Source organism: Aulostomus chinensis, chromosome 19 (genome assembly GCF_037954235.1).
Source record: "Aulostomus chinensis isolate RoL2024-O1b breed Wild chromosome 19, RoL_Achi_v1.0, whole genome shotgun sequence".
NCBI lineage: Eukaryota > Metazoa > Chordata > Actinopteri > Syngnathiformes > Aulostomidae > Aulostomus > Aulostomus chinensis.
The window spans coordinates 23,779,875-23,840,822 of record NC_141338.1 but is presented as its reverse complement, the minus strand read 5'-3'; the positions used below and the strand labels follow the sequence as shown (position 1 = coordinate 23,840,822).

Below are 60,948 nucleotides of genomic sequence, written 5' to 3'. Positions count from 1 at the left end.
TTGTCAAATTCAATTCTTCTGAGTGTCTTTCTGAACAGTGCCTGCAGCGGTGACTCCACTCAACTTGTTTTTTAAATTGAATTTATTAAAATTTCAGATTGACTCCTTGTCACTGCAGTTGCTGCATGTGATGAGAAGGCTCCCTCGAATCCCTGAAGAAGTCTGATTTTGAAATCATAAGGAGCCCACCCCTACCCACTCGCATAATTATGATGAAAACATGACTTCAAGTCCGAGCATAAGACAGGATGAGAACTAAAATGAGCCAAAACATTTGACATTTGTAAACAAAGTTAACAAGCTGATGAAACTGATCTGATGTTTGAGGCCTGCTTTTCGTACCTGATGGTTTCTCAATTTCAAAGAACATATTTATTCATAATCTTTAAGCAATCAGAGAATTTCAACTTTTTCCTTCCTCCTCCTCATCCTCCTCTTCTTCTTCATCCTCCTCTTCCTCCTCCTCATCCTCCTCTTCTTCCTTCTCCCCCTCTTCCTCCCTGTCATCATCCTCCAGTGCAGTCTTGGTCAACCTCCAACTGTGTCTCCATTCATTTTTCAGCAAGTCCTCTCCTTCATGCATAAGACCCATGCGTCTCTGACTGTGGTGTTCAGTGGAGAAACACACCACTTCATCCTTGTGTGGCTTTTTCCAGCGACAGATTCTCCATGAGTCTCTCCACAGTTGCCAGTCCCCCTCCTCCTCCTCCTCCTCAAGTTCATCTCCTACTCTGTGAGCTACCGCCACCATCCATGACCGTTTCCATGAGGAGAATGAGGCGTTCAGTTTGTGGAACTGCAAATGAAGCGGTGCAACTGTCTTGCGTTTCACTTGTTTTCTCGACCTCTGTTGCTTTTGTTCTTTCTCTCTTTTGCCGCCTTTCTCTTCGTCGTTTTCTGTCTCACCTTTGTCCTCTGTGTTTTCCATTATCTCTGCTGCTTTTTCATGAACTTCCTCGTCTTCAGCATCTTTGTCCTCTTCATCATTATCTTCTTCTTTGTTATTCACTCCTGTGTCCGTTTCTCTGTCTTCTTCATTTTGGTTGTCCGCCTCCTCATCTTCATCCTCCTCATGTAGATCATCTTCACTCTCTCCCTCAAGTTCTTTGTTCTCGATTTCATTTTCTTCTTCATCCTCCTCCTCCTCCTCCTCTTTTTGGTCTAACTCTTTCTCACCTGTCATGTCTTCATCTTTCTCCTGGTTTGCTTCTTTATCATCTTTGCCATTGGCTGCATCATCCTCTTCTTCATCTTCTGTGTCTGATTCTTTGTCTTCCCCCTCCTCATCTTCATCCTCCTCATGTAGATCATCTTCACTCTCTCCCTCAAGTTCTTTGTTCTCGATTTCATTTTCTTCTTCATCCTCCTCCTCCTCCTCCTCCTCTTTTTGGTCTAACTCTTTCTCACCTGTCATGTCTTCATCTTTCTCCTGGTTTGCTTCTTTATCATCTTTGCCATTGGCTGCATCATCCTCTTCTTCATCTTCTGTGTCTGATTCTTTGTCTTCCCCCTCCTCATCTTCATCCTCCTCATGTAGATCATCTTCACTCACTCCCTCAAGTTCTTTGTTCTCGATCTCATTTTCTTCTTCATCCTCCTCCTCCTCCTCCTCTTTTTGGTCTAACTCTTTCTCACCTTTCATGTCTTCATCCTTTTCTTTGTTTGCTTCTTCATCGTCTTTGCTGTTGGCTAAATCATCATCCTCCTCTTCTTTGTCTTCTGTGTCTGATTCTTCGTCTTCCGCCTCCTGATCTTCATCCACCTCCTCGTTTTCCTCCTCATCTTCTTCAGATTTTTCATTTTCTTCTTCATCCTCACCCTTCTTGTCCTCTTTTTGGTCTAATTCTTCTTCACCTGTCCTTTTCTCATCCGTCTCCTTGTTTGTTTCTTTATTGTCTTTCCCCTTGTCTATGTCATCTTCCTCCTCCTCTTCCTCATCTTCTGTGTCTGAGTCTTTGTCTTCCCCCTCCTCATCTTCATCTTCCTCCTCCTTTTCCTCCTCATCTTCCTTGGATTTTTCATTTTCTGATTTGTCCTCCTCCTCATCTATGTCTTCATACCCCTTCTCTGCATCTGGCATGACATCTCTTTTCTCCTCCTTATCTCCATTCTCCATTCTATCCTTTTCTTTGGTTTCTGGGTACTGCTCCCCTTGTTCATCTTCTTCTTCCTCTTCATTTTCTTCAACAGTTTCATTTATGTTTTCATCTCCCCCATTGCATGCTTGTTTGTCTCCAGTATGTAATTCCTCTTCCACCTCAAAAACTATACCTTTCTTTGCATGCTTTTCATTTCCCTTCTCTTCCTCTTCATTCTCCTCCTCCTTGTTCAAATGTTGGTCAGCCTCCTCTTTGTGGAATTCTTCATCATTATCCTTCTCTTTTATGTCTTCCTCCTCTTCCTCCTCCTTGTTGGCAACTTCCTGGTCCTCCACGTCTACTCCTTCATCCTTCTCATTTTCACTCTCTTCATCTTTCTTGTTTATTTTGTCCTCAGTCTCATATACTTCATGGTGTGTACTCACTGAATCAGCTCCTTTGCCCTTCTGTTTTTCATCTACATCTTCCTCTTCATTTAATCCTTTGTCATCTTCCTCATCACTTATTTCATCAACCTCTTCACTGTCCACTCCATTTTCCTCCTCATCCTCTATGTCATCTATCAGCCTCTCCATGTCCCTTTCTTCTCCTTCCTCTGATGTCTCATCATGGTCAACCTCCCCGGGTTGGATCCATCTTTTAGGAGTCCTCCAGGCCTCCAGCCACTCTGTGGTATCTGTTGCCTCACCATGCAGCCGCAATGTGAGGAGGGTGGTCATGGCTTTACGTCTTCTCATCAGCATGTTGCTGTGTTGATGCTGGGACTCCACTGAAGCCATACGCCACCTGTGGGCACAGCAGTAATTTTGCTGAGGACCCTAGATAAGGCTTTTAAGGACCTATGTAGCATAAACATACATCTCATGCCCACCTATTATTGTAAAGGGCATTATATGTTCACAAGGATAACATTTAATTGGTTAGTGTATTATTTGCTTGTTTGTAGAATTGAACATGGTTTGTTTCACAAACATGCACATCTTTCATTGTTAAAAAAAACCTCTTTTGCACAAGGATGGCCCACCTGATTTGCTGCCTGTACTCCCAGCAGGAACTCCAGTTCTTCTCACGCTCTTTGTCTTCATCTAGAGGAACTGCACAGATTAGCCTGGACTCAGTCCAGCCAGGTAGGAACACATCATTTACCCTTGTCATCTCAGTAGTGATGGCAGATGGTGAACATGCATCCGTTGTGTCTTTAGTTTGAATTTCATCCCTTGACAGTCTCCATGAGTTCCCCCAGCCAGACGGCTCTTCCTGTTTAGAAGCAAAAACTGATATTAAAAAAATGACATTTTGAAAAGAAGGATTTCTTAATTAACTGTCATGATGGGAAAATGTAAATCCTGTTGACTCACTAGCCAGTAAAGATCCACCTAGAATAAATGACCTCCATTTCCTGTTTTCTTATTACATGGTTTGTATGGAAACATATATAAACACATATCCAATCAGAATGCCATGATGGGGCCCACCTGCTCCACCAGTTCCTGTACTTTGTCAAACTTGTTGCTGAGGTTCTGTTGGAAATCAGGCCAGACCTGATCCCAGTTCTGTTTCTGCTGTCTGAAGACAAAGTTCATAATCTTCCAGGTTCCAGCCCAGACAGGGAGATGATATTCCTCTATCTCAGGTATGGAAACCGGCCTTCTATGAAACAATATCTCCCACTGGAATAGTTTCTTCTGAGAATTCTGAAACTGGATTGGAAGCTTCACCTGGAAACAAAGATGGTAATTTTAGAGAAAAACAATTTTAAATATTAATGTATTAATGTGTCATTTGTGTACATGTAACAATGTTATATTGTCACAGAAATGCATATCTGAATTTGTTAAATGTTAAGTGAGATTGCACTGCTATTTGTTCATTGTCTACCTGTTTCCAGGATTGACTCCATTCAACTGAGGGACTTGTCCATTTAGTCTCTAATACATGAGCCCCATACATTTGTTTGTTTTTCCAGTTGTTTTTCAGCTCTATGGTTGTGAATTCCAGGATTGTGGACTTTGACTCTTTAGCCTTCAGGAAAAGATACTTTGGAGGTTTCAGGCTCATCCAGGATTCTTTCCAGCACAGTCTGAAGACATCCACCTCTACTTTTCGTTTTGGCCTGAGAGTTTGGGATGAAGCTGTCCTCTTGAGAGGAGATGGAGGAGGAGGTTCAGGTTTTGGTTTGGGAGGAGGAGGCGGGACAATTTTGAATTTAATTTTGGGTTTGTTTTTTTCTGCCTCCTGTGAGCCGGTGACCCTCCTGAAGTCAGATGTTTCGTCTCCATTAGAAACCAGCGACCAGTGATAATTCCACTTTGAGTAAAGTCTGTTAACACATATATCAAAAAGAGAATTAAAGTTAATCATTCCAAATAAAATAATTTCCAACAAGAATCTTCTTTTCAGGCCAGACTGTGGTAGAGCGCTCGTTGTACTGCAAGCATGTTTGAATATTGCAGAATATGAGGAAAGTGTGCCTAACCATGCTGGTGATACGTTACACACTGGTTATGCGAACCAGTTACCATGTAACCAGTTCTCCATCCTGGCTTTAGACTTTCTTTTATGAACAGCTGTGTTGATGCATGATGGTTACACTTGTGTATGATTTTATTGGTGAAACCTTGTGTTATAATCATGAGAAATTTTACGTCTCTTTTTAAACAAGCCCTTTTACATGACCTTTATATTTTTGACGGGACCAAGGTGTGTCTGATCCCCAAGCCTGAGATGGCATAACATTATTTTAAAGCATTGTTTTTGGACATGATAAATAAGCATGCTCCTCTGAAGGAATACAAGCCTGAAGGACATGATAATCTATGGTTCTCACAACAACTTTGAGATATAAATCATGGCTAAAATCTTGATGCGTAACTGCAAGAAAATCTAAAAATTGTCTGGACTTGCTACATTGTAGGTTCCTGAGGAACAAATATGTCTCCTTTATATGTAAAGCTAAATCAAAATTTTATATGAAAGAAATATGACAGTTTAAATAGCCCTTCTAAATTTTGGAAAATAATTAAGTTTGTAAATTATTACAAATTTACAAACTCGCTACAAAAAAAACAAGTTTGTTAAATAGTGGAAAGCAGCACTTTGTATCTTCTGGTTTGTTGTTTGAGCATGAGACACAGACAGTAGATCAATCACGAGAACTTTTCATTGTCCCGGGAAAATATGACCTGATGCGCATGATGCTCTTTAAGGGCAAATACCAAGAAATCACCTCGTCCAAACAGACTTCTTCCAGTCTGCAGCTGAGTATATTGCAGAACCTTGACACACATTTATCCAGTAAATGGAGGGCAGATTATGTCACGCGTTTATTAAGTGGAGATCATCCATCCATCTCTTGTCTACAAAAACCACCAGGAGTTGCCACTTTTGGTCATGTGGATGAATTGTGTCATTCCTTGGCCACGAAAATCTTGGTGCGAGAGACATCTAAAAACTGGATTACATGATCAGTAAGTATGGAAGACTATAAAAGCAGGATTCAGGACTATTTGAGTGTTAAATGCAAATGAAAGTTCTTTGTTGATATAAATTGCTGTTACTATTAAGTTACCTGTTAATTGTATGTATGATTTGTTGTAGTCTAAAAATACATCCATTTGTATAGCACCAAACCCCAACCAAAGTTCTGTCCTGACTCTGTCCAAGTAGAGCAGGTCCAGCACCTCCCTCCTTCGATGAACCTCCACCCAACAATTCTCCATCAGCAAGCACATCCTGCAACAGCAGCCACCAGAACCTTCCTTTACCAGCAGGAAGGTGGAGCAGACGGAGCAACAGAGGTTCAAATAGTGTATTGTCTTTGTCTGGGTCAGATTCTGGGTCAAAGACGAATAGCTGTATCGATGAAGTTGACATTTTAAAAATACTAAAATTGTAAACAAGCCGGTTACTGGTGAGACAACTTCCTCGCATGTGAGAGGAGGCGTGTTACTATGCAGCAGGGGAGCAGGCCCCTCGATACGTTGACCAAACTCAGCAGAGCGGGCGTGGTAGAGGCAGAGAAGGTTTGTGTGTGTGTGTGTGTGGGGGGGGGGGGGGGGGGTTGCTGAATCCAAGTGTTTCAGAGGGAAGCAGGAAAGAGGCTCTCAATCTTTCAATAGTGCCCCACTGGGCCCCAACACCATAATAAAAGGCCCTGAAATGAGCATAATAGGGCCTCTTTAAAAAAAAAAAAAAAAAAAAAGGCATTATTTTGAATTATATCTATTAAATTATTTGAAGTTGTGCTATACGTGTCCCATGATTTAGTGGCAAATGCCATAACTGAAGTGGCATATCACAATGACTGCCTGGTACTAGCAGTGCCCACAGCATGTGCATCCCCTGATCTGGCCCCCACATGCAGCTATCTCATAATGGATGGACATCTTAGCTAACCAACATTATTCAAATTCATCACATTAGGCAGACATTTAACTTCCATCCATCCATTCATCCATCCATCCATCCATTCATCCATCATTCCATCCATCCATCCATCCATCCATCCATTTTCTACCTCCTATCCTGTTAAGAGTGGCGGGGGCTGGAGCCTATCCCAGCAGCCTCCGGGCATGAGGCTGGGTTCATCCTGGATGGGTCGACATTCAACTTCCATTATATTCAAGTCCTTACCTGCTACGTAGCCTAATACAGGCTATTCATGTGTAAGATATCCTTACCTACAATCAAGCTGGCATATCAACTTGTAGGCTCCAGCGTTTAATCAGTAAAGATCAGTTGCATTAGTAAACTTTTAAAATTTCTATGATTTTTTTTCAAATATGTATTCAGGATTATTTCATCAACTGCAAAGCATATGATGAGCAACAAAATGATACTTACTAGTACTGAGTTGCAAAATCACCTGAGATCCAGATGGGCTACATTTCACTTGACACCTGCCAAGAGCAGTGAGAGCAGTGAGTAGCCTACCACTAACTTTAGCTAACAAGTGTCGATTTAGCTAAGCTGGCGGATGCTGTTTTGCCATGGTTGCTTCATGGAAGCTTGAACCCACCATGCTGATGTTGTTGGGGACAAAGTTATTCCTGTTAATGTCCTTTATCTTCCTGACCTTCAAGACAATTTGTCATAAGTAAAGAAAAGGTAAAAGCAGCCTGTGCTCTTCTTTCTGGGAGAGCTAGTTAAAATACGACAGGGAGGCAAGCTTGTAGGGAGACACCACCACAGTAATACTTGCTACTTGCAGAGGTGGAAAGAGTACTAAAAATATGTTGCTTAAGTAAAGGTACTAATTCTTGATGATTGATACAGTTTGACTTAGTAAAGTAAAATTACCAGTTTCACAAAGTTCTCTGGTAAAAATAAAAAGTAGCTTGTTTGACATAGACTTGAAATAAAAATAATTATGGGAAGGGTGTCTCGCCTGTTTATTGCAAAGAAGGACAAGGGGTATGAATCTGAAACTAGTTGTTTTTAATAAAAGGAAGATCTTTACGAGATAAAATGCAATAAAAAAAATGAAACATGTCAATACATCACACTGAAAACCCTTAGGGAGGGATGTCATTGATGTCCTGTTCATAAAACACATTTAATTTGAGAAATACTTGAAGATATGAACATAACTAATACAAATATTAGGCTACAAAATTTTAGTTTCAGTTTTTAGTCTCAGTCTCTTTTAGTCTCTTATCAAAGGCTTGGGCTCTTGAAGGCTCATCATTTACAAGACTACAAGAAGCTTCATTTTTCCAAATTATTTCCTGCTTATAGCATAGCTGTGTAGGGATTTGTCAGAAAAAATGCACCAAAAGCAAAAAAATGAAACAGGAGAATTTCATATTCTGTTTCCATCGAGTAGTCTGGTAGTGCATATTTCAGTCAGAAGATGGCGGTATAGGCCATGTTATGATGTCTGTGACAGGTAGCCTGAAAGAAGAAAACCTGGAACTACAACAGCTCAGCCTGATGCTTTGGCATCTGAATATTCACACCTATTGGCTGTTGACAATGTGCAATTAGCATAAGAAACAACATAAGACATCAAAGTGAAGAGAAATAATTTTGTTGCAGATGAACAGATGGTAAATGGATTGCCTTAAAACAGCTAATGTGTGAATTTAGCTGATCTCCAGCAAACCTAATGTAACAGACCGCAGCTGCATTTATCGATTCAATCATCAATAAATGATTGATTGTAATGAGATGTGGGGTTAGGTATTTAATGCCATCATCACATTTGCATCACATTGAACAAGACTGTTAGTGACCCGAAGGAAACAATTACTTTTTAGCTAAATTTTACAAATTATTAATTGCCAATGCAACAGCACAAGTATTGATTAACTTACCGCTACATGCTTGTGCAAGTTAGATGTCAAGTTTTTCTAAGCTACTACTTCAAGCTCTCTGGGCAAACACAGCTTATACTGCATAATAAAACTGTTGCCTTTTTTTTGGACTTGAAGCTGAAGTGGTCCCTTCAATATGGTAAGGGGTTCATTTCATTTCATCAACTTCAGCTGAATTTTTATGTTTTGCCTTAAGCTAGGCCCATCTCCATCCTTCTTGTGATTTAGGGTTTGATCTCCTACCCATCATTCACTGCAGTTGTTTCCGTCCATGACCTTTTTTCTTATGTTTAGTTAGTTAGGTCAATTTTTTGAAAACTCAGTAATGGATGTGATTTGAAAAGTAGTAAAGAACAATTCTTTGTGTAACGTGAGACCTACTTAACAGAGCTAATTACAAAATGGTTTCACTGCAAGATGTTGTAGTTGTGGACAATACAAACCCCAACAAACCACCACAGTAGCCTCATCTCCTCTTTCCCCTTGCCACGCTCTCTGTCCACCCACCCCACTCCATCTTCCTGTGTGTTTTCAGTCACCTCCTGTGCAGCCAAGCCATAAACATACATTGAGCAAATGAGGATATAATCGGACTGTTTCGTGGACACAGTCAAGTGATGAACTAAGTTCACATGACTGTGAGCAAGAGGCTGTCCTTCCTGAAAAAACAAGTACTGTATTTTCTGCAAATGACAAATTTGGCTGCTATTTCATTATGTCACAATGAGCATCAAAAAGTATTCATTGGTTAAGATTCTGTTGTCACAACATATTTGTAATTAGTATAGAATTAGTTTACTACTTGCTTTCTTGTAAATGTGGGCTAACTGTTAGCAGCTAAAACTAACCAGCTGGAAATGTGAATTAAAAACTTCCTTGGATAACATTGGTTGGAGGTTTTGCATAGGCCTCAAAGGCTGTGGCATTTGGGGTTTTATAACAATATGACCAGACCAATACATAAATGTGTGTGGTACTACAGCATGTTGTTATGTGAACTCAGCTAATGCTAAATTTGTTGTTTGTAATAACACCTATGAACTAGAAACCACCTTTCAGGATTCATCATAGCACAGAAACAGCACTAGTCAAAGTTACCAATGACCTCCTACTAGCATCAGATGGGGGACTGGTACTGGAACATGTCATTGGCATTGAAGGAACCACACTTAACTGGTTCAGGTCGTATTTACTAGGTTGATCTCAGTTTGTACTCACTAATGATAACCCCTCTGAAACCACTGCAGTCACTGATGGTGTTCCACAAGGCTCTGTGCTTGGACCAATCCTCTTCACCCTTTATCTGCTTCCCCTCGGTCACTTTATGAGGAAATACTCAATCAATTTTCACTGCTATGCAGACGACACACAGCTGTACTTATCAATGCATCCACATGAAATAAATCAGCTGACTAAACTGGAGGCCTGTCTAAAGAAGATAAAAACATGGATGACCCATAATTTCCTTTATTAAACTCTGATAAAACTGAAGTTATTGTCTTGGGCCCAAAACATCTTAGAGACACCCTATCTAATGAGATAGGTACCCTGGAAGGAATAACCTTGGCCCCCAGCACGACTGTAAGGAACCTAGGAGTTCTCTTTGATCAGGATCTGTCCTTTAACTCCCACATTAAGCAAATTTCTAGGACTGCTTTCTTTCATTTACGTAACATTGCTAAGATCAGACACATCCTGTCTCAAAAGGATACAGAAAAACTAGTCCATGCCTTTGTCACTTCCAGGCTGGTTTACTGCAATTCCCTCCTATCAGGCAGCACCAGTAGGTCCCTAAAGACTCTCCAGCTGGACCAAAATGCTGCTGCCCACGTGTTGACGAGAACTCGTGGAAGAGACCATGTCTCTCCTGTACTGGCCTCTCTGCATTGGCTCCTTGTCAAATTTAGAATAGAATTCAAAATTCTCCTTCTAACATACAAAGTCCTCAACCATCAGGCACCTTCATATTTGACAGAGCTCCTAGTTCCCGATTATCCAGCTAGAACCCTTCGCTCCCAGGATGCAGACTAAAGACCTTCCTTTTTGATCAGGCTTATAGTTGGGCTGCTTAGGCTGGTCCTTAGATATGCTGCTTTAGGCTTATACTGCCGGGGGATCTCCCATGGTGCACTGGGCTTCTCTCTACTCCTCCCTGTCCTCCTATATTTGTCATACATGAATCATACTCATATGTATTACTAACTCGTCTTCTTCTCTGGAGCCTTCAGGCTCCCCTCAACCCAGATCCTGGGTGCTGCTGGAGGAGGCTGCAGACCTGAAGAAGAGGCTCAAGCTGCCACCTGTAACACCACCTGCTCACGTCCCCGTCTGTCCATCAGTCTCTTCCCTTTCTCTCTCTCTTTATCTCTGTCCCTCTCTTTCCTTCTGCATATCTGTCTTCCTCCATTATCTATCCCTGTCTCTGTCCCGCTCTCCTGCTCCCTTCCCCCCAACCAGTCAAAGCAGAAGGCCGTCCCCACTGAGCCTGGATCTGCTTGACATTCCTGCCTGTTAAAAAGAAAGTTTTCGTCACCGCTGTTACAGGATGTGCTTGAGAATTGTTGGGTGTAAATTCATTGAAGGAGTGTGGTACTAGACCTGCTCTACCTGTGAAGTGTGCTATAGAAATATAATTGACTTGACTTGACCTAGAGTTGCTGCCGTCTTTATAGCTCAGGTGGATTTAGATTTCGACCGATCCACGAAGGGCAGCAACCTATCTGCTGAGGCTCCCACTTTGGGAGAGAGCAATAAGGGGAAGAGGTTGGGGTAGGTAAGGGGGATTTGTGGCTCCTGGGCCTGTTTATGTTGGTTTGCATGTTGTGCACAACTATGAGATTTAACGGTGAAATAATTTTGTGTACAGCTAAAGTATACCTGAAGTAAAATTACAGATTTCAAAAACTACCTCAAAAAGTACAAGTACACACTCATGAAAAACTACGTATTAAAGTAATATTCAGTTCAACTATGTTAATTAGTCATTCTATTATCTCTTTACTTCAGGAAACCCATCATTACAGCCATAACAGCCTTTTCATGACACACCTATCTCATTGTTGTAAGCCAACAGTGTGTGTGTGCGTGTGTGTGGTGTGAGTGTGTGTGTGTGTATTTGAAGTATACTGTACAGGAAGATGAACTCTCAAATCAAGCCGTTTTTTTCCCTACATGAAGTATTGGTGATGGCCCATATCAGATTTTAATTACTTTATTTGGTGGTTATTTTTTATAGTTCTCAACCGAAAGACATTATTCACAGACGTGTAATATCAGGGTTACCTTGTGAGGCCACTGGATTCACGAGATCACATAGGAATCCATCTTGCCAGGTTTCAAGTTATGTGCTTATGTCCGCACCAACAGTGGTTCGGGCCAATCAGTGTCCTTTGAGGAGACAGGGGCGTGGTTTAGGTGGGATGACATTGTGACTGTCTGATGTTGCTATAGCATCAGATTTATCAGAAACAGACAACATTTCTTCCATTAAAAAAGAGCAAAGAATACTGCTTAAGACTTAGGGTGTATTGGAACAGTCCATTTTGCTTAGGAAGGATCCTAATTGAGTGATGCAACCCAGAAGCACCTTGGTTGATAAGGGCTGTTGAAATTCTGTAAAAAAGCTTAGGGAAGGAGCTCCAGTGCTTCCTATTTTAGTTCCTAAAGCATAGGATACACCAGACCATCCCCTCTGTGAGGGTAGGAGAAATCCCAGAATTGCAGCAGCAAGTTTGAAAGTGATGCCCCACTCAGTTGCTCACCATAAGAATTAATCAGAGTGGCCGCGATGCAGATCGTCATATATCTTTGGCACTCAGCAAGAATGCATTATTTATATTTGATGTTTTCTGGTGAATTAAAGTTCTCCTTCTGTTTTTAAATCAATGATTGGAATAGAAATTAAACCCAAATTGTAAAACATGTTTTTTCACTTGTCAGTCGAAAACAAAAACTAAAAGTTGAACAGTTTCCTCTGACAAGTTTTGTCATGCTGTTACTGTCCAACAATGTTTTCTGCAGGGACATTACTACACACAGGCACATTTACAGTGGATAGAAATAGGACTTTTCGAATGTAACTTTTTCTCTATGGACAAAAATATTTCACTTTTCTACCGAGTATCCTTGGCGTCTATATAACTCTTTTGATCACATGATAGACATATGGTTCATCCAAACACCTGCCAAGTATTTTTGGAAAGTGGCTGCTCTTTTCCTAACAGTTTATAGAGAGGATGTCCCGAATGGTTTTGTGTAACAACCTATCTGGTGTGTCAGCAAAGAGCTATTCAATTAGCATTGAAAATAATCAGTGTTCTCAAGTTCTTGCTAATGCAAATGTGATGTCTGTGTATTTAACTGGAAGCTAATATTTTACTTTCTTTCTTTCAAATCAAATTTCCTTATCAAAGACATTTAAAAACAACTAGGGCTGACTTGAGCTTTGTACAAGAAGAAGAATCTGAGCAGTGGAAAAATAATACAGCAATAAAATCTCATAACTATTCACTAAAATGTCATTGTTTAGTTTAACGAGACAGACAATTCCTGAACATAACAATAGAGCACTGCTTTTCAAATGAGTGGTGTCTACAGTGTGATGATATTGATGCATGCAAGAGTCTTAGTACCTGACAGTCCCGGTCAGTTTGAGACAAATATTTAGCCAAATGATGAAAGACGTCAAACAACACTTGCCATCTGGGATGTTAAAAGTATGGAAAATCAATGGCATGAGGGCATTTTAATTTAGTCTACCTTTGGATAATTGGTGTTACTGTTGAGGTAGAACAATATTCAACACAGAATAGCCTCATGCACAAAGACAAGAATCTTTTTGGGAGGTAGCGAAAGCACGATCTCCCTTACCTGCAGCTAGGTGTTAGGGCTTGAGGCATCCTGGCTTACTGATCCCACTAGCAGCAATTCCAGACTCATCAACCAGAGGAGCACAGCACTGAAACCATTCACGGTGGATCTTACAACTCCAAATACCCCCAGATGATTGGATTCACTTCCAGCAGTTACAGCTCAATGCCATACAGGAGTCATCTACTTCTTCTCATTTCTCAAATTGCACATCATTGTTCCCTCTCCCGTGAGAGAGGAGACAAAGCAACATGCTTTCAACAAGATGACCTCCTCAACTCTGAGCATCCTTTTTAGAGATTCAGTCGTTAAATATGGCGTTTGCACTCAGAATTATCTGTCCATTGGTTTGTCATACCTTACACTGTATTTTATGATGTGACTGTAATGCATGAGGTGGCATCATGTGACAGGATGGTGTCCCACATTTATTCCTCATTATTTAATAAATATATAGGAAATAGCGACATTCATATTATAAAGAATGTGCTTAGCGAACATTATTAAACAATAATAACATTTCCACTATGAGATGTCATCGAGGACGGTGGTTCACTCAGAGCTCATCCAGGGAGCCTTGTCTCTCTTCGATCCTCTCTCCTACAGGTAATTAATTTCTTGATCACAAGCAGGAGGACAGAGGAGAGGAGATGAGGAGGCTGAACATAGAGGACAGAGAGCAAGCCATATCTGTTTCTCTATCTGTTTCTGGAAAGTAGACTAGATGTAGGTGTGGCTGAGACAAGATCAACCACCCATCCATTCATTTTCGACTGCTTATCTCTATGTCACGGGGGGGCTGGAGCCTATCCCAGCTGCCTTCAGGCGAGGGGCGGGTCACCACACCTCCACAGACAACCATTGGCTCTCACAGCCATGCCGACGGTCAATTTAGAGCATGGATTAAGCTCATCCCCTCTTGATGTCCGGAGAGAACCCACACAGGCACAGGGAGAACATGCAGACTCCACACAGAAAGAACTCAAACCCGGAACCTTCTTGCTGTGAGGCAACAGTGCAAACCACTGCACCACCGTGACGCCAAAGACAAGATCATTTAATGTTACAAAGGAAAGTAGTTTTTACAAATAATAATATTGTTTTGCATAATAAAATGAAAACTACTCAAAATGCATTTATGTCTGCCTATCACATTTTTCTGTTCTTTCAAAGACTCTCGAGAGTTTGGAAATAAAATGTCCTTTGATAAATGAACTGGGTCTCATTTAAGAAAGAGGATTTATTGGGAACTCTGAGTCTTTTAACCTTGACAGGATGGAAAGTCTGTTTTTTTTAAATTTCAGAAATGCATTCATGCTAAAAAAAAAAAAGTAAAAGAAGAAACTTGAGTCAGTTACGATGGTAACCAGATCAAAGTTATTTCAGAGTGGAACTTAGAATGGTATTAACTTTGTTATATATCAAATATGATTTTTAAATTTCATTTTAGGCTGTTTCCGCTTCCATGTTTGCCTGTGAGATTGCACCTAAATTGTAAGTGTGATTAAATGTTAAATGACAAGACTATATTAAAACTTACCGGTTGACTCCAGTAGCAACTTTGTCCCAGGCTAATTGTCTCTTCTCTGCTGCAGCTGTATTACATATTTTCCTAAAAATGTGTACATACTTGCATTATGTCCACATTAGAATTTCTAATTCCAGACGGGTAAAGTATACGGACCTGTTTTTGTTGGCTGGTGAACCGGCTCAAAGTTGATTAAATGAACTGAAGTCAGCCCTTTCCCAGGCCCGAGATCTTTTGTATTTGATACTATATGGTATGAACATTTGTGAAACCATCCCTAAGATTTAGGCAATTTGGTCCATACAATTAAATCTACAGTGAGTTATTCAGTGCAGTACATATTCACTACAAATATTATTTCAAATATTCTGCTGACCTATAGGAAAACGTGTAATGAAAACATCAGCTCTCAAATATGTAGACTATTGGATATGTGCATATTCTGTTTTTTATTAAAGATCAAATCCAAATGAACAGGAAATTGGTGAACCTGTGTCAGTCTTCTTCTCATAGTCATGAAAGTGGCCCAGCATCAACCTGTTGTTGCTTATTTGTGAACACTTGAGATAAGAGGTTACAGCCGATTAGAACACAAATGTATAGACTTGCAAGATGGATTGGTTGTCTTCACTTAGAAAGAGACAAAACATTGGCAATACTCACATTTTGAGTGAACTTCTCTCCCTCAACTCTTCCTCCTGTTTGCACTGGTCTGCCATGTTCTGAGCTCTCTTCTCCCATTGGTCTCTCAGACGCCCATTGCTGAATGTCCTCCGCTCCCCCTTTGTTGACAACATCCTGTTTCTTAGGAGATGCACATAAACAAAGTACATCCAATTGGTCATTAAGGGTACTGTAGCTCTTTAATGTCTGCTAACTTAAATATCCCCTTTATATGTTGTATTCATGTGCTAGTGGAGAGAGTCTGTCTCTGACAGAGCTCTTCCTGAGCATTCCATCCAGAGTGAAATTACTCTGAAAACAGCTTCTGATGAGGGTGATCAGGATTCAGTACAGGTTGGCTTATTGGATTCAATACCATCAGTAAAATCTTGTGGAAGGTCATGTTTGTATGTGACATTTTCCCACCAAACTGGTGTGGGTTCTGGAACCACTGCTGTTCAAAATTTTCTGAACCTTGGTTCTGTCTGCTGAACTGGATCGTCCTTACCAGTTTTGAGCTGGGTCATTGATGGAGGGCGGTACACAATTGAAGTCAAACACCTGTGCAGAGCTTTCTCTGCATTTGCTGAAATAAATAATTTTTTTTAAAAAGTCAGTCGCTTATATGATATATTTGGCCTGCCAAACACCATTGAACCACACCTATGTGTCAATTCTCAGGGGTGACTTATAGATGAGAAATAAAATGATCTAAACAAATATATTTTGGCTCTTAAAATACCAGCCCCTAATTGTTGTACTACAAATAATAATTACACAACCATATAACAATAATACAGAAATTCTGCATAAACACAACAAACCAACATTATTTTGTTCTTTTTTCATTCTTCTTCATTGTGTATGCAAGGGGCAAAGTGCAAAAGGAAAAGCAACAACAGAACAGTCCATCTCGGCTTGTCAAAACTCTTCTGCCTCCTGTAGAAGGCAGACATTGCTGATGGGTCTGTTCAGAAAACCAGTCTTTGTCTTGATCTGCACTTGATGTAGGGTTAGGGTCCCTTTTTGTCAGGAATGATCCCAACAATTTTTCTGGTTAACCAGGAGTTTCGCAGTGCTGAATCATCCACAATGACCATGATATCTCCCGGCATGAATCTGCATCTAATGTGAGACCATTTCTGTTGTTCCTGCAGCTGAGGAAGATACTCTTTGATCCATCTTTTCCCAAAAAAATCTGATGTATAATGAACTTGCCTCCACCTGTGGCGAGCATAGATATCTTCTTTTTGTGTTTGTCCTGGTGGCAGAGATGGTGAAGTCTTGAAGAGCAGAGGATGATTTGGGGTAAGAGCTTCTGGGTCATCTGGGTCTGTAGAAGCCTTAGTAATGGGACAACAACTGAGAATGGCTTCAACTTCGCATAAAACAATATGGAGACCCTCCTCGTCCAGACTTTGTGTGTTCAGAGTGGAGTTGAGAACCTTTCTCACTGATCTTATTCATCTTTTCCAGACACCTCGATGATGTGGGTCAGCAGGAGGGAGGAGGAACATCCATTTAATTCCTCTTTGAAGCAGTGTTTTGTGAATCTGAATTTGATTCCAACTTTCAATTGCCCCCTTTAACTCCCGTTGAGCTACCACAAAACTGGTGTCATTGTCAGATTGTAGTTCTATCATCTGACCACATAGGACTATAGAGCGACAAAGAACACTGATCAAAGAGTCAGTATCAGGTGATGATACCACTTCAATATGAACTGCTCTCATAGCCAAACATGAAAGTAGCGCTTCAGAAGAATCAGATTAGAAACACGGGAATCTTTTGACAGGATGATTGGATGTTTAATCTCTTCTGGGAGGCGGCATGGTGGTGCAGTGGTTAGCACTGTCGCCTCACAGCAAGAAGGTTCCAGGTTCGAGTCCCGACTTAGGCACGGGATCTTTCTGCTGACAACCCAACAGTGTTCAAACTTTCAACTGTACACAGAGGGAAAACCTTCAAGCTTGTGATGTGGACCAAGAGTGAGGTGGCCATATAATCACTATTTCAATTAAATCTGAAACCCTGAGATTCAGTCCATCAATTTATTTGGATCCATGTCATGTCCAGGGAGTCCGGTCCATTCAGGTGTGTCCTAGATGTCCTAATTTTTCTGTTGACAAAATTGTAGAAAAAAAGGCCGCTGGGAGTTTTATATGCGCTTGCATCTGTGACTCGTTCATCACATCATTCAGTCCGTTTGAGAAAATAGAAATAATTCATTATTCACAAAAAGAAAATTTAAAGGCTATTGTGCTTATCCTGGTCCAAACAACTGCATTCAAATGAAAACGGTCAACAGAAAATGATCAGAGTTCACTAAAAAATAAAAACCCTCTGTCTACACCTGTGTTCAAAAAACCTGCCAAACACCATGGAACCACAACCATGTGTCAGTTCTCTGAAGATCCGGGGCACTTCTGCTCGTGTCCATGTTTGTGTTTTCCCCAGGGCTGGGCGGGGCCTTCCGGTATCCTCGCCAGCCACCCTCCATTGCACACCTGCGGCTCATTAGCCTGATTCCACTCTCCACAGTAGTCATAAGCCAGTCTCTTCCTCCACTTGTCGCCAGTTCGTTGTCTCAACCTCTGTGGTACCGCCCTCAGCCGCTAGGCTAACAATTACTAGTATTTCCTCCAGCTCTGATTCCTGAATTTTTGCGCCGACTTATCTGTTTTGTTTTTCCTTCCTCCTTCCTGTTGGTGCCCTGCCGTTTGCCTGCCCTCCATTCTGCCTTGCCCAGCGCTGTCGTCCACCTGCCTTTGTTCTCCTTTCTTTTTTCAACCTAGAGCCTGAATAAATCACTCTTGCTTTGATCTGGGTTCATTACTGTGCCTTTTTTGAACTCCTGACAGGAGGAGATGAGAGGATAACATTTTCTGAGTTAACTAGGTGAGATGTTTTCTCTATTCAATGCTACGAATTAGAAAACTGCTGGAACTTTTGGAAACGTGTGCGTCTGAATGTACATAAATTTAAGGTTGCAGTGTTGTTATCTATGTTCTTAACATACAGTTTTGCAAAAGTAGTGTAGAATTCAAATTATTTGTGTGTGTGTTTGAAAAAGTAAATGCATACTTTTAACATTAGCCTCATGTATTGCTCAACTATATATTGTTTGAAGCCACATTACAATGCTTTGGAAATGCAAGTACTGCCCTGCAATCTGTGAGAAGGGAGCACAGCTTTTCAAACATGGAATGTATGCAAGAGCTGAGCCATTTCTGTGTTTGCATCCCGAATATCTGTACATTCAAGTCTCTCGATGCACTTCATAGCCATTTATCCCACTTGCATTGGAAGCTTGGATCAACCGCAAACTGTATGACTTTCAAATTAAGGTCATGTGAATTTCTTGAGCCCTGCTCTGAAACTGAATGCTTTGCTCATCTGTGGAGCACCCACTTAAAAGTAAATCACAAAGTTGGTTGTCCTTATAAAGACTGTAAATTTCAATGCAGTGTATACTCCATTTTCAAAGCACACAAATGTAAAACATGTAGAGAGTCAAAAAGCATTCACCCCTGAAGGAGAAACACTGAGATATTCCCATAATGCATGCATATATGTTATTTGCCACCTTTACAGCATGGGCAGTCTATAGTAAGGCCAGTTCTATGAAGGCTTGTCAGAGTGTAGTATCTTTTAATTACTTCATATTGACTAGATTTGCTTTTGTTATATATTTGCAGGTACTGGAAAGAATAACCGATGTCTTTTCATCCACATGCACAAGACAAATCTTTTTTCCCATACTATTTTAGGATCACCACAAACATTATTTATCAAGCTGCATATCATACCCCTTTGATGCTTCGTGAATCATTGTTGGAGGATAACTTTCCCTTATTTGCCTTTTCTAAAAAAACAAACATTTTTAACAAAGTTTGAATTTGGTATCAAAAGTGTGGCGTTTTTTTTGTCAGATCAGAAATCAGAGTCAATGGTATTACACACAACCTAGGAAATTTTTCACATCAAAATTGCTGATAAATCAAAGTGTCATATATTGTCATGGTACATAATATGAATTATTAAAGTTGTCCTGACTTACCTGATGTCTCTGCTTGTATCAGTTTGTCTCTGTCACAGTCGACGTACAGCCCCTGCCGTATCCAATAACACTATATAGTAGGGTGAACTACAGCCTTGGCCTGTCCGTCTCTCATAGTAATAAAAGCGATGTCAGTACCTGTGTTACTCTCAGCCTGTCTATTGCTATCTCTTTGTCTGTTTTTGCTGTTAACTTGAATGATCTCACACACTCTGTCCTGTTTATTTGGTCTATGGCAAGCAGGCATTCCTCCTTGCTATTTTTACATCTTACGTTAACAAATCCAAAGCTGCAGCTCTAAATTTAGAGCGAGGCAATGCCAAACATGAAGCGAGCAGCTAGCAAGCATGGAAATGCAGACAAACGCTGAGAAATAAATCAAAACCCTGCAATCTGTAAACGATGTCGATAACAAAAATTTGGAGGAAAAATAGATCTAATATGGCAGGTGTGTGTGTGTGTGTGTGTGCCAATTAGAGCAATACCCTGAGTGAAGGAGTCACTCTGAATGCTGACACATGGCATTGACATGATTCTGAGAAGGGTCAAAGCTCTGCCTCCAGACAGTACTCTCCTACAGCTGCCAGACATCACAAACAGATTTGTTTTGTACAAATCTCAGTCGATTGATTCTGGTTAACAATCTAATTTTAATCAGTAGCACTTCATTCACTTCTGTGACCATAATGACAGGAGATAATGTTTTGGCTCCTTGTTCAATTACTCTGTATACTATATGTCCTTTACCACCACAGCTACCTGTGATTCACTTGTCACTACAGTCCGCCACTTGATTTTTATACAGATGTTTGCAAAACCGCTCGTTGGTCCTTATATTAATGAATGGATCCATGTTCCTCTTGACCGCCAAGGGAGTGTAACATCATTCTATTCACATCAACAGCACTTGATAATGTTACAATATCTTCCCTTTTTTAAATGTTGATGCACTGCCTGCATGTCTTCTTACTAAAGAAAGAAACTCTGGAAAGATCATGAGGTGACACTGAGTACTATGTCACCCCACACTTAATCTGCAAGAGACCAAATTATAGTTTGTCTTCAGTCCACCTCACAAACATAAGAGAAAGTTGACTCAAATGTCTGTAAGCAGCAAAACACATAACATGGTTAAGCCAGTGATGCTTTAAATGCATTGAGAAAAACATCTTCTCATATTAATGTAAAACAGTCTTAGGGTCAGGTTATCAGGAACAGAGCAGTATAGTCATCGACACTTGATTAGTGGATGTGATTAGATTTAGCCCCACTGGGGTCTGAACTGGACGTGCCATGCTAAGTCCCAAGGAAGCAGCTGAGTGACAACATCCTTGTAGTGTATGGTGGTGATGAGGAATTTTATCTGGTATCCTCTGTTTTAACGTTCTTGGGCCTCGTCCTCATTATACATCTGTCGTGGACATCCAGTAAAGTGTCCAGTGGAAGCCATTTCTGAGTCTCCAGCCTGTTGCTTGTGTCCAACGAATTCTTTCATCACACAGAATTCCTGTACAGGTGGTGAGCTGATCATGCTGGTCCAAAACAGGATATTGTCGCGGTCGACCTGCCTCCAACTAATTCCTGCCTTGCTCCCTATAGGAGACAACCGCTCTCCCCTTCTCCCCTTTCTTTTTTAAGACAATAAAAGTCTCAAATGACATCCACCAACCAGCAAAATTAGCGCACAGAGTCTAGCGTTCACCAGATATCAAGTCGACACAAAAAGAAAACCACTATCCTACAGTTTGGTGTCACTATAATGGCGATTGAGCAACTCTCCTCTTGCATATTGCATCGCCCTTGGTGGATTTAAGAGGAGAATCCACTCTAGATGATGCAGAGGCTCATTTCAACTTGGTCACTCAGTTGGCCAGTCAGTCAGTCACTCACTCAGTCAGTCAGTCAGTCAGTCAGTCAGTCAGCACCCTCGGTGTCAAGATGAAAAAAAAGAACAAAAAAGAAAAACAAACACAAGTGAAAAGAACTACACCACATAAACACTTTTTGGCAAGTTCCTATCAGTAGAGAAGTATTACTTATAGTGATAGTGTCAATATGAATTTTTAATTTTGTCCAAGTTAATTTGTATTATTGTTGCTTTTGTTTTATGGATCAAGTAGTTCTGATTTTTGCTTCTTGTTTACTTTCCAGGGTTCAAACCCGGAACTTTCTTGCTGTGAAGCGACAGTGACAACCATTGCCCCACTGTACTGGCCTAATGGAAATCAATTGAGTTTAAAAGAGAGGAAAAATGCAGTACCAGACTGTCATTGTCAACATCCACATGAATATTGAAGCCACCTGCAACAATGATTTGATCTGCTCTTAAAAACTAAACTGGATACAAACTCTGAGAATTCAGAGTAAGGACCAGGAGGACGGTTGCAAATAGAAGCAGCTGTAGAGTTTTCCAGGCTGGATGAGCCAAACTGAGAATCAGGCTTTCAAATGAATAAAAACTTATTCTGGGTTTGGGATTTATCACTAGATTGTCAAAAATGGCAGCAACTCCACCTCCTCAGCCAGAGCCTCGAGGAACATGAGTTTTGATATGAGTGGTGGGAGGAGTGGATTCAGTTACACTAACATACTCATTACTCAGCCAGGTTTCTGTAAGACAGAGCAGGTCAATACAATTGTCAGATATTAATTTAGTCTCTTTTTTGATTAAAGAGATCTGATGTTTAACACTCCACATCTTATTTTTATGGTCTTCTGCAATAATTCAGTTATCTAATTTATTTCCCCTCTGTTTATATTCAAGTGAATAAACTGACATGGTCAAGGGGCAGACACAGTTTCTATGGGGTTTTGGGTAGGTAACAGCCCTGTTTCTCTGGGTTGTCAGGGTTTTGGTTCTATAATATATTTTATAGAAATATTTCTTGAAATGAGAGCAGTTCCATCAAATGTGGGATGAATGTCGTGTCTCCTCATCAGACCAGCTTTCCCCCAGAAATTTTTCCAGTTATCTATGAAACCATTTGGTTTGCTGGACACCACTTTGACAGCCGGGGGTTGAACAATGACATGCAGCTTCACATATAATCACGGGTCCAGAGAACACCAAGGAGTCCAACATCGTCTTTGCGAATGTACACACAAACTCACTAAGTGTGCTGTTATGCTGCTTTGAACACATTCTAAAGGTCTAGTTTTTACTACCCATTATATTGCTTGTCTGGGGAAGTTGTTTTGAGCCTCTTCAACCATCTTACTTTTAGCATCAAGGTAATTGGAAATAAGATTCAAGGGGCTGTACTGGGATTAGTACACATGGCAACCTTGCTCCTCCTCCTCCAGTTCCAACAGATAAGCATTGTTTATGACAGTTGGGGTCTATATGGTCTGGACTAATGAGGATTGTAAAGCTCTCCGAACTTAAGCATGACTCAGCAAAAAACTGCCTGGATTTGCAACATTGCATCTCAGAGGGACTGATGACTTTAACACTGACAGAGATGCCTTTTGCAACATGTAGACCAGCAGCAGCCACTGAGTAAATGCACACCGTATACATGAGAAGACAAACAAACTCATCAATAATTCACAAAAATGAACAGAGGTCTAGTAAACAAGCACATTGAGCAACCAGTGAACTACAAGATTATCAAAACCCAGGAAATACACATCAAAAGCTGCAAATAAATTGCAGAATGGAGTCATACCAAGCGCCACTGTAAATCATCAATCAAACCACCACCCTATTCACACTTAATTCATTCCAAAAGATACTTTGTTGTTTGAAGTTAAACTGTCCCAACCACAGAACTCCAAATCTGGCTGATACAGGTCTATCACTGATCACAGAAGAGTTTTCATTGTGCTGGTGAAGCAGAGCTCTTACTGCTGCTGTTCATGGGTCTTTTTTTGAGGTCGCACTGCAGCAAGAGACCTCTTCACCTGTAATAGGATCCTCAGATCATCCTGCTGATGACAGAAAACTTGGACGACTCAAGCTGCAGATCAGGCGGCTCTGACTAGACTTCCTATTTTAACAACAAATGACTGAGTGAAATTGCAGACCCAAAAACAATAATGTGTTAATATCTCAAGACTTCTCCTCGCCTGTCTGTTACTCACCACCTCACTTAATGGTGATTAGTTTCTTCTAAAGAAAGCAGTGTTTTAAACTCTTATAAATGGCCTGGTATTAGTACTTGAAGTAGTTACTGTAAGATTTTTTGCGAGTATGACTCAAACCGAAGGAAAGAGTGCACTTGTTGCTTAGCTTCAGTAGCAGATTATGCCCAGGCAAGTATTTCTGGCCGCTGCACTTGCTGGGGCGTTGGACAACTCTGCCAACTGCATGCCGGTCTCTGTTCCTGAGGCATAGGTCTTTCCTGCCAACTCCAAGTTTGCTCCTTTTCTGAGTTGTTGATTTGTCCCAAACAAACACTTTGCCTTGTTAAAACAAACAATTAGTCCCATAAATGTATATTCTGGATACACAGACAGAACTTCAAGAGCTCAAAATCTTTTGAGCTTTGGGAAACTCAAGGCAAATATGCATTGTAACCTTGGAGCCATGAGAAGTGAACTGGTACAAAAAGGCAAAATCAAAGCAAATGGTAAATAGATTTAAATGTAACCCTAACCCTCAATATTATTAACAGTATAAAGCACTTGTCTACATTAACAATACTCATTGCCTCATCTATTCTACACACTTATGTTGAAGGTTGCCAGGCTGTGTGCCAACTCTCTGCAGTAGATCCTTATTAAAATTTTAAGAGTATTAACAGAGTAACATCCTGACGTGGTAGGGAAGTGTGTGGCCCCTACATGATGCCCTTCTTTACTCTTCACCCTCCGTGTTACTGTACCTTTATTCATCACTCATGTTTGAACTATAATTTCCTCCTACTACTACTATACCCTTTTCACACTGGAAAAACGCATGTCATAGCGGGTTTTTGGACCCGCGTTTGCTTGGCATGAGGGCACATTCAATCTTCCAGAAGACCCGGGTCTGAACTTCCGCTGTGAGGGCTGCACGCCTGTGTTTTTCTGTCTCACGCTGATGTGGCAGCAGGCATAGCCCCCAAGGTTCTTTGAACGCACCTTGATGGCCTGTCGGCCTATCAGAGAACAGGTGCCCACATTTAAGACGGCCCCTCCCTCGCCCTTCCTGCTTCGTAACACTTCCATGTGGAAGTGGTTTTGTTCCACATCCGGTGTGTGTGCGGCTGTGGATGCGCATGCTGCTCTGTCCTGCTGTGCTGCTCTCTGCACTCCGTTTGTGAGTGGTAGGTTTCCTTCTCCCTCTCTCTGCATATGATGATGGTAACATTCGAGTGGCTAATGCTAGTGTGGTCTTAGGAAATGCTGACATCCGGCTCCCTCCCTCTTGCCTTCCCTCTGGGATGAGCGTGTGTGTGTGTGTGTGTGTGCGTGCTGATACACTTCAGCGAAGGTAGGTCACATGTTGTCGGCCCGCAGCTGTCATTTTCAGCCAAAAACTGTGCTAATGATCTATTTTATCAGGGACTATTTCTTGTTTTGGGTTTCTTGAGTGAGTTTGTTTCAGTTGGATTTATAGGATTAATTGATACTTGCTTTTTGTTTCTTCCGATCAGGGTTAACTTTCTTTCATTTGTGTTCGCTTTTTTTGGTTAAATCGTGTTTTGAATTAGTTTTCTTTGAATTAGGTATTTTGCTTTGATTTATTTTGGGCTGTATTTGAATGATTAAAATTTTATTCTTTCTATAGGTTATTTTGATTTAACTCTTTCCACCAATTGAATTATCTTTGCATTTGGTTTGAGTGCAACTCTTTAAAGTGTCTTTTTTCTTTTCTTGTTTCAGTGTCAGAGGGCGGTGACGGTGACTGGTGGTGGTGTCCCCTCTTTGTGTGCTGTGTTTCCCGGGTGACGGTCACTTCCTGGTGTGCATGTGTGGGTGACTTATTTTTGATTTCTTTAATTTGGGTGAACCCCCCCCCCCCCCCCCCTCGAAGTCTCTGCCCTGATCAGTTTCCCTTTTTTTTCTCCTTTGTTTGGTGTATGTGAATGTCCGATTGCGGATTGATTTTAACCTGATTTCTAAATAAAATATATACTTTTTTTTTATACCACAAACCGTCTCCAGCCGATGAATGGAACTTACCTGTGTGTCTTGTCCCCTAGTAAGAAAAATAAAACTCTGTGGGTGAAATTCCCAGGGTGGTGTTGTTGGGCAACTGTGAAGAATCCTCTCAAAATTATTGCGCAGTACTAGTGGAATTAGCGTCCCTTTCCCTCGCCACACTGACAATGTCGTCATTACACATAAATGTGCGCCGGAACACTGAGAGGTAAACAAATGACAACATGGACATTGTTGAGTCAAACGTTAGCGTTGTTGTTGCGTGCATTGCAATGTTGTCTCTTTTGCAAAGCATATAAAATTGGCGCAGATTGGAAAATGTCCAAGCGCTAATGTTGCGAAGGAGGATGGAGTTTTTGGCTTGTCTGGAAGGGAGCCAAATAAGAGAAGTACAGGAACACTGCTGCTTCGCACATCCTCAGTGCAAGGAGGCGTCAACAACCATTGCTCTATGACGTGGACCACGCATGCTGCCTTGGACCCACTCATCCCGTGGTGGCGGCTAAAGCTAATTTTAGACCACCTCTCTTAAGACGCGTTCCTCCTGCGTTTGGTCAGTCTGGACAGGGTGTGTGCGTGTGAGAATTAGGGTGGACTGACCGCTTAACAGCTGGCTGCACGTGGATGTGATGGGGACAGTATTTGTGTGGAGGGGTTATGTCTTTTGTAATTATACGTAACCATTCTTTGTTGTGATTTTAACTATACATACTGATTATTTGTTAATTTAGTAGCTCTTGCCAGAGACCCTTTTTTTGTTGGGGTTAATTTATCTAATTATCTTTTTTTCCTTCCCTTTAGTTGCAAGCCGACAGTGGTTGGCGGTTCCCCTCGTGTGCTATGAGTTTCGGTTTCCCCGGCACTTCCTATTGCTCTGTGTGTGGCACTTGTGAGCGGAATGTCCTTCATTTATTTTGGATTCCCTTGCCCCATTTTACCCCCCACGGTCGGTAGGCTTCAGGTTTGTAATTTGTTTTGTTATAATATAGAATTTCTTATTGTGTTCTATTTACCAATAAAACAAGGTCCTTTTGTTAAATTGTGAACCATGTCTCCGGACTTTCATTTGTATGATGTACTCGTGTGCCTTTCCAGAATCCTGTTTTGTGTTCTTTAGATTTCCAGGGTGGCGTTGTTGGCTTCTTTTAATTGTTACACTGTGATCACACTCGTAACACCACAATTTGGCATTGTTGGCAGGACTGTAGAGTGGTAAGGTGGACACGTGTTTATTGTTTTATTTTCTTTGTCTTTTTTTCTGTCCTTCAATTTTCCTGATTTTAAATTTTGAGTGGCTGTATTGAGTTTGAGGCAAAGCAGCAGTGAGTTCCCTTTTTGCAGCTGTAGCAGTTAGCTTATATTTCATCCTGATAGTAATAAAGAAGGGGGAGCTGCAAGAACCAAGGGACTTGTACATGGGTGTGACCAGGTAACAGAGTATGCTTTTAACGCCCTCTGGAGGCCACAGGTGGTATGTCTGTTTTAATTAGTTAGTGCTCTTCTTTACTAAGGCATAGTTTGGTCACCTATATATGGGCCTAATCCCTCATGTTCACTGTAGGAGCTAGTCCGACTCTCCACCTGACAGAGTAACAGCCTATATGCCTTCACAAGGATACAGCAATCTGCCTGTAGGCAATCTGAGTCACCAATTTGAACGCCTCCTCAGTTTCAGCTCTCTGCCTCAAGTGCATCAATCTATATTGCCATGGCGTGGCTCCCAATATGCGTCTCTACCTCCTCAGAGGCTTTTTCTGCCCTCCCCTAATTATGGGGCAGCCCAACAGCTACATAGTGATCCAGCAGCAACATGACATGACTATTCATATCCACCAGTCAGACCTTTAAGACATGGAAAAATGGAGGGTCCTTCCTGACAAAGGAAGATAAGACATAGTAGATGATGCTGAAGATGGCCCTGGCTAATTTTGTACACCCAGACAACTCAGAGCACTACAAGTACCACCTGCTGTTAGATCATCTTAAAGAAGCCGCTGCTCGAAGCCTGGCTCTATTATACGCCAATGCCCCTATCCTTTCACCTGTGTGAAACCCTAATCCTAACCTTCGGCAGCAAGCCCAAAAAGAGATCAAGGCCACCATAGATCTACCCAATGTTTGCCATGGGGATTGTATCGCCTCTCATCATTTCGCCCACCAGGTTCACTCCCTTGTTGGATTGCTGCAAACACTTGGCCAGGAAGGCACTGTCAAGCTCATCTGTGGGTAACATATTGAACGCTTGCTCAAAAAACTCCCTGCCAAACATTACCACCAATTCAAGAGGTATATGGTGATGTTAAAGCCTTCACTACAGGTCTGCAACAGGAGGACTGATGTGAACCAAGGAGAGTATACATTGTCCAATCAGAGACATAAATGCAGAAACCCCAAGCCCACAGGTGGCACGACTACTGTGCTACATGGTAGGGGGGAGAAACCTACTGCTGTGCCAACTCAACCAGATCAAGAGATTAATTCAGAGATGTGACAATTAGTCCAGCTGAAGAGAGGCTTTCGGCCTGTGAGGCCTAACACCCCTTTTCAAAGCCTGAATTTGAGTGACCACATGTTCTTGAACAAAGGGTCATAAAGGATCGTAAAAAGGGTGATGACTCTGGCCTCTGAACCCCCCCAGAACTTGTGCATCAGCTTGACCGGAAGTTGCCTGTCAAAATGCTATTGGCTGAGAGGCAGTACCATCCCACGGGAAGTGACATCATCTGCCTCACACATAAAAAATTCAACGCGGAGAAGATTCTCTTCGGTGGTTTTCTTCTCTTTGGTGGTTTCCCGCATCTTCAGAAGGTCCAACCTCTCCAGTGGTCTTCAACCTCTCCGGTTCTCCACTTCGGAACTCGAGTGAGCAGTGCAGCGATGACAGAGACGCCGCAAAGGACACCTCTCTTTCTCCTGTCTACGCGTCCAGAGAAGCCACCGTCGAGCCACGCAATCCGTGTGAACTGGTCCCTGGTGAAAGAAAGCCCATTCCAGCTTCTTCACCTTTTCACAGACCCTGCAGGCTGCCCCGCCACTGCTCTGCTGCCCTCCGAGTCGAGCCGAACCGCGCTCAGGATCACGGAGATCGAATCTCTTACTGCTCCACCGGGTCAAGTAAGGATTCCTTTAACTAGGCATTTTCTGGGCAGAGAAATAGCTTTTTTTGAGTTGTATAATGTCTATGAATGCTCTGTTTATGTGACGGGAGTCCTGTAATTAGCAGATATTACATAGCATTATACGTTATTTATTGACGTTAATTATGAATCACCGTGACATCTCAAGAAGGTGTTACCTGTTATTAATACTGCACAAGTGTGTTAATGTAACCGGTCTCCACTCGACTCTGTCTGCTACTCTTTAACTCTGCGTTGTGTCTTTGTGTGAGGAACATGGACAATTGCAGGTCTGCTGCTGGACGGATTTATTTTTCTGTGCAAAAACACACAAATTCAGTATAGCACATTCTTACGACCAGTTTCCACAATGCACACCTCTCCTCTCCAAGGCCAAAAGCTGAGTGAGGAAAATACCGAAACAGCAGGAAGTGACATCACAGCAGTGTCAAGGGTCACGCAACGAAAAATATTGATTTAACAAAATAAAAGCTCCCTAAAAATAACAAATGAACATTTCTCATGAAAATTAACAGTAAAACATGAAAAGAAATAAAAGACAGATTTTGAGTGAAATATAAACCATATAATTTACACATCGGCTACATCCTCCCCTCCTAGATTTCACCAAAATCATACACCATACCTGAAAATTGGCCTGTTTACAATGATACACATGGACACTTAATCACATTTGTCTGGGATTACTCTGAAACCTTACTTAACCTTACTGTGTTTCTCCATCAGCATTATGAGCTACCTATTACATAGGTTCAGAGAAGACATGAGGGTGATCAAGCCTCAGCTCCTCTTAGATAATACGATGCCTTTTACACCATATAAACATCCCACTACTTTTAACACACAAAGTACAGTGCATATCAAACTACATAGTCCCAATGTCCCAAAGGTACATTTTCACAGGCACAGTAACAGGAACTTAATTCATGCTCAACCTCTGAAAACTGTGTAAGGAGCGACTGTGACCTCCTGCTAACTAAACTTGTAAAATCTCTAAAGCCGATAGGCTTTTGAACCATAGACTCGATGAGTCGATTTACCCTTTTACTGACTCTGCCTACTCGTGTTCTGACAACCTGCTGCGTTTCTGTGGAACAGCTTGTGTCTTTGGGTGGCACCTGAGTAGTTGTGTCATGAATTGGGCCCTCTGGTTGTGACTGTGACTCAGTGTGGTTCTCTGCATCTGTCAAAGGCAAGAGCACTGAACATTCATCTAACATGACGGACAAATCTGACCCAGGCTCTGCAGCTAAACTGCTCAAGTCACTGTCTTTGTGAGAAGGAGCTTGATCATCTGAAGGGCACTGAATAACATCGTCTGCAGACGACTCCTCTTCACTGAGCTCTGATGCACGCTGACTCTGAGTGTCATCTGATCCAGCCCTTATCCATGCACTTGTCCTATCCTCCATATCTGCCTGCTCCAGACAGTCCAAGGGGTCAGTGGCTTCCGACCCATCCTCTGATTCAGTATCACATGACTGCACTTCAGCTGTCACCACGGGAAGGATGCTGATGTCCAATACCAGGTTACGGTGCACTATCTTTGTGTCGCCCCCACTGTCCTCCAACTTGTAGGTATGAGTTTGCAGGTTTCCGTCTCTGACCGTGTACACTGTTACACTCCATTTATCAGCCAGCTTTTTCTTTCCTCTTTCTCCTTTGTTGGCGATGAGTACCCGGTCTCCTTTGTTCAAATGAGTACCTTTCAGTTTTCGGTTGTAACCTTTTGCTTGTTTGTCTTGTTCTGTGATAATATGAGTTTGGGCGATACTGGCTGCTTCATGAAGATGCGACATGAGTGTCTTAACATAACTTGCATGATCGACAACTACTGGGTCCTGCAGCACCTGTTTAAACATCACATCCACAGGAAGCCGGGGGACTCGTCCAAACATGAGCTGAAATGGTGCATACCCTGTGGTTTCATGCACAGTTGCATTGTATGCAAAAGTCAATGTCTGTATTTGTTGTGGCCACTTTTGCTTCTCTTTAAGGGGAAGGGATCGCAACATGTTACCAAGTGTCCGATTGAATCTTTCAGTCCCACCATTCCCCATTGGATGATATGCTGTAGTGCGTGACTTTGAAACTCCACACAGTTTGAGCAGTTCTGCTATGAGCTCACTTTCGAAATTGGCTCCCTGATCAGAGTGGACACGTTCAGGGAAACCATACACACAAAAGACATGATCCCACAGCTTTTTGGCTACTTGTTTGGCAGTCTGGTTTGTACAAGGGAAAGCATGGGCTAACTTAGTAAAGTGATCCGTCACAACAAAAACGTCCACTGAATGCTGCTTACTGTCCTCCGCACTCCAGAAATCCAGACACACTAACTCCATAGGGGCCGATGTCCTGATGCTCTCAAGTGGAGCTCGAGCAGAGGGGTCTGGTGTTTTGGCTAGTATGCACCGTTGACAACACTTGACATGATTTTTTACATCAGACTCCATTTTTGGCCAAAAGAACCACTGCCTCGCTAGATGTAGGGTCCTCTCCTGCCCTTGGTGTCCTGCAGCATCATGTATACCATGTAATGCTTTTTCCTTGAGACTGTCTGGTAAGACATACTGGTGTCGTTTCAGCTTACTAGTGGGGTCTTTAGTGACATGGTACAAAACACCATTTTGGGCTTTTAATCTCTCCCACTGCTTGATTAGCACCATCGCCTTTGTGTCAAATCCTGCCCTCTCACGCCGGGAGGGGCGCCTGCCACAGGTGACAAATGGCATGACTGTGGAAATGGTATGGTCAAGCTCTTGGCTGCGCTGAAGCTCCTCCAGCGTGAATACAGGGAGTGCATCTTGTCCCGGTGGTAATAGGCCTTGAACGGACTGAATGAACTCCACAGCTCTTGTCTCAGCAGCAGTCTCCCAACGATCATGGGCATCCAGAATAGCCTTAACTGCCACAGCGTCACAGTGATGCCTAAGTGGGGCTGATAGGGACTGCGGACGGCTGCGGGCTGATTTCTTTACCTGACACTGGACCTTTAGCCGGAAGGTATCTTGAATGCCGTCGTTACAAACACCCTCAGCTTCAGCAAGAAGATGGGTGTACTGCTCTGAAATAAGCCTGTGACTGACTGTTTTTGAAAAGGGATCTCTACTGAGAGCGTCAGCTACTATGTTCTTGGAGCCAGGTATGTGTTTCAGATCAAATGTATAAGGGGCGAGTTTGGATACCCAGCGCTGTTCGCACGCATCAAGCTTGGGTTTTGTCATTATATATGTGAGAGGATTGTTATCAGTCCATACAGTGAAAGAATGGCCTGTAAGCCAATGGCTAAACTTCTCGCAAACACTCCACTTTAAAGCTAAAAACTCAAGCCGGTGTGCTGGGTACTTCTTTTGGGAACTGCTCAGAGTTTTGCTGGCAAAAGCGATGGGGCGTGCCTTAACTTGACCAGTGGGTATTTGTGACAACACAGCTCCGAGCCCGTCCAGTGAGGCGTCAATGGAAAGGATTAGGGGCTGAGTGAAATCTGGGTGAGCAAGGATGACACAGTTTAACAAAGCATCTTTCAATTTACACAAAGCTGCATCACATTCTTCAGTCCAATCAGAGGGTCTGAGTTTTCTGTAAGAGCCAGCATTGGAGTTCGCCCTGGCTTTTCCACGTCTCTTTTGAATAATGAACAACGGTTTGGCTACTGAAGAGCAGTTAGGAATAAAATGTTGGTAATAGAAAACCATTCCCAAAAAGGATTTGATCCTCTTTACTGCTGGAGTGTAGCCATCATCATCCATCAGGTCTGCCTTTGACATCTTTGATATGACCTCCACTTTTGCTGGGTCCACCGCCACTCCTTCACCACTTATAATGTGGCCCAGAAACGTGACTGAGGACCTCATCAAATGACATTTCTTGGGGCTGAGCTTCAGGTTGTGAAGTCGGAGACGCTGGAAAACAATCTCTAACCTCCTCAAAGCCTCCTCTTCAGTTGCAGCAAACACAAGAAAATCATCAAGATAACACAAAAGACTGCTGAAATTTAGATCTCCAGATATGCTGAGCATCATGCGCATGAAGGAGGCAGGGCTATTGCATAGACCTTGGGGCATCCTATTATACTCGTATAACCCCATAGGAGTCGTGAATGCAGTGTACCTCTTGTCCTCCTCTGCCATTGGGATGTTGTAAAATCCGGAAGTTAAATCCATGGTACTGAAATAGGTGCTCCCCCCCAAAGCAGCCAGACAGTCTGACTGGTGTGGCAAAGGATGTGCATCTTTGAGGGTTCGTGCGTTAAGCCACCTGAAGTCTGTACAGAGCCTCAAACTTCCATCTTTTTTCCACACAAGCACGAGAGGGGACGCATAGTCACATACGGACTTCCTTATCAGCTCTTGCTCCTCCATTTCAGACAGAACCTGACGTAATTTATCGTAGTGGGCTGGTGGTATTCGCCGATAGGGGAGGCGAAACGGTTTCTCGTCAGTGAGCCTGATGCGATGCTGAAATCCTTTTGCTTCACCACAATCCAGTGCATGTTTAGAGAAGATGTCATTATACTCTTCAAGCAACTCAACCAATCTCTCTTTACCTGCTTGGTCAGCATGACACTGTTCGATGTCTATATCAACAAGCCCAACCTGCTGTAGGCATGAGGTCTGCCGTCTTGACATTTCCAGGGTTTTTTCTCTGGTTGGCTTTTTCAGGTTTGTTTACGCCTTGGAAAACTTCAAAATCTTCCACTGCTATGCAGGTAGACACATCTGCCAGCTTACTGTTTCTCTTTAGAGCGATGGGCTTGTCTGACAAGTTAGTAACTTTCATGGGAATCCATCTGTCACCCCACAAGGGAGTGATGACACGGCCGACCATGAGGTTGCGAGGCACAGACTTGGATGAAGTGGGCTCAACAATCACCGTACTGCCTGGTGACATTGGGGCATTCTTTGGCAACTTACCCCAAACTAGATGTTCCTGCCTTGCTAGCAGAGTGACTGACTGCTGGAGCTTAACCGTTCCGATCACACCTGGAAGCTCTTTACCTCTCCATCGAGATGAATTTGCCATGAGATCGAGGAACTGTTCACACTCTGGAAGAAGATTTCCACTGGAGACAAGACGCCAATAATCACTGGTTGTTTTCAGCTGGTGCATGAGGAACCTGATGACATTCGTGCCTATGATCAATTCGTCATGCTGGCCAGGCACCACAAGGACAGGCACACTGCATTTCTCTCCATATAGTTTCATTTCCATTTCATACATGCACTTTGGTTTACTCTGTGTCCCTCCACAGCCTACCAGCACAATCTCTTGAGTCAAAGGGATGGGCTCTGAGAGTGTATTCCCGCTCAGCATTCTCAACTCCGCTTGCTCACTGAGTGTGCAGGCCATGGAACCAGAGTCAAGCATTCCCTGCACCTGAAATGTGTTATTAATGTTGACAGGGGTGTAAAACAGCTCGTCAAAGGGACCCACTCTCTGAAAATTCTGCACTATCACTTTAGCACAAACTGGTGCTGCTGCACATGCTTTAATGTAATGCTGCTCAATATCATTATTGTTGAGGGATTCTTCTGTACCCACACATCCCCTCGCCAAATGCGGGCCAGTTAGTTTAAATGCTCAGTTTTTTGTGGCTTGGTGGTACGTGGGAATTGACTGGGCTAGCGATTTGGGCAGTCTTTCTTGATGTGATTGGGCTCAAAACATGCCAGGCATAGACGCTCGCGTCTGCAGTGGGCAAGGGTGGAGTGCTCCAGTGATGGACAGACTCTGCAGGATCTATACTGGAACTGATCAGATGGGTTGGGCCTGCGTGCAGCTTGGTTGTTTTGTGATAGTGCCCGATCAAAAAGACTGACTAGTGTTTTCAAGCATTCATCATTACAGGGGACTCTGGGTGTGGTTTTGTTCTCACCCTGCAAAGCTGGCTGTACTGGGTGGGGTGTTGTTTCTGAATCATCTGGTATGGGCACCTGAGTATAAGCTGTTAGGGGTTTAGGGCACTTTGACTTGGAAAACATGTGTTCTTTCATTTCAGTCTGATGGCGGTCAATGAGCTCTTGAACTTCACTAGCTGTCCACTTATCTGGTGCTTTAAACTTAAAAACAGCAGCAAGGTTGGGATCTGGGCAATGTTTCACGAACATCATGGTTACCTCCTGACATGGATCTTCCATTTGTCGTCCTAGCCTTTTCAGCCCCTCCTCTGCAGCATCAACAGCCTTGTTTAGCCGAAGCCAATACTCCATGGGAGTCTCTCTTGTCTGTGGGACAGTGCTGTAAAAATCAGCCATGGGCATACATGAATACGTCACTGCGCTAAAATGTTGTCTGAGGATGTTATAAATGACCTTGGGATCTTCTTGAGGCTTCAGGGATGGGCTGCTTCTCAGCGTTATCCTCACAATGTCTTTAGCTTTGCCCATTAACTTACACATGATTTCAGCGTGTTGTTCATTCAGGGGGGTGGCTCGTTTCCTGAAGTACACTTCCATCAGCTCTTCCCACTCACAGATCGTGTTCTTATCAGACCCATCTCCCCTGTAGACTGGAGGCTCTCTGACATCAAACTGTAGGACTAACTTTGCACCGGTCAGGTTGAGGTAAGTGTCACTGGGTAGCTGGCCTACACTACTCTGAGCTTGTGTGTCGCTAACACCTCCTCCTACACTTTCACTCCTCAACTGATCTTTTATAGTCTGTCCTACCTGCTGTGCTATATGAGTTATCAGGTTACTTAAGGCTGGGTCGGTTGTATCCGGAAGGCTTGTTCTTGTAACTCGTTCACTAAGCCTAGAAGCTACATTACCAGTCACACGAGTGGAACAAAAAGCTGGTGAATCTACATTACACGCTCCACGAACTGGGGTCTGAGTTCAGGTCTCCCCCTCCCAAAAGAAAAACTGAAATCATCAGTTAAAACCTTGTCCTTATCCATCTCTCTAATAGCACATAACAAATCAAACTTAACTGTACACAACAAAATGGGGATATTAAAATGTTAGCTAGACTTCCCCTTTTTTTCTTTACACTTCAAAACCTTTTTTTTTATTATTATTATTATTTATTTATTTTTTTACCAAAAGGTTCATAAAAATAAACTTATAACGTGTAGCAACCTCCAGTGATCAAGCTGGTGTTGATCCACAGCTCCACGAACGACGACGAACCAGTCCGGAGCAACGTGAATCCGGGTCATGGCACCACTGTAACCGGTCTCCACTCGACTCTGTCTGCTATTCTTTAACTCTGCGTTGTGTCTTTGTGTGAGGAACATGGACAATTGCAGGTCTGCTGCTGGACGGATTTATTTTTCTGTGCAAAAACACACAAATTCAGTATAGCACATTCTTACGACCAGTTTCCACAATGCACACCTCTCATCTCCAAGGCCAAAAGCCGAGTGAGGAAAATACCGCGAAACAGCAGGAAGTGACATCATGGCAGTGTCAAGGGTCACGCAACGAAAAATATTGATTTAACAAAATAAAAGCTCCCTAAAAATAACAAATGAACGTTTCTCATGAAAATTAACAGTAAAACATGAAAAGAAATAAAAGACAGATTTTGAGTGAAATATAAACCATATAATTTACACATCGGCTACATTAACACACACATTTTTGGGTTTACCTTTGTCCTTTCCTCTCTCTCTATCTCTCTCTCTCTTTCGCTAAGCGCTCCGCTTAGTTATTAACATTCCACGTTTATACCTCCATGGTGCTAACTAGCGGCTAGCTAGCCTCAGCTAACTAACCTAGCTGCTAGCTCTGCTGCGACGCTAACTGGTTGCTAAGCAACCAGACTCCCCCTCCCTTTCCTTACTCTCTCTTCCATACACACACACACACACTCCCTCAGTCACACGTTTACACATACACACACGCACATATTATCACTTGTGTCTTTTAGTTAGATAAACCGTTATACCAACGTGTTGCTGATTGATTGATGCATTGTGTTAATATATTTTTATTATAAGAGAGAAGTCGTAGTGTCTTTTGTGTACAAAACTTGTGGTCACGTGTCAAAGCAATAGCCAGTGCTCGGATCTCATCCTTCAAACATCAGAGCTGTTCCTAGGTAGTTAATGTTACAGAATATTGACTTTTTAGTAGATAAACTCTGTTAGAGACTGATAACTTTTACAAGTTTGGTCGTATTTTAGTTTCCCTGAACTCATCAGGGTGGTGCCCCGAATAATTAATATCTAATATTAGTTAGTAATTTATTTAATAATCGATAATTATATCCATAATTATCATTATTTTGATCAATTCGCTCTTCAGCGCACAACACTACCTAGGCCAAATTGATGGCGGTACCAATTAAAAAGCAGATCCCAAGCCACTTCATAAAAGTTACTGCCCCTACTGTCAGAAGACAGATCTGTTTTTAAAGCCCCTTTCACACTGCACCAAAAACAAGGGTGAACACAGGTGTTTGGGCACCCTGAATGGGTCGACTTGGGATTTTGACCTGCGTCCACCGACCCTCCAAGCAACCCAGGTGTTTAGCAGCTCAGCTTGGCTCTGCTTGGCTCGCCTGCAGTGTGAAAAAGGCAACCCGCATTGTCTCAGGTTTCACACAACCTTCCTGTTGCAATCTGATTTTGTCACTGTGCCACCTGTCAGGCTGTCATTGTGGAAGCTCCGGAAAAAAAACCAACAAAAAAAAAACAACATTTGGCTGGGCTACGCTGCAACAGCTGGTCACTCATCTCTCAATAAAGTTTTTGCCTCTGCCATAAGATCAGTCTACCTGTTGATATCCCAAAGATTCTTTTTCTCTCCTTTTTTTCTAACAATTAACATGTGTATGATCTTACATGAATTAATATGCTTGGGAACTCCCACCAACCGGGGAACCCTAAAGTGAACTGCGCAAGCGCGACCATGTTTATAAACAACTTGTATAGCGATCTTGCATATCTTTATCGATCATGGCAGCGCGCTGGCAAGATAGTGAAGTCTGCAAGCTGCTCGCCATCCACAGTGAAGTGGAGATCCAGCGGCAGATTTCTGGAGCTGTCAGGGACATGGTGATGTATGAGAACATCACCAGAATTTTGAGACACGGCGCACTTTTATGTGTACTGATGATGATGTCAGCGCAATAATGCACGAGAGAGAAAAATACAGGCACACGACCCTCACAGCGGGAGCTCAGACCCGTGTCTGCTGGAAGCTTGAATGTGCCCAAATACCGAGCAAACTGTTGTGTTCCAAGTTTTCGTTTTTGTTATGTCTATTGATCTTGTGTTTTTGTTTTCTTGCAGTCCTGAGGCTGGTAGGAGGCGGGGCCAGGTGACAGAGTCACACCTGATTTGCATTTGGCTCATTCGGCCTGCCTATATCTCCTATTCTCCTGACTACACATATCTCCTTGTGCTTTTGGCTCTTGTCCTCCTACCAGTGCCTACCACTTGCTGTGTGCTTGCCGGTAGTAGTTTTGGCTTTAGGTCTTTGTTTAATCTTATCCCTCAGAGGAATTTTCGGTTTTGTCTTTTTCCCTCACCTTTTTGTGAGGCGCTTTATGTTAACCTTTTTTCCAGGTGAAGTCCTCCGCTCTTATTTTGATACTTTGTCCCACGTGACTATTTTTGTTTTGCACTTTCTAAATAAACTTTGTTACTCCTGTCTCTACCTACCGGGTCCTGGCCTTTGTCCCCAGAGCAGAACGTAACACAAATGCAGGTACAAAAACCCACGTTGACAAGCGCTTTGCAGTGTGGAAAGGGGTAAAACTCAGTGTAGTGAGTTCCAGAAAGGAGTAAGTGGTGCCGTGGATTAAGGCTAACAACCATTGCTGGAGGTGCTGCAGAGCTCATCAAGTAGCACAATTTGACCTGAAGAAGACTTGCTCACTCTGCAACAGTAAGCACCTCAGAGCCCTACATGAGGTATCCAACGCCCAACTCGGACCACCATACTGTCCAATACAGTACCTACCCCAGAACCAGCGCAGTCTTCAGCTGTTACCGCTCCACAAAATGAGGAAACTACTAGACTGTAGTATTTAGATAAAGCAACTACTGTGCTGGTTGTCAGGTCCTCCTAAAAATCAGTAAGGTCATCCTGCACCACGGAGATCACTAAGTTAAAACATATGCAGTTTTGGATGACAGATCGGACAGGACAATCCTCCTCCCAGCTGCTGCCAATGCGCTCAAACTCCAGGGCAAGTACGAGGAGCTGAAACTAAGAACTCTGCTGCAGGATGGGTCCATCCTACCTGGAACCTCTGTGTCCTTCCAACTCTCGTCTGGTGAGAAACCCCATCAGAAGTATCAGATGCCTTCACTGCAGATGGATTGACTTTGTCTCATCATTCTCACCTAATAGCAGCCCATCAGAAGAGATATAGACACCTCCAGGGTCTCCCTTCTGACACCTCAAGAGTGCCCAGCCCCTTCTCCTTATTGGAGCTGACAATACCCACCTTATTACCCCTGTTATAGCACCCCTATTTGGAGAGGGCCTCCCAGTGGACCTGCAGCAATAAAGACATGATTGGGATGGACAATGCAAGGCCCAGCTATTTCTATAGGAGATAACCAGGGAACATTCTCTAAATTGACCGTAGGTATGAATGTGAGTGTGAATGGTTGTTCGTCTCTGTATGTTGGCCCTGCGATGGACTGGCGACCTGTCCAGGGTGTACCCCGCCTCTGGCCCGTAGATGCTGGGATAGGCTCCAGCCCCCCCCCCCCCCCGCGACCCTTACTAGTAAGGAATAAGCGGAAGACGACGATGGATGGATGATAACCAGGGAACAACACACTGCCACCATCTTCACTGCAGTTCTCCTGCCACTGAGTTATTGTTTAACTTGGAGAGGTTGTGGCAGCTTGAGGTGCTTCCACATCACCACCGGAAGGCCATCACCAGGTCCCAGCAGGATCACAAGGCTATCTCCCTCCTTGATGCCAAGACCTGCAGGGTAGCAGTGGATGGAGTAGCACGCTATGCTCTTCCTCTGCTTTGCCTAGAAAATGGTCCCCTACTGAAGGCCCCAAAAGAAAGGGATGTTTCACCAGGTTCTTCTGTTGCCAGAGGAAAAACCCCACCTGCGTTTTCTCTGGCGAGACCCCAAGAAGGAGCAGCCCCCAAGCACATATGAGTGGCAGGCGATCCCCTTCGGGATGATTTGCAGCCCATGTTGTGCTACCTACAGTATGTGGTACAGAAACATGTCACAGACAACAGTCGACCAAACAAAGATTCTCTGCAGAGAAGCATTTCTATGTTGATAATTGCTTAAAGAGCTTCCCTACTGCTAATGCTGCACATCACCTTCTTGACAAGTTGAGGGCACTACTCACAACTGGAGGTTTTGATCTTTGACTGTGGGCCATCAATGTACCTATGGTGAGTCGCCACCTCCCTATGGAAGTGAGGTCCAACAGTAGTGAACTGTGGCTCTCGCAGAGCAAAACTGCCACAAGAGCTGACTCTTGGTCTCTGCTGGCACTGTGAATCCGACTCTCTAACATACCGCCATCATCCTGTCAGCTATGACAAACAGATCATGCACAACATTTATTGGGTGCTAGCTAACCAGTATCAGATCCAGGCTCAATGGGGACGGCCTTCTGCTTTGACCAGTTGGGGGGAAAGAGAGCAGGAGAGCGGGACAGAGACAAAGACAGATAATGTAGGAAGACATTTATGTGGAAGGAAAGAGTGGGACAGAGATAAAGAGAGAGAGAGAAAGGGAAGAGACTGATGGACAGTGAGCAGGTGGAGCTACGGGTGGCAGCTTGAGCCTCTTCAGGTCTGCAGCCTCCTCCAGCAGCACCCGGGATCTGGGTTGAGGGGAGCCCAAAGGCTCCGGAGAAGAAGATGAGTTAGTAATATGTATGAGTATGATTTATGTATGACAAATATAGGAGGACAGAGAGGAGTAGAGAGAAGCCCAGTGCACCATGGGAGATCCCCCAGCAGCCTAAGGCTATATATAGCAGCATATCTCAGGGCCAGCCTAAGCAGCCCAACTATAAGCCTGATCAAAAAGGAAGGTCTTTTGGGAGACGGTTCCACAGGAGCGCGCCTGATAGCTGAAGGCTCTGGCTCCTATTCTACTTTTAGAAACTCTAGGAACCACCAGTAACCCTGCATCCTGGGAGCGAAGGGTTCTAGCTGGATAATCTGGAACTAGGAGCTCTGTCAAATATGAATGTGCCTGATGGTTGAGGACTTCGTATGTTAGAAGGAGAATTTTGAATTCTATTCTGAATTTGATAGGGAGCCAATGCAGAGAGGCCAGTACAGGAGAGACATGGTCTCTTCTACGAGTTCTCGTCAACACGTGGGCAGCAGCATTTTGGACCAGCTGGAGAGTCTTTAGGGACCTACTGGTGCTGCCTGATAGGAGGGAATTGCAGTAATCCAGCCTGGAAGTGACAAAGGCATGGACTAGTTTTTCTGCATCCTTTTGAGACAGGATGTGTCTGATCCCAGCAATGTTTCGTAAATGAAAGAAAGCAGTCCTAGAAATGTGCTTAATGTGGGCATTAAAGGACAAATCCTGATCAAAGAGAACTCCTTACGGTCGTGCTGGGGGCCAAGGTAATTCCTTCCAGGGTACCTATCTCATTAGATAGGGTGTCTCTAAGATGTTTTGGTCCCAGGACAATGACTTCAGTTTTATCAGAGTTTAATAAAAGGAAATTAAGGGTCATCCAAGTTTTTATCTCCTTTAGACAGGCCTTCAGTTTAGTCAGCTGATTTATTTCATGTGGATGCATTGATAAGTACAGCTGTGTGTCGTCAGCATAACAGTGAAAATTAATTGAGTTTTTCCTAATAATGTGACCTAGAGGAAGCAGATAAAGGGTGAAGAGGATTGGTCCAAGCACAGAGCCTTGTGGAACACCATAAGTGACTGCAGTGTTTTCAGAGGGATTATCATTAATTAGTACAAACTGAGATTGACCTAGTAAATATGACCTGAACCAGTTACTAGGACCGCCTTCTTCCATTTGCGAAGCATCGCTAAGATTAGGAATATCCTTTCCCAGAGTGATGCTGAAAAACTGGTGCATGCATTTATCACTTCTCGGCTGGACTACTGCAACTCTCTCCTGTCAGGATGTCCTAAATACTCCCTAAAGAGTCTCCAGCTGGTCCAGAACGCTGCAGCGAGGGTTTTGACGGGAGTTAAGAAGAGAGAACACATCTCTCCCACTTTAGCTTCTCTCCACTGGCTTCCTGTAGGATCTAGAATCGACTTCAAAATCCTTCTGCTGACTTATAAGGCTCTCAATGATAAAGCTCCATCCTATTTGAAAGAGCTCATTAGTCCCTACTGTCCGACCAGAGCACTCCGCTCCCAGAATGCAGGTCTTTTAGTGATTCCCAGTATCAATAAAAACAGACTGGGAGGTAGAGCCTTTAGTTACCGGGCTCCTCTACTGTGGAACCAGCTCTCTCCATGGGTCAGAGAGGCAGACACTTTAACTACGTTTAAGTCCAGGCTTAAGACCTTCCTCTATGACAGAGCCTTCAGTTAGGACTGGTTCAGGTAGCTCTGAACCATTGATAGCTATGCTGCTACAGGCTTAGACTGCTGGGGGACACATCAGGTTACATGGAGCCCTCCTCTCCTCTCCTCTCCTCTCCCCCTCTCTCCTCCTCTCCTCCCTGCACGTTTTTTGAACTGTCATTACCACTACTTGTTGCACTTTGTAGTTTGGCCTTGGTGTCTCGCAGTCTCTCTGTGTTTCCACAGATCCACCAGAGCCCCAACCGCCGCCTGCATCGCCCCCCCCCCCTCTTATTCCCTACTGTTACACCGGCCTGCGCTCCCCTTCCATGAACCAGTCTGCCATCCAGTCCCCCATCAAGCTGGCTTGCTCTCCCTGCCCCCCTTCCAGAAGCTTCCTTCTTCAGCTGTTATTAACATTTCCGTGTTTCCCCACATTCTGCATTATAAACTGTTTTCTTGTCTGTAACAACATCTACTGCACGTCTGTCCGTCCTGGGTGAGGGATCCCTCCTCTGTTGCTCACCCTGAGGTTTCTCAGATTTTTCCCTGTTAAAAGGGTTTTCTATGGAGTTTTTCCTCAGTCGATGTGAGGGTCTAAGGGCAGAGGATGTTGTTATGATGCCATGTGAAGCCCTTTGAGACAAACTGTTTGTGAAAACGGGCTATACAAATAAAATTGCCTTGCCTTGCCTTGCCTTACATGTTCATGAATAGGTACACAATGTCATATCTTGCCACTTAAAACCTCAGCATATAACAGTAAATTCACATGTAAACACATACTGACGATGCAACTTGAAGAAGATGTATGCTGAAGTGGCTGGTCCTAGCTAGAAGCTTGCAAATGTGCTTCTTTTAGCTTCTCTGTTGTCACCTCCTGGATAAAGGTTTCATTCAACACTGACAAAGCCTAACCGCTGAACCAAAATCGGCCAGTAGATGGCAGCACTGCTATTTAACTCACTCATTTTTAACTCACTCAAGTAAAACATGAAATATATGAAATTAAACATCAATTTTTTTTAACTGATTTTAACTTTTTGTCTGAATCTTATGAATAAAACTGAATGCTCCCCACCTTGTGTTAATTAACAGCACTCTCTTATTGACACACAAAACAACATTCCTATTAGTTTTATGACTTTGGGGGAACTAGAACTGCTATCTGTAAGATGGGCCTCAGAAAGAGCTTGGTTCCTTGTGGCCCAGCCACCCTCATCTCCTGCGCACCTTGCCATTGGTGCTGGGAAACCCCTTTGTCACAAGTCCAAGCGACCACCAATTTCTTGGAAGCTGAATGTCTTCCAGAACAACAACAGTCCCTGGGTTCACATTCGGTTGACTAGACTGCCATTTGCAGTGGGTTTAAAGTGTTGAGAGAAACTGACATCTCCACTTTTCCCAGAAAACTTTGGCAAGATGTTGGACTTGAGACCACTGGTGCCTATAGAGATCAGAGACAACAAAGTCACTGGCTGGAGCTGAGAGAGCGTTGACTTTCTGTGTGAGAGGAACGGCAGGGGACAATATGACAGAGTCAGTAGGGTCCGTCGACACTGGAATGAGGGGCCGTGCATTTATCATAGGTGACACCTCAGCCATGAAGGTGACAAGAACCTCATGAGTGAGTTTTGTGATTTTGAGCTCGAAGAACATGGTGTCAAGAATTCTCCTAGCCAAGCCTACCATCCTCTCCCACACACCACCAAAATGAGAGGCGTGTGGGGGATTGAAAGTCCATGAACATCCCTGTCCTGACAGGTAAGTTTTGACTGCTGTATTATTTGTTTTTGAGGGTATCTGGAGTTCTTAGCAAGCACCAATAAAATTCATGCCAAAATCTGAATGGAGGGGCGGTACGGCGGTGCAGTGGTTAGCACTGTCACCTCACAGCAAGAAGGTTCCGGGTTCGAGTCCTGGCTCGGGCATGGAATCTTTCTGTGTGGAGTTTGCATGTTCTCCCTGTGCCTGCGTGGGTTCTCTCCCGTACTCCTGCTTCTTCCCACAGTCCAAAGACACTGGATACTCTAAATTGACCGTAGGTATGACTGTGAGTGTGAATGGATACTCTTCACCGAACCCCTGAGTGAGTTGATGAAACTTGACGTGTCGGGATATTCGTTCACTTTGATATTAACTATCCTCATGCTCAAACACGTGAAGATGACTGCCCATCTTTTGTTTTGTATAATGCTTCCTATTGTACGTTATGCAGAAACACTCTAGGGGCCAAACACATCCAAACTCATGTTTGTATATGGGGGGTCAGATGAAAGACTTTGTACTGGGACATTGGCCATTTTTAGAGCACTGAGGGGTGCTCTCAATCTTTGTGACAAAGGCCTGGTCACATTAAAAGGGTTCACACACAAATACATGCTTCCCCTCTGCTTAGGTGGTGAGTGCATGCACCACGCTGGACATTTCTGCAAATTTCTATATCCTTTCCTATCCTATAACATATACACACACACACACACACACGAGTCAGCAATATGTTTATTCAGTTTACCGATGTGTGGTTGGGTTTGTGGTTCTCTCCTTCTCTCCTCCGAGGGCAAACCAGAGCAGTTGAAGTGGGCCGTCTTTTATAACGGTGGCAGCTTCTGGTTGGGCAGGGTTGTGCCATTGTTTTATGAGTGTAGGGGGGTTTTCTCCTTAGGGTTGATATTGCTGCTTATTTCTATGGGGTTATCATTAATTGTGAAGTGTGATGGGGGATTTTATTTACTTATATGAATTTTTTGTGGGTTTATTGTGAGGCCATTTATAAAATATGTATTGAGAATAAGGTCAGTTTGTGTTAATTGGTAGCTGGTTGAGCCGAGGAGGAGCATCAGCTATATAAGGCTCCAACCAACTCCACGCTCGAGAGAGAGTCAGAGAGAAATAGAGAGTAACTCTTACATGCTTCTGCACAGAGTGGAAGTGCAGTTTAAACAGTTTTTTTTCCCTCCTTATCATTATTGTCACTTTTGTCTTGTCCTATGTAAATAAATGCACCGCTAAACAGCAAATTGCGGCTCCAGCCATTGTTCTGTACTAAGAACACCACGTCTATTTGACATTTGGTGGCAGTGGTGGGATGGCCAGCTACAAAGCTGAGCGTGTGTTTAAGAAACGGCCTGGTCTGCGCTCTCAAAAACTGCAGAAAGAGAGGGAGGCTGAGGATGAGTGGGAGACAGCAGCCACCTCTGAGGACGATGGAAGGTGCTATAAGGCCGAAGGTGCCAGGCCCAGAGTTAGCCAGCAGCCACTTCCACCAGACGAGGTGGGTTCCAACCTGGAGCTGGCGAACCTCTTTTTGGCTGCTCAACAAAAAAGAGATGATATCCTCCAGGGGGAGCTCCGGGTCCTGCGTGATTCACTGGAGGCCTCGGTTGCTCATCTCAACAAGCAGCCTTCACCAGCTGGGCAATCCACTGCAGGAGGGGAAAGTATCCGCCTGGATCTACCAACAACAGTACCCCACAGGGCTCCACGGCCGTGGGGCAGGGTGATCAATTGATACCACTAACAAACAGACTGGACAATACTTATGTTGAGCAGCTGGCAATCCAGAGGAAGGAGCCCAAGATGCCGGTGTATCAACAAGGAGAGGACATTGAGAATTACCTCCTGCTCTTTGAGCGCATAGCAAGAACATGGCAGTGGCCAAAGGAGGAGTGGGCCTGCCATCTCATCCCCCTGCTAACCGGGAAGGCGCTGGAGGCGTACACCGCCATGGACGAGGACCGGTCCCACCATTATGAGGATCTGAGGGAGGCGCTGTTGGCGAAGTTCCACATCTCAGCGGAGACATATTGTCAATGGTTCCGGGCCCTTTCAACACCAGCTGGTGTGACGCCAACGGAGATGTACCACCGTCTGAAGGGCCTTTATCGTCGCTGGATGCGGCCTGATCAGAGGAGTAAGGACCAGATGGGGGAGACAAAAATCTTGGAGCAGATGCTTCAGGTGTTTCCTGCAGACATCAGGACTTGGGTGAGAGAACATGAACCAGAGGATGGCTTGACTGCAGCTAAGTTAGCCATGCAGTACCTGAATGCCAGGAGGGGGGCACTGCCGCGGGCACTGCGAGACAAACACACCAAGGACAATCATCGCCCCAAGGAAGTCCCTCTGAGGAACTTTGACGGTAATCGGGGGGAACAGGATAAGGGCCACACAGCCCAGGCTTGGACTAAAACTTTGGTGTGTTATCATTGTCAGCAATCGGGCCACAAGGCCTCTGTGTGTCCACTTAAGAGACCAAAAGTGACTGGTTGGTGTTATGTGCCTAGGGAGAATGAACAGAATGACAACCATGACAGTGGGGGAAAATCCAGGACAGTGAAAGTTAAAGTTAATGGGAAATCTCTGACTGCCTTGCTAGATTCTGGTAGCTACATGTCTTTAGTCAGAAAACAATGTTTGCCTGGTTTTATTGACTATAGTCAACAAACTAATGTGTTATGTGTACACGGTAATTGCAAGCCAGAACCACAGGTTGAACTCACTGTTGAGGTGGATGGGCAGAAATATTTGATGAAAGTGGGTGTAGTGGAAAACTTACCTGTGGAGATGTTGCTGGGGTGGGATTTACCTGTGTTATATGATATCCTCAGCAAAGTTGATGGCAATCCTCTTGACCTGGCCTTAGAGCCAAAAATGAATGTCTCTTGTTTTGCCATGACACGGTCCCAGGCCAAAGCCCATGCTCAGGCTGGGCTACAACCTCTGCCAGACTTGTGTGGTAGTCTGTGTGAGGGTGGGTCAAAGGGGCCCAGAAAGACCCGTTGGCAAAGGTGGTTAGAGAAACATGCTGGTGCTCCTGAATCTGTTGAACCCCCAAACTATGATGTTTCTGTTCACTGGGAAACACCAGACAATATCAAGCTGTTACAACAGTCGTTGCTCACAAAAGTGGTAACTTCTGCTGATCGCATGTTTCAAAGTGGGGGTTCAGTGTATGTTCTGCATAATGGTGTTCTGTACCAGGGGAAAGAGCAGGATGAGTTGCGGTTAGTGGTGCCATCTAGCTGTAGATCTCTGGTGTTGCACCTGGCACACACCATCCCATGGGCGGGCCATTTAGGGCACCATAAGACTTATCTCAGGCTGGCGTCCGTTTCTTTTGGCCTTCAATGTACAGTGATGTCCAAGCATATTGTAAATCATGTCCAGAGTGTCAAAAAACGCCTGCCATCCGTAAAGTAGACAGAGCACCCTTGCAGCCAATGCCAGTGATCATCACCCCATTCAGACGAATTGCTATGGACATTGTGGGGCCCTTAGAGAAAAGCTCAGCAGGCTATCAGTACATCCTTGTGGTGTGTGATTATGCTACCCGGTTCCCTGAAGCTTTCCCTCTGTGGTCAATAACCACTCCAAAACTGGTCAGTGCTATGGTCCAGCTCTTTTCTCAAGTAGGTATCCCTGAGGAGATACTTACTGACCAAGGGACCAACTTTACATCCCGCCTGATGGGTCAGCTTCACAAAGAACTGGGCATAACGGCAATCAAGACCTCGCCATACCACCCAGAGATGGATGGACTGGTGGAGAGATTTAACCAAACCCTCAAAAGGATACTGAGAAGGTTTGTGTCTGACACTGGAAAGGACTGGGATAAGTGGCTACCTTTCCTCCTTTTTGCCTACAAGGAAGTACCACAAGCCTCCACTGGGTTCTCCCCCTTTGAGCTCCTGTATGGTTGGCCTGTCCAAGGGCCCTTGGACCTACTGAAGAAGACCTGGGAGGAGAAAGAGCCTGCCAAGGTTGCGAAGAGCCAAGGGGTGGTGCAGTATGTCCTCCAGATGAGGGACCGGTTAGAACAGTACAGAGAAGAGGCCAGAATGAATCTCATGGAGGGACAGAGGGCCCAGAAGAGGTGGTATGACCAACAAGCCCGCCAACGTGAGTTCATACCAAATTTTTTCTCTCCATACTTCAATTTTATCACTATGAATAAATACTGAAAACGTACTTTGATTGTACAATTTTTTCAGTTTGATTATGTTGAAAATAATAACAAACTGCATCTGATTAAGTACGTTTAATCTAGCAGAATCTCTGAAAATAACTGTCATTAATTGTCCTTTGTAAAGGAATCAATCATGAACAATACAACAAAGCAGAGAAGAACTGCTACAGGTGCCGTGCAGTACCAACAGCCTGTTTGCATTTTTTTTTTTCAGTACGAAGTGATGAAGCTGGGGCTGTGAGGCAACACAGACCAAGACAAGCATACTGCAGTCAGGATGGAGCTCATACAGAGACAACAATAGCAACAGATAGACAGTCCAGTGTTATGCTGCCTATGTTTTGACTATGTTTCACCCATCAAACTTAAACACTTGACAACACACAACCTCAGCAGAAGGACACACACACAGACTGAGTGAACAACAACAATTTATATTTTTTTTAAATGTATTTTACTGTTTTAGTTAAAGGGATAGTGGTTGGTCATAATTCTAAGTAGTTTTTGTTTTTTCATATTCTGTCCATGTCTTTCCTATTTTGAAATCATCTATCCATTTTCTATACAGTTTATCCAGTCAGGGTTGTGGGGAGCTGGATCCTATCCAAGCTGACATTGAGCGAGAGGCAGGGTTCATTCTGCACGGGTCACCAGTCCTAGTGAGGATTGAACCAGTGACCTGTGACGTCATCGTCTATACTTCTGTTTATGTCTTCACTGTTGTCATTTTTTCTCCGGTCACACAATTAATTCACTTTTAATGTTTTATGCTTTGCATGTTTTTATTGTTGAATGGTTTTGTCTGTCCTAGAAAGGTCTTTCTTGTGATTTAGACTCTGTGCTTAATGAGATTATTTGTAAAATATAAAGGTTAAATTTAAAGAAAGAAAAAAAAGATGTTTTAGCACTGCTGGATCATGCCTTTGTGAATGCAGAATACAGACAGAACTATGGGATGGCGAAAGTAAACATTCAGTTACAATTTTCTAGCTGATATATTTTCAACATGTAGCTCACTCTCCTCACATTTAGCTGATTTTCCTCACATTTGAGACTGAAATTCATATGAAACAACATGTTATATGTAATTGTTAAAACTATCATTATGTGTGTGCACCACATTGGTGCAGTGGTTAGGACTGTTGCCTCACAGCAAGAAGGGTCCTGACTCAGGCAATAGAAGTGATTTAATGGGTGGTTATGCAGGTGTGAGGGCTGCACTCCAAGGTATAACTCCACTGGCACATCACACATTTGTAACGTTCTTCACTATATTATAGGCGGTGGCATGGTGGTGCAGTGGTTAGCACTGTCGCCTCACAGCAAGACGGTTCTGGGTTTGAGTCCCAGCTCGGGCACTGTATTTTCTGTGTAGAGTTTGCATGTTCTCCCCATGCCTGCGTGGGTTCTCTCCGGGTACTCCGGCTTCCTCCCACAGTCCAAAGACATGCAATTGTGGACTCGGCTGATTGATACTCTAAATTGACCGTAGGTATGAATGTGAGTGTGAATGGTTGTTTGTCTCTATTTGTTGGCCCTGCCCATACTGCTTCTGGTCATTTGGCTAGATTTTTTTTGGGGGGGGGCTCCGCAGCATGTTTACCAATATATTTATACATTTTTTCTTGTTTTATGCAACTAGTCTTATGTTTAAAATCATTTTTACTCCATCTATCCATCTATTTTCTTCTGCTTGTTAAATGTTTTGGGGGTGGAGCCTATCCCAGCAGCCTTCCCCCTGGACAGGTCACCTGTCCATGGCAGGGCCAACACATATAGACAGACAACCACTGGCTCTCACAGCCACGCCTATGGCCAGTTTAGGGTATTCAATTAGCAGAGTCTCCATTTGCATGTCTTTGGACTGTGGGAGAAAGCCGGAGTACAGGAGGGAGCCCACGCAGGCATGGGGAGAACATGCAGACTCCACACAGGAAGACCCTGTGCCTGACCCTGAACCCAGAACCTTCTTGCTGTGAGGTGCCAGTCCTGACCACCAACGTGCCACCCAATTTTTACTCCATTTTAGTATATTTTTCACTGTTCAACATGTTGGGAAAGCATCACTGTTTACTATTCAACCACTCAGTGGAGCTGATGAGTTTGCAGCAGCATTGATTCCAAGGAAGAATAAGAAATTGTCTTTCTTTTTGCTCTAGTGGTAGTATGTGCACATAGCAGCCATCTACTAGAACAGGTGCAGGCAGAGAAGGAGGGTGTGTTTTCTTTTTCTCAGTGGAGAAATCCATTATTTACTTAACTACTAAGGCTATTATGTGTGGTGTACATGAATATAGTGAAGTCATGACATCTGAAGCAGAGAATAAAGTCACACTCCCTATTTGTGAGTCAAATCAAACAAAAAGTGTTTTATTCTGTTAAACTTACATCAGTAACAGCTTTGATTAGAACAGTAACAGCAACTGGCAGCATATGTTGTATTTCACCTTTTAGCCAACAGAAATATACTGTATTTACTCATGTTCAAATAACTTTTTCAGACTATTATATTTAAATCCTCAACTTGTGGGAAAACTAAACAGAAGAAAAGGAAGCTGTAAAGAATTCAAAGGGGTTGGCTTTCGCAGCAAGCATCAAGGTATCTGAATTCTGAAGGAAATGTTTTTTTTTAGCTTTAAGTTGATTAAACCATGTATTGGCACCTATTTGACCTTGCTAGTCAAAGTCTGGTATAATGGAAGGAGGAATTTCCATGAGTCATCCCATCCTGAGAATGACTTCAAAACCATCTGCTTTTTCATACCATTAAGCTGGAGCAAGAACTTCCAAGACTCTGCCCATTCATCATTGAACTTCTTGTTGGTTTCATCCTCAATGTTATTTATCAGTGAGACAGAGGAATTTCTCTGGGGTCGTGGCTGAGTTTTACTCAACAGGTGACATCCTACCCACTTCTTGTCTGGTTGATTCTCTACCTTAATTTCAGAGTGCAAATTTCTCCTTGTTAGTGGCTTTTTCTTCACAATCAGCCTGTGGTCAACAGGTTCCTTAGACTGTACAATGCCCCCCTTTACCCCTTGCAGGAACTGATGGGAGTTTCCCCAAAGCTTGAGGGTTGAAGGGTTGTTGCTAAAGATGGTGTTGATGTTGGTTTGTATTTTCTTCTTTCTTGACCACATGACTGCATAATAACCTGAGTTAGGAGATGACTCCACCCAGGGTTGCCCCAAGTGGGGCATTGGGTTTGCGAGTCTAAATGACCTTCCCCACTTGTCATTAACAGGGGCATGAGAGGTGCCACTGTTGACAGGTTTCCCCGATAATCCACAAGGACTAATTTGATAATTCAGATGTGACCCAGCTTTCCATGAATCACCCCACTCTTTCTCAGGGTATCTTTCCCTGAATACCCGGCTATCAAAAGACAGGTTCATTTTTACTTTGACTTTCTGCAAAGAAGCATTCTCTTTGCTGGCTTGGATCTCCATGAACTCATCCATACAGTTTTTATGAGGGGGTTGCTCAGTGCAATGATCAGTGTGGTAGACTGACCTCCATGCTTCCGTCCACTGGGTAAGGGAGGGTTTGTCATGATGAAACTGACTTTCTGAGACCATCCAGGCTTCCTGCCAATCGGAAACTGACTTAGCATGGCCCTGACGAGCAAATGAAGCTGCAGGGTGGGTGGTCTGTTGTCTACTCTGCCGAGGTTCTGGTCGCTGCTGGAGCCTTGGGAACCTCCAGGATTCTCTCCAGCCTCTCTCCTCTGTTGGCCCATTCTTGGGGAGTTCTACCGGTGCAAAGTGGTTCTCGTCTCTCCACCGATCCACTCGGATTTGGTGTGTAGTTAGCCAGCGCTGCTCCCAAAGTCCAAACTCCTGATTCTGGCGGGGGACCTTCCACGAGTCTTTCCACTCTGAGGCACACGGCCTCATGTCTCCTCCACTCTTTGATTCTCTCAAAAGCCTTAAACGGTCAGCCCTCCTTCCTCTCCTCTCCATCTTCATCTGATGTTTCACTGCCTTCCAAGATTCTCTCCATTCTGAGGCTGATATAACACCTTCCATTTTTTTTAAGGTAATCATCCTTGAATGAGTGAATTCTTTCTTTGGATGGTATATCACATTGTGTTGAGGTTGCTCATAGCTTTGGTTAGCAATATCTGATGTTAGATATTGCCCCTTTTGGTTGTGCTCTTTTTTCTGAGTCTCCATCTGTTGCGGTGAGATCTTAAGGACCTTCTCTATTTCTGCACATGGCTTTGAGTTATTTTTCGCCACTTGCCAAGATTTGTTCCACTCAGATAGAGCTTTAGATTCTTTGCAGAACTGCAATGGCAGATCTTGATACATCTTCTTAGGAGAAAAGAGTACAAAATCATAGGTATTAGTGTGATCTTGATTCAGAGAGGGATCTGAATTTTTGTGGTTTCCAAGGATCACCACACCTGCTCTCCATGAATTAGCCCAATCAGGACTGACTGATTTTACTTGTGGAAAGTCAGATTTGCAGCCTTGATGGTTGCCAAATCTCCAACAATCTTCCCACAAGGAGCTCATATCTTTATCCTTCCCCTGCTTGCTTGCAAAAGACTTATTCATCAGATCATAATCTGCAGAAGTAAAACTATTCTGTTGACACCCTGGCTTTGTGCATCTCCATGACTCCATCCACTCTGATGAGCACAAATCTTCATTGCAGCGCTGAGTCTCAGCCAATACGGTGAACACTTCATTTTCAGGGAAATTTTCTCCATTTACAGAGGTTTTACCTTTATTATTTTTGTCAGACCTTTTCCAGGATAATAACCAATCATCAGTGAGATGACATGAGCCAAAGTCTTGTGATTCCACCATCTTGTATTCAGGCTTCTTCCAAAGATGAAGGCTGTGAGGATCTATTATGTTGGGCCCATTTTTCCAAGGCTTGCCTTCCTCAGAGTCAGGCTGTTGGGTTACTAACATCCAGCACTGGCCCCAATCTGATATGATTCTGTCACACTCAGCTTGTGATGGCAAGGGCTTGGCATTCTTCCATGACTTTCCCCACACTAAAGGAGAAGGCTGATGCTGGGTGATGAACATGAGTAACCCTAGCTTGTTACACACTTTGAACTGCCCCTTTTTATCCTTTGCATGGGGAACTGAAGTGGAAAAGCCTTTGCTCTGCCCTTCTTGTTTGGCCAAAGGATATGAACCTGCACCATGAGGAAGATTTGGAGTTGCCATTGGCTGCTTGTCCTTCCAGATGTTGCTGTTATCTAGCTTAGGCGCAGGGGGTTTAATCTTCCTCTCCACCCCTTTGACCTTTCCCATTTTGGCAGCCAAACGATCAGACCATTCCTTGTTAATGCTGTGGAAATAGAAATATTGAAAAAAAATTAAATATACAACATACCATACATTAAATTGACTGTACACTTTAATGTATTGTAAAACTATTATTCTTATATGAGTTGTAACAGGTTTTTGTCTGTAATTTATCTAAAGACCACATTACTAGCATGGGAAATTATATTTGGGCATCTGATTTACCCTTTAACATCATGATTCATGACCACTGACCACAAAACAACTATTATATCGTATCATTTCAAATGAACTGTTCAGTTAACAAGCAACAATCAAATACCTGAAATTGCACATGAGTAGTACACATTTTATATATATATATACTGTATATATATATATACTGTGTATATATATATACTGTGTATATATATATATATATATATACATACTGTATATATATATATACTGTATATATATACTGTATATATATATATACTTTATATATATATATATATATATATATATATATATATATATATATATATATATATATATATATAATATACTTTATATATATTAGATGATTCAGTCCTCCTTTTATTGGCTGTTTGAAGTGTATGCCAATACTGGAATAAAGATCTTTTCTGTCACTGATTCAAGCTTTCCACTGAAGAGCATGAACAAGCAGCTGTTCAGTGGAACAGCCGATAAGAGAGGTCTCCCTCTGAACTGACTGCTAATTGATCTCAGTCCCTGTCATGGTTTAGATGTCCCCAAGGCTGAGAACAGATCCAAACAGATCCCGGACAAACCTGTGTGTGGGTGAACGATGGCTTTTGCAGACCAGAAATCATGCAGGAAGAGCATCTATGAAAGCAGCAGAAAGACTCATGGTATTTTAAGTCCATGGAAAAAGACAGCTGCTTGAAAATTATTGTGGTCAGTGGAAAGTAAAGAAGGATCTCTGGAATGGAATTTTACAAGTGTTGAATGATAAGCGGGAAGTTGTTTTTACTGTGTTCTTTTTTGCCTTCCCATTAATAGAGGCATTTGAATTTTTTTATGCTAAATCCTGTGGTTGAAGGTCTGCACCAGTGTGACTCTTGTTCACAGGCATGACACACTGCTAATTTTGTAGTTGGGATTTTTTTACACGTTAGTTCTGCAGTGTGTCAGACAAGAATGTTTTTTTCTGCTTAAATGGCCCTTTAAATACTAGGAAGAATTCTGCATTATTGACTTTAGCAACAATGAACCTGCCCCCCACACACCTCTTTGTAAGCTCAATAGGCACACAAATAAGACCGAATTTGCTGTTGACACCCAGGTGGAAAATGAAAATTGTGTGGATTGGAAACCAGCAATGACAAATATGATTCTAATGCAACATGAAGCAAATCCATCAAAACATAAAAGAAATTCTCAAAATGTGTAAAAACAAATATCAGGAGCTTAGGTTATCGGAAACATGTACATTCTGGTGAAAATTTCTAAGTTAAAGTGAGGAACTGATCATAAATTTAATGCCTTGTTTGTTTCATGTTTCTATTGTCTGTAAATGAACTTTTACTATCTCTGATACAGTTTTAATTCTTTTGTATTTCTATGTATAATAAACCTGCCTTGCCTTGCAGGGTTAAAGCAGTATCTCCAAAACACATCCAGCAGATAAAGTTGGAAATAGATGTGACATAAAAATCTTTAGATTAGGGCATCATGTTGCCTTGGTATCTAAACATTTTTAACAATTTCTGTTATTCCATAAGTACTGCTACTTCTTGCTATAATGTAGAAACTAAAACTTTATGTAGGCCCAATGTTTATAGTGTAACAATTATTTAAAAACTATTGAGGTGCCTATAGGTGACCTATGCACAGACCCATAAAAGTTTTGGTTCTTACGATTGCAAAGCACTCTTTTCAATTCGTTCCTGCTCAGCCTTCTTCTTCTGTCCAATCTCTCGCATTTTCATCTCCCATACATTCTTCATGATGGAGGCATCGCAACCAACAATTTCAGGATTCTTGTCAGCCGACATCTTGAAAATTGACTTCGAAGTCTGCATACACACAGGAAAAAAAAGATAAAGACAATTGAGGAATAATGCATCTACACTTATTCTTTTGGCAAGCTGTAAATATTTGTCGAATTCTGAACACTGCTAAGGAGAAGATAATGTACCTTTCAGTGTGGATAATCTGATGTGTGAGGAGATACTGCAGACAACTCACTACCTATATACTGTAATTAATCTGTATTTAGATATTTGAGAAGCTGTCTAAAAATATGACATAATTGACACACACACACTCTCACACACACACACACACACACACACACAAACATACACGTACACACACATATAGGTCCCAATAAGCATATGACCCAGTTTCAACACAGCAGCCATGTTGCAGCTCTCATAACTCCCAGGACACTTCCATCCATGGTACAAACTCAGCAACTACACAACTCAACCTTTTGAAGTAGAACAGATTTTTGTGTGTTACTCATAACCCACTTTTGAATGTTCCATTAAATGCACTTTTAATATCTCTAATGGCTGTTTATGCATATTTTGTCAAAAATAAAAATGTTACTTTCCATGTTTAAGAATATCAACTATCCAGCTGAGCTCAGCTGATGAAAAAAACATTAATTATCCACTGTTTTCAAATTTTAAGCCTATGAGTACACTTAATACATCTTACATTTGCGTTCACATATTTTACATTTCTAAAAATGAATAAGAGAAAAAAACAAATTGGCAACGGAAGCCCCAAAGACCTTCAAGGGCTGGACATGTGGAATAACCTAAAATAAACTCAACAGACACTGTCATGCAAGGATACTCAAATTCGTTCATATATTTTACACACAAATAAAAAATAAGTACCTGATAAATATTAGAAATATTGATTATGTACATAAAAAGGATTCTTCTCTGTGTTTGTGAATCAGCTGCAGTTCAGTTTGGAGAGTACTGGCTCAGGTTCTGATGCAATAACCGATAAAGGGACAAATCATGGAATAATAAAAGATGAGTTTTGATAACACATTTTTCCAATATTGTTTGCTATTTTGGATGAAATTAGTAAAACATAAAGTTTCATAGAAATGTTTTAATCTATAAGTATATCTAATATGAACCCAAGGATATGACTGGTTGAGAGACTCTAATCATCCCACCTGTTGATCTATATTCATCCTCACCCAGCTCTATTGCACATTACACTCCTGCACATATAGTTTACATGAACCAAAATAGAAGGCGCTCATGGAAACACTCACAGAGTTCACGTACCTGAAACCTATGTCCTTAGACTCAGCATACTATTCAAGTTTCAAAGGGTGGTACACTGGATGCTCTTGCATCACTCTTCCAGACAAGGCTGCACACACATACTTCATCCATGATGCCTTCTTACATGCTTGCAACCTTATGGAAGTTGTGATACAGGGTTGGTACCATGACCTCAATATTACCAATATGACTTCGTTGAAAAAAAAAAAAAAAGACACAAAAAAGTGTTTGAACACACTCAAAAAGTTTATATTTGTTGCTGTTTTTTTAAATGTATTTGAAAAACAGGATAAGATAAGATATATCACATCAGTTGTCATTCCAATAATTGTAAGGATTTTTCAGGAGTTCATCCAGCCTGCAAGTAAGCAAATATGCACTGTTGTTTGGAAGTGTTATCAATATCTATGGCAATGAATAAAAAAAAACAACAACAACATGTCAGCATCCTTTATTGCAAGCACTTTTGCGCAAGTGGCAGTGAAGTGACTGATGACATAAGGTTGACACAGTAGTTCTCAAATGGGTACCCACCCTGATCAATGCTTCATTAATGAGCCCAAAATGTCTGGAGAGACCCTGCTTTGTGACATCATGCCTTGTTTCTTGTGGACCCAGCAGGGCTCTTGCCTCTTCGCACCATTCCCTCTGTTGCTCAGCTACAGGTTTGATGGCTGAGCGCAGGCTGCCCTCAAGTTCACGTATTTTTGAGCAATCTGGTGGTAGATGTTGCCACGAAGCCTCTAAACCCCTAAACACTGTGCCTCAGAATAAGCATCATTTGCCGAGTCCTCACTGGGTACAGGGACATCCTCCTGAGAGAAGGGCTTTAGAATACCTCATCAAAGGTAGAGTGAGTGAGTTGAGTGGTAGGAGCAGTCTCGGGAGGAAATACATGTTGCCATCTGACATTAACCAACATCGCCATTCCTGTGAACGTGTAACTTACTCTGGTGGTTTGGACTCTGTCCCTCTTGGAAAAAGGCATGTAGTTGGCTGGCCTGGAGCTACCATACTGACAATTTGGGAAAGAACCCAGGGGCCATTGAGCGGTGAGGAGCTTTTCATAATGGGGGGAAAAAAACGACATGTGACCAAAACATACACTGAGTTGTTGCAGTGGACTGTGGTTATGTTTTATCGACCATTGTATGAAAGAAAAGTTATCAACTAGCGGAAAATGTACAGTGCCCCTGTGGTTAGTGAAAGCTGAGCTTGGAGCTGTTGACTCGTATGTGGCTTTTGTAATTGTTGCATCACTACAAGGATAATTTGCAGGCTTTGAGGCATCTGCCTGCTGTGTACACACACAAGACTCTAGTGATGGCACAGTGGATGATAATCTAAAAAAAATCTAAATTGAGACAATTTTAATGTGATAATGAGTTTGTTCTCTGTACCGGATAAAAGCCTGGATGCATACAAAGACACAAATGATCTCTTTGGTGTCTTATTTGACATGGACTGTGATGACCCTGATCTCCTCAGATGTTCTGTAGGCTTATGAGGGCTTGATCTGTGACTTTGCAGTGAAAAAGGCAGAAAAGAACAACTACAAAAGATAACAACCATCTCGCAGTCTGTGTATTTAGTGGTGTTATATTACAAACCTGTATACAGTTTGTTGGTAATCACATTTTGTATGCTGATCGCACTTTATCTCTTGCCTCACTGTGGTGTGATGCTGGCCTACGTGTTGTTGTCAGTTTAAGAACATTGTATGTTGGCTTTTACAATGTGCAAATTTGCATATCTCACTTAATGACGTTAAACTTTGAAACCTGAATTCAGATGAGCTCTGTGATGCTGGGAGGGAATGTTTTATACAATTCTCAGTCACATTTATTAGTTATTACTGGGTTGCATCTGGTGGGTGATGAATTTTCGTGAACGATAGTCCATAGCCTTGAGATAGAGATGACTGTAAGATGATTTAAAATATTGCATCCTTGTATTGTGCTTCGTGAGTAAAATGGTAGTAGGCCTTCCTTTTTAAAAATACCTGTTCCCTGCTTAGCAGAGCTAGTTAGTGAGATGAGGAATTGACGTTGTAGCTTGACTAGAAGATCTTTAGCCACTGATGGTGTGGCTGGTGATGGCAGGATATCATATGCAGCTCTGACGATGAAGCTCATTTGCCTCACCTTCATGGCCCACACACCCTTCCAGATGACGCTCCTTCACTCCTCACTGTCACCTGTCTGTGTTTGCCAAGGCACACTACTCTGGCCTAATTTCAGGCCTCCTCCTGTCAACACTCTTCCTCTACCATTATCTGTGTCTGTTCTAGTGCTGTGGCCACGCTCCAAGCAGGACAGTTAGTCTTTAGCCAAAAATGGGCTTTTCCTTGCAAAACATGTCTCAAAAAGCCCACATCTGCAAGCTGCAGTTGCCTTTCCGTGGATTTGGAAGGTTTCTTTTTACAACACATGTTGTGTTAATCACCACTACATCTCAGGATTCATTCAGTGTCATGAAGAGTTTTACCACTCTTGAAGTCCCGCAAGGTGACTTGTGAGGGACGATTTGGGGACACTGTACCAATGGATGTTTATATGTTGGGAGGACATCATGGAACTCTTAAATTATTTCTTGGTGTAGCCTGTGAACCCCCTTTCCAGGTTCGCAACTGTTGAGACTGAGACCTCATACATTATGTTTACACAAATTTAGTTGCACTTGAAGCTCCATTAGGACCTTAGGGGAGACACACACATCCTTGTACTTATATCTTTGTGAGGACTTTCAGTGACGTAATACATTCCCTAGCCCCTCACCCTAAACCTAACCATCTCAACTGACTGCCTGACCCTAACCCTAACCCTAAACCTAACCAGAACCTGACCCTAACCTTGACCCTGAACTTAAACATAACCGGATTCTAACCTGGACCCTAAAACCAAGTCTTGACCTTCAAATGGCCCTTTGAAGATGTGAGGACTGGCTAAAATGTCCTCACTTTCCAAAAATGTCCTCACTCTGTTGGTTAAATTCCTATTCTAGTCCTCAATATGTAGCAAGTACAAGAACACACACACACACACACACATATTAAGGGTGTACTTATACATTCTGTTAACATACATAAGTGTAATGTTCCAAGCTGTGACAGATTTACAGCAGATATTTGTGTGATGAGCAAACATGCTGGCAGGATGTGGTGCTAGAGGTAAAAATAGAGAAGTACAGTCTGATCCCATATCTTATCTGGTAAACTGAAACACATCATTCATTCAATACTCAAATGGAAATTTTCTGTTTTTGAGATCATATCATTTACTACTCATGTATTCATTGTGACTCATTGATGGCTTATTATATTGTAGTGCAATTATCGGAATGCCTTAATTGTACTAGTGTCAAAACAGTTTCTTTGAGTCTGTGGGTGAAGCCTTGGCCTAATTTTATCTTCTAAGGGGGAGGGGGTGGATCACTCAGGCCAAGTCCACATTTAGACATGTATCAACAATTACGTTGACTCTGCTCTTTGGGCCTTGATACCTTTCTTGACCAGGTCCTGAAACTTTTGCTTGGACCCCAGAGACTGTTTTCTCAAAACATTTTATTCAACCAGAAAGAGTTCTTCTAAAAAGAGTGTTATTGTTGTGCAGTGGCTTACACTCTGCCCCAATCAAACACACACCACCGACACCAGAGCTTAACCAGTCTGGGTGAAGCTCTGACAGCCAGCTTGTCAGCCAGCTTGTGCCTCTCTGCGTGGAGTCCGTACAGTCAAGTTGAATCAAGTTAATTTTATTATTATAATGTCAAATCACAACAGAAGTTCTCTCCTGACTCTTTCCAAGTAGAGCAGGTCTAGTACCACCCAATGGAGAATTGGAGCTTTTTGAGCAATGGGGTGACACGGGCTTGCTTAAAAGTAGCAGGAAAAATGCCAGTTTCCAGGGAGGAATTGACAATGTGTGTGACTGCAGGTTTGATAGTGGGCAAAATGGTCTGCAGGAAGCTGGTGGGTATTGGATTGAGAGGACAAGTTGTAAGTTTTGAGCTCAGGAGAAGTCTGGAGACCTCATCTTCGCTCAGGGGAGCAAAGGAGAAGAGTGAAGCAGCAGTGGCAGGTTGGTGCTGACTGGACTGGTCAGGCTCAGAGAACTGGTTGCTGATTGCAGCAACCTTTTCAGTAAAAAAGGAGGCAAACATGTCTGAAGTCAGTGCAGTGGAAGGCTGAGCAACTGGAGGAGAAAGCAAGGAGTTAAATG

General features: G+C 42.8%; 2 protein-coding genes and 1 long non-coding RNA gene across 3 annotated transcripts in view; 1 reads left to right on the top strand and 2 right to left on the bottom strand.

The window, feature by feature from the left end:
- Positions 1-309: 309 nt before the first annotated feature.
- Positions 310-19,726, bottom strand: LOC147244434 (uncharacterized). Its single transcript, XM_086187235.1, has 6 exons — positions 19,534-19,726; positions 15,474-15,614; positions 3,978-4,419; positions 3,575-3,817; positions 3,124-3,356; positions 310-2,885 (listed from the first exon to the last, which is right to left on the bottom strand). The coding sequence occupies exons 2-6, from the start codon at positions 15,605-15,607 to the stop codon at positions 404-406; spliced, it is 3,534 nt and encodes a 1,177-aa protein (XP_086043361.1). The 5' UTR covers positions 15,608-15,614; positions 19,534-19,726; the 3' UTR covers positions 310-403.
- A 4,940-nt stretch (positions 19,727-24,666) lies between these two features.
- On the top strand, positions 24,667-26,415 carry LOC147244433 (uncharacterized). The gene is made up of 3 exons (XR_015110406.1): positions 24,667-24,782; positions 24,856-24,949; positions 25,342-26,415. It is a non-coding gene; the product is annotated as an uncharacterized LOC147244433 (long non-coding RNA).
- A 24,187-nt stretch (positions 26,416-50,602) lies between these two features.
- LOC147244432 (uncharacterized) overlaps positions 50,603-60,948 on the bottom strand; it is an 18,214-nt gene continuing 7,868 nt past the window's right edge. Inside the window, exons 2-3 of the mRNA XM_086187771.1 lie at positions 55,329-55,486; positions 50,603-53,487 (exon numbers count right to left, since the gene is read on the bottom strand). Of these exons, the coding sequence (XP_086043897.1) occupies positions 50,838-53,487; positions 55,329-55,465 (2,787 nt within the window). The 5' untranslated portion in view covers positions 55,466-55,486 and the 3' untranslated portion in view covers positions 50,603-50,837. The remainder of the gene's footprint in view (positions 53,488-55,328; positions 55,487-60,948) is intronic.

Excerpts from the sequence above, each read along its gene's own strand:
- LOC147244434 (XM_086187235.1), bottom strand. The coding sequence starts at position 15,607 with ATGTTGTCAACAAAGGGGGAGCGGAGGACATTCAGCAATGGGCGTCTG. Across the intron at positions 3,818-3,977 it reads GGAGTCAATCCTGGAAACAG|GTGAAGCTTCCAATCCAGTT; the intron begins GTAGACAATGAA and ends CTTTGTTTCCAG. Across the intron at positions 3,357-3,574 it reads TACAGGAACTGGTGGAGCAG|GAAGAGCCGTCTGGCTGGGG; the intron begins GTGGGCCCCATC and ends GCTTCTAAACAG.